The sequence below is a fragment of the Salmo trutta genome, chromosome 39 (assembly GCF_901001165.1).
Source record: "Salmo trutta chromosome 39, fSalTru1.1, whole genome shotgun sequence".
Classification (NCBI taxonomy): Eukaryota; Metazoa; Chordata; class Actinopteri; order Salmoniformes; family Salmonidae; genus Salmo; species Salmo trutta.
Genome location: NC_042995.1, coordinates 9,367,438 through 9,436,380, shown reverse-complemented (window position 1 = coordinate 9,436,380; position 68,943 = coordinate 9,367,438). Strand labels below are relative to the sequence as shown.

General features: G+C 39.8%; 2 protein-coding genes across 2 annotated transcripts; both read right to left on the bottom strand.

Annotated features, from left to right (window-relative positions):
- Positions 1–16,427: 16,427 nt before the first annotated feature.
- On the bottom strand, positions 16,428–60,283 carry LOC115179521 (gastrula zinc finger protein XlCGF26.1-like). The gene is made up of 2 exons (XM_029741129.1): positions 60,140–60,283; positions 16,428–17,754 (listed from the first exon to the last, which is right to left on the bottom strand). The coding sequence occupies exons 1-2, from the start codon at positions 60,240–60,242 to the stop codon at positions 16,505–16,507; spliced, it is 1,353 nt and encodes a 450-aa protein (XP_029596989.1). The 5' UTR covers positions 60,243–60,283; the 3' UTR covers positions 16,428–16,504.
- On the bottom strand, positions 28,650–31,076 carry LOC115179519 (oocyte zinc finger protein XlCOF6-like; the record flags this gene model as incomplete). The annotated part of the gene is made up of 1 exon (XM_029741127.1): positions 28,650–31,076. A coding segment is annotated over one exon (1,983 nt), but the record flags the coding sequence as incomplete, so codon positions are not given.
- Positions 60,284–68,943: the final 8,660 nt, after the last annotated feature.

Genomic DNA, 68,943 nt, shown 5'->3' with positions numbered 1-68,943 from the left:
GATCCCTACAAATCATCTGGGCTAGACAATCTGGACCCTCTCTTCCTAAAATTATCCACCGCCATTGTTGCAACCCCTATTACTAGTCTGTTCAACCTCTCTTTCGTATTGTCTGAGATTCCTAAAGATTGGAAAGTGGCCGCGGTCATCCCCCTCTTCAAATGGGGAGACATTCTAGACCCAAACTGTTTACAGACCTATATCCATCCTGCCCTGCCTTTCTAAAGTCTTCGAGAGCCAAGTGAACAAACAGATCACTGCCAAGTTTTGAATCCCACCGTACCTTCTCCGCTATGCAATCTGGTTTCCGAGCTGGTCACGGGTGCACCTCAGCCACGCTCAAGGTCCTGAACGATATCATAACCGCCATCGATAAAAGACAGTACTGTGCAGCTGTCTTCATCGACCTGGCCAAGGCTTTCGACTCTGTCAAGCATCGTATTCTTATTGGCAGACTCAACAGCCTTGGTTTCTTTAATGACTGCCTCGCCTGGTTCACTAACTACTTCTCAGATCCAGTTCAGTGTGTCAAATCGGAGGGCCTGTTGTCCGGACTTCTGGCAGTCTCCTATGGGGGTGCCACAGGGTTCAATTCTCGGGCCGACTCTGTTCTCTGTATATATCAATGATGTCGCTCTTGCTGCGGGTGATTATTTGATCCACCATTCTGTATACATCTGGCCCTTCTTTGGACACTTCTTTGTGTTAACAAACCTCCAAACAAGCTTCAACGCCATACAACACTACTTCCGTGGCCTCCAACTGCTCTTAAATGCTAGTAAAACAAAATGCATGCTCTTCAACTGCCCGCACCCGCACGCCCGACTAGCATCACTACTCTGGACGGTTCTGACTTAGAATATGTGGACGACTGTAAACTCTCCTTCCGGACTCACATTAAGCATCTCCAATCCAAAGTTAAATCTAGAATTGGCTTCCTATTTCGCAACAAAGCCTCCTTCACTCATGCTGCCAAACATACCCTCGTAAAACTGACCATCCTACCGATCCTCAACTTCGGCGATGTCATTTACAAAATAGCCTACAACACTCTACTCAGCAAATTGGATGTAGTCTATCACAGTGCCATCCGTTTTGTCACCAAAGCCCCATATTTATTTATTTCACCTTTATTTAACCAGGTAGGCAAGTTGAGAACAAGTTCTCATTTACAATTGCGACCTGGCCAAGATAAAGCAAAGCAGTTCGACACACACAACAACACAGAGTTACACATGGAGTAAAACAACATACAATCAATGATGCAGTAGAAAAAAATAAGACTATATACAATGTGAGCAAATGATGTGAGATAAGGGAGGTAAAGGCAAAAAATGCCATGGTGGCAAAGTAAATAAAGTATAACAAGAAAAACACTGGAATGGTAGATTTGTAGTTTGAAGAAAGTTCAAAGTTAAGATATAAATAATATGGTGCAAAGGAGCAAAATAAATAAAATAAATAAATACAGTAGGGGAAGAGGTAGTAGTTTGGGCTAAATTATAGATGGGCTATGTACAGGTGCAGTGATCTGGGAGCTGCTCTGACAGCTGGTGCTTAAAGCTAGTGAGGGAGATAAGTGTTTCCAGTTTCAGAGATTTTTGTAGTTCGTTCCAGTCATTGGCAGCAGAGAACTACTACCCACCACTGCGACCTGTATGCTCTCGTTGGCTGGTCCTCGCTGCATATTCGTCGCCAAACCCACTGGCTCTAGGTCATCTATGTCTTTGCTAGGTAAAGCTCCGCCTTATCTCAGCTCACGGGTCGCCATAGCAACACCCACCCATAGCACGCGCTCCAGCAGGTGTATTTCACTGGTCATCCCCAAAGCCAACACCTCTTTTGGCTGCCTTTCCTTCCAGTTCTCTGCTGCCAATGACTGGAACGAATTGCAAAAATCACTGAAGTTGGAGACTTATATCTCCCTCACTAACTTTAAGCGTCAGCTGTCAGAGCAGCTTACTGATCACTGCAGCTGTACACAGCATATCTGGAAATAGCCCAACCAACCAACTACCTACCTCATCCCCATATTTGTTTTTCTGCTCTTTTGCACACCAGTATTTCTACTTGCACATATATCACTCGTGTAAATTGCGGAATTGTAATTACTTTGCCACTATTGGCCTATTTATTGCCTTACCTCATTAATTCATTTGCACACACTGTATACAGATTTTTCTATTGTGTTGTTGACTGTACATTTGTTTATTCCATGTGTAACTCTGTGTTGTTTTTGTCGAACTGCTTTGCTTTATCTTGGCCATGTCGCAGTTGTAAATGAGAACTTGCTCTCAACTGGCCTACCTGGTTAAATAAAAAAGACTGCCTGATGCTTTCACATCAGCATGGACCAACATCCCTGTAGAATGTTTACAACATGCATAATCCATGCCCTGAAGAATTCAGGCTGTTCTGCAGGCAAAATTGGTGTAACTAATAAACTGTCTGGTGAGTGGTAAATGAGCAAGGCATACTGTGATAAAAGTTTTGGTTAACAGCATACATGACTGGTTCCCCAGGCACAAAACCCTCAAATAGGCTCTCTATTTAGCATATTTAACAGGCTGCTGATGGGCCATCAACTGCGTCCCATTGTATTTACACTGGTTGGGTGGGTTAGGCCCACAGAACAATCACACTTGCCCCAATAGCCAATCAGCAAGCAGTTGTCTGGACTTCACAAAGCTGTGGAAATAAGTCCACACAGTCACAATTGTTATTTATTCAAACTGATATATAGATATCAGTTAGACAAATTACAGTTGAACTCATATTGATAAACTGTAGATTTTCCACATCAGTGCCCATTACTAAAACGATGTAGTCTGATGGTTGACTGGATGGTACTGCTTCCCTCTGCAGTTCTCTGTGGGAATGAGTTAGTAGACACAACATGTATCAGATTGTGATGATCAGTTTTCTGTGGGAATGAGTTAGTAGACACAACATGTATCAGATAGAGATGATGTGATGATCAGTTCTCTGTGGGAATGAGTTAGTAGACACAACATGTATCAGATAGAGATGATGTGATGATCAGTTCTCTGTGGGAATGAGTTAGTAGACACAACATGTATCAGATAGAGATGGTGTGATGATCAGTTCTCTGTGGGAATGAGTTAGTAGACACAACATGTATCAGATAGAGATGGTCAGTTTTCTGTGGGAATGAGTTAGTAGACACAACATGTATCAGATAGAGATGGTGTGATGATCAGTTCTCTGTGGGAATGAGTTAGTAGACACAACATGTATCAGATAGAGATGATGTGATGATCAGTTCTCTGTGGGAATGAGTTAGTAGACACAACATGTATCAGATAGAGATGATGTGATGATCAGTTCTCTGTGGGAATGAGTTAGTAGACACAACATGTATCAGATAGAGATGATGTGATGATCAGTTTTCTGTGGGAATGAGTTAGTAGACACAACATGTATCAGATAGAGATGGTGTGATGATCAGTTCTCTGTGGGAATGAGTTAGTAGACACAACATGTATCAGATAGGGATGGTGTGATGATCAGTTTTTAATACTAAACAAGTATTTAACGATACACAATCTTAGAAATGACTTCATGTATTTATTAAATTGTAATTTTAGTCATTGATGAGAAAAGGGTTTTGGATGAATGCATTGAACTGAATCGATCTGCCAATAAATAAAGTTTGTACATTTTTGCTGGTCAAACTCTTCTATTTTGTATAATTACATCGGGCCATGTCTCTCAGCTGAAATCAGCTCCTGCATTCATCCCAGTCATCAGAAAAGATATATAACAAACATACTGTCGACACACAGGCTATGGTGTAATGGAATGTTTTGCCATGTGTGGTTGGTTTTGACACACTAGATGTCATAACCAGTCATAAAATAATGCAATATGTCTAAACAGGTAGTGTTAGTGATTATTCTAAATTCTATAGTTAAAATATAATAGTGGGCTCTTTGAATACAGTGTTTGACATGACAAATTAAAATGCCAGGGAGCAGTTGTGACAGAGTAGGAACCAACGTGTTTTCTCTTAGCTACTTCATGTAGCTAACATTCCTGCTTCACATATTCCTCTTTGATTTTGAAGATACTGTTGTCCAAACAACATGCTGATTTAGGTCTACAGCATCACTGGTATTATCAGGCTGTATAGCTAATTACGTTTGCTCTGACTCAGTACATTTATTAGATTGCTAGCTAGCGATTAGCATTAGCGGCTAACAATATTTAGGCCCAACTTGCTAAGAAAACACGAACTAGTAGTGTAATTTTAGAACGCTAGTGGTTTATATTAAGAAGTAAAGAGAAAACAGCATCGTTGTGTCGGGTTGCGTCAATTCGAATCTGGTATTGGAATAAAACAGTTAACTCAATAGAATTCCTTTAGTTATGTATTTAATGAAGCAAACATTTAAATGGTAAATATGAAGTTCGTATATACGGGCTCACTGTGACACCACGCAGGGCAGACAGAGAACTGAATGACACATCCTTTGCTTTTCATTAAATACTCTGACAGAAATAGTTCCCGCTCACTGCTGGCCTGTCAGAGGGAGGATGAGCGTGGTTTAAACTTACTCATCCTATCGTTGGCGTGCAGGCTGGTCCCAGCCTCTAGACACATATTTGTTGCCAAGCATAGTTGTCTTCTAGCTTATCTTCGTGTGTGTACCCGAGAGTCAGACACCCAAGGACAGTGCCTGTTCTTATGCCACAGCCATTCTCCCCTCTATTAGTTCCTCACATACACCTGTCCTTGAGCGGCCCCACAACCAGGCAGTGTGTGTGTGTGTCACGAGTCTACTCAGCCTACACTACTAGTCAGCAACCCTCCAGTTAGTCATATCTATTATATGTTGCTCAATCTATGTTAATACAATATAAACCTCTTATGTTTAGCATTAGTTTTCATAAGTTATGCACCACAACTAGTTTAAGAAAATATAACCCAACAATCCCCCTTTTCACACCCTCTGGGTGTGAACATTTCCCAGTAAGAAATTTCAGAGAAATTTAGGATTCCCCCTTTTGACACCCACTAGGGTGTCACTCACTAAAATACAATACATACACTTTTATTAATAGGCAATAACGATAACAAAAAACCTTCAGTCCTCCAGCTACACCTCACCTGTACTAGGTTGACTACCAGCCACCCAGGAACTTCAAACCTTCACATAAGGAAAGACAAATAGTACACAGGATAAATTCAGAACATTATTATTTAAAAACTTTTAAAAAGAAGACCTTCTTGCATCAATGGCTACACCTAACATGTGTGGGACAGACTCTTTGTCCCAGAACTTAAAACCTTCACATCCATCTGCCGCTACATTCAACACATATGAGAACATTTCGGATAGGCTTTATTCAACCACTTCCTCAACAGCAAACCAAGGATCGTCCTCAGACAGACCCATCTTTTGCCCCGAGCTGGATTCAGTGTCCTCTGGGGTCACTTCCATCAAAGGCATCATTCCGGTTGCCCATCTGCTCCGTTATCAATCTCTCCAGAATCCTGGAAATGAGACCTCTCGCACACGGGACCAAACAACAACCACACAACACAAACACACTCATACAGGTGAAAGCAGCCCATAATACAGTTCTTACAACACTTTTCCATTTTCCAAACATGAGCTGTGTTATCAGGAATGTACGTGCAGCAATGAACCTAATCATTCTACCTACACCGCCCTCTTTTGCCAGTAACATATTGAGAGTCAGTCTATTTTACCAGGTCATGAGGGAGATGGCGGATAATTGGTCAGAGAACCTCTTTACGGCATCCCCAGTTTCATTCATGAATCTCTGTTGATTATAAAAGATGTCATTAATCCCATCCACATTTTTTATTTATTGTCAACCACCAAAATAATGTAGTGTTAAAGCCTTCACATATTTGATTCATAGCTTTGTATTCATCTGGAACTTCCCTTAGGATGCCAATAGCATCCCTCTAGACAAAGCTACTCCCATCCTGGTCAAAACTCCTCCTGTGCCCACTTTAGCCTCTTAAAACTGGCCTCTGATGACTAACTTGACTTGGTTGGACCTATAACCCCAGGGCGCAAGTTCCTAACCACCCTTTGTGGTAATTTCTGTCGTATGCGTCCTTTGCTGGTACTAGCCCACCCTTCATCAGTTATAGGTGCTGTGAGGTTAAGAATTTTCTATTCATCTTTCAAACCTAATTCAGTCACATTAACGATTACTTTCAGCCATTAAAATCATCTAAGTTCTCGGTGCCATTCTTGTATCTATAACACTGGTACTCATCAGGAGTTAAGGTGAACCGAGGTGGGTTGGCTGAGTACTTCAATCTGACCAACCCCAATTCCTGTACAGTTGTCTGCTTCCCCAGGAAATTGTTTAATGTTTTCATTAAATTCTTCATCTTGAATTTCTTTAATGCCTTATTCTGTATGTCACTCATCAGTGTATTATATAGTTTATCTTTTCATTCTTATAAATGACAACGGTGTCGTATGATTGGTGTCGTATGATTAGTACCGGAAGGTGGTGGATCTGAATGTATCAGAAAGATTAGACTATGATGCAGCTCAGAGTCTCTACTCTTCCCAAAAACCGCCAACCCTCTCCTGCCCTTAGTCTCTCTGCTTGGTACCACCCCATACTCACACCTCTAGGAGCACACACAGTGATGAACGGTAGGGAATCTTCGTTAAGGAGGTATCCCCCGGACCCTGTTGGTACTCGGTTCTTCTCCTAACTCTGTGTGTGATCAGCAGTGCTCATATGTGTACATACCTTCTTGCAGTGGATAACGTGGACCCAAGTGACTCTCTCAGCTTCTCTAATGGCAAAGGCAGTGGTTTAACAGAACCTGGTATGGGCCTTCCCAACGGGGCTGCTTCCTGTCTTTTCTCCTCAGGGACTGGATCCACACCCAGTCTCCTGGTTGGATTGAGTGAATCACCTTCTCCTGTAATTCACCTGTTGATCACAAAATCTTGGACATACGGGTTTGGTTAACAAACAGTCTTCTCATGTGTTCTGCTAGTATTTCTTCAACTTCTATGTCTACCTGTTCTGGTCTCTCTATTCTCCCTAACTCTGGCATTCTATAGGCTCTACCTGATTAGATAAAATGTCATCCATCATTTAAAGAGATGGCTCCTAGTAAACCAACACTAGGGATAATATCTTGACCTCATTTTTTAGTTTCCATAATCATGTCCACCAAGTAAGTTGGGAACGCTTCTACCCATTTGCTATACTTATCTATTATTGTTAAATACCCCTTCTTCCCCTCAATTCGGAATAGTTCACTAAGTCCATTTCCAAATGTTGGAATGGATATTCTACAAAATGTTGTTTAAGTAATTATCCTAACCTGTTCTATCGCCTGCTCTACCATACTCCCCCTATTTATACATGGCTCAAGCCATGTCAATATTGCTGCATATCTAAACAAATTATCCTTATGTCAGCCCTTCTCTTGTAGGATTGCCCCCTTTCATTTTCCACATGTCCAATTCTCCCTGGGGCATTCATCCTTAGCTACCCTGTAACAATTCTCTGTCAAGTGTCTTATTTAAGATTTATCTGTGCTGCTTTGTATGGTTTTAAATGCCTATGTGCTTGTCTGTGTAAATAGTCATATCTCTTCTTAGCGAATTTACCAAACATAAACTTAAAATCAAAACTAAAATACATGCCAAATGGAGCCGATAGTCTCTCCATGAATTAATATCTTAACTAAGCGAACCAAACTAAATTCTCTTCCTATCTTCTATTCTTATTATGTATTTTCTGTCTCTCCCAGTGTTATTTCTGTCCTCGCCTGTTTATAATTTAACTATGCTGGTCTCCACTCACTAACTGTTATCTAATTCTTCTGTGTCCCTTTTATCTTCTCTTCCTTGCTTGTGCTCTCCTCCTGCTACTTCCAACCCATCAAGGTCTCAGCAGTGTAGGGGAGTACTAAATGTCTCACTATCTTATTCCATAGCTACTTAAATTTATCTCGATACCCTCAATGATCCTGGATCACCTACAGATGTCATATATTCCTGTCCCGTTGGCTTTGAATATATCCCGATACTTGACATAAGTCTACCATTATTAAACTTATTCAACAACAAAATATAATAATACTATTATATTAATTCCACAGCCTTGTTGTGTTAAATCTCTTCCACTGAATACAACCACAGCTGACTACCTAGGGGAAAATAAACTTGGCTAGATAATGTACAAGAATACTACTACTTGTCAAAAGATATTCAAATAACATAATCAGATCAAAAATGACTAATCTGAACTACTCCACAAAGGAAAATGAATGTACCCTTATTGTTCTAGGAAAATAGACTTAAGGAAGCCTACTCTTAGTCTAAGGCTTTGCCCTTTTAGTCTTCTCATTGGTTCAAATGACCAATTGTGTCTAAGAACTTTAACTCCATCATAATTATCAGTTATACAAATTCCCTTAAAGTCAGTATCACAAATGACCTTAAATTCACCATCCAAATGGCTTTTCAATGTGGCTGATCAGACCACACAGGGAAGCTACTAGAGGGGTCAAAAGTCATACCACCCTTTCAAAAATGTGTTTCTTACTTTATTAGACAAATGAAAGCTAAGGACTTTATGTACATTTTGTATCCCAGGTTCCCAGAACATTCCCTATCAAAATAATTTCACGTGTTTAATTAAAACTCAGAAAACAAAACTTCCAAAATGCCATGTGTGTATACCCCTTTAGATATCCTGTCCCTAGGAATTTTTCCCAAAGAGAGCTAAGCGCTCCTTTTTCTGGCTGTGGGCGCCTGACCTTCTCGCTGTATTTGTTTCAACCCCCTCTCTGGCCTCTCTTGCCTCTGTTACTTCCCTCAGATCTGCTAGCCCCCACCCTACGAGGTTCTGTTTGATGGCACGACTTATCTCGGGACGCATTCGACAGAGGAAAGCAATTTTTAATTGCTGATATTATGGGGCATCAAATCCATCCACTACCGGGGATTCTATTAACCCACTATTTGCATTGAACACGTCCTTTAATCTCTCTATGTATTGGCTTATAGTCTCACTGTCTGCTTGTTTACACTCGTGGACCTTAGAGAAATCTGCATGTCGGTAATGGTGGTCCCTCAGATTTTTACACAGCTGTGTGATTTTCTCGACATACTGTCCATCTGTCGCCCAGGGCACTACTACCAAATCACCATGTCCTGGTACCCAATTTATTTGTTTAACCATTGATTCCAATCTTTCAACATTTAAAAAGCAAATGAAAAAGGTAATTCAAATAACCAAATGCAACCTAGCTAATTTCCAAAGCATATGAAATTGTTTTATTACAGAGGTACCAAAACTATACTTCAAGGGCTCAGAGCGAGTGACCTCACCGATTGAAACGCTATTAGCGCGCACCACCGCGGTTACACTCACCCCCCTTACAGATAGCGCGTCCTCGAGTTAGCTTGCGAGTCTACGTCCTACAGGAACGCGCACGCCGGCCAGGCACACGCACAACTATGATTAATTTGCACTGTTCCCGCGAAATAAAATAAACTCAACCTGCATAAAAATAAACCCCATTTCGCTCGGTACTATTCTATCGCAATCACCTATCCGCTCATTATAATTCATTAGATTTTGGTAACTGTCTCTTCAATTTAAACTAAACAAGCCATCAACACGTTCAGTTTAACGCGTTATTGAACTGTTGGACACCCCTGGCAAATAACCCTATTTATCAATGTCTGTAGTCGTAAAATTAGGCACGTACTATCGATACAATTTCCAGAACATAGCCCTAATGTAAATGACTAAGCCTTTCTCCTGCGACCGTTGACTCTGCCTCTCTCTCTTTCTACACTTGCCTTCTTCTGCGGGCTTCAGACAGCCACACCCTGGCTATGTCTCACCCTCGACATGCTGTTTCCCTGTCTTGTCCCCACATAGCTTATGCATCTTCCTTACCATTAGTCCCAACTTTTCCACATCCAAATCTCCATCAAATTCATATTTCCTTCTCCACATTGGACCGAAATAAATATTTATTTTATAGTTATTCTGCTCCTTTTCCCACTCTAGAATTTCTAGAATGAGTATTCGTATGAATCTTAAATGATCTTTTATTCTATGTGTTTTTTTAAAACTTGAGTTATTCTGCTCCTTTAATTGAGTCTCCATTGCTTCTTTAAAGTTGCCTTTTCGCGCTTCCCCCTCCTGCTTCCACTCGGAACAGGTTTTGTCTGTTTTTCGTTTTAGCGTTTCCAATATTCTACCGGGCTCCCTATCGACTGGGAGTCCGTTGGGTGCCTACTTTTATCCATTCCCTATATAATTTTTCCCCCTTCTCTTCCATTCCTTACTGTCTTCCCCCCCCCCCCCCCCCCCCCCCCATTTATCTCGAGGGTGGATTTCAATGCTTTTAACAACCTCTCCCCATCAGTTTTCATAGCCATTTCTGTTTTGTTGCATGTGCTGCATTGACCCTGCAGACGGAACACAAGTGTCTCATGGTCGAGGAACAACAAATGCCTCCTCGAGTGACAGGGGTGGGGCTAGGTCTGTGTGGAAAGAGGCATGGAGAGAAGCGAAGTAAAATAAAATAAAAATGGATGTTACACAGGGCGTATCCCGTTTAACAAATGAAACATTAACATACCGTTATAGGTAAAGTAAAAACCCAAACCGGTCCGTGCAACAATACCAGTACGTTGTAAAATACGGTATACCGCCCAGCCCTAGTTACAAAAAAGTATCATCTTTATCCCACTGGAACGGTGGATTCAAAGTGAAAGGCACTACAACTAAGAACTGGGCTGTATTCATTACGCCTTGCAACGGAAACAATTTACCATTTAAAAAGCAAATGGAACGAAATTGGGAGGGACCTACCTGAATTTGTCCAATAGAAACTCTCCTTGTCATTGCAAAACTTTTCAATTTGGAGTAAACGGTTTCTGATGCAAAACGTTTTCCAACAGAATCGGCGTAATGAATCCACCCCTGAGGAGGTTTAATTTTTTTTTTTTAAATCATACATCTGAAAACCTAAGGTTCATCATGTTACATTATCTGCATTATAGGTATGTGGTCAGGTGTTACATTGACAATTACAGGCTCTATTATTCACTCATCTGTTTCAATACTTACTATTGGGGAATGGAACCTTGTGTTACCTTCCTCACACCACTACAGTATTCATTTCAACAGACCTTTTCCACACCCCTTTGTTAGAGCTCAATATATACCCAAGACTATATTGAGGGTCAGACTGTTGTGATGCCCAGTTGATTATGTAAATAGTCTTGTAGAACTCTGATGTGGGGAAAGGGAAATGCATTTAACCAACATGTGTCATCCACATTTAACCCAACCTCTCTGAATCGGAGAGGGGTGTGTGTGTGGGGGGGGGGGGGGGGGGGGGGGGGGGGTATGCTGCCTTAATTGAAGTCATCTGCACCCGGGGAGCAGTTGTTAGGGGGTTAACTGCCTTGCTCATACTGTCAGATCTAATATGAAGAACTGAATACAACCATAAGAACCATTCATACTGTCAGATCTAATATGAAGAACTGAATACAACCATAAGAACCATTCATACTGTCAGATCTAATATGAAGAACTGAATACAACCATAAGAACCATTCATACTGTCAGATCTAATATGAAGAACTGAATACAACCATAAGAACCATTCATACTGTCAGATCTAATATGAAGAACTGAATACAACCATAAGAACCATTCATACTGTCAGATCTAATATGAAGAACTGAATACTAAAGAGAAGAAGAGTTTGACCAATTCAAATTCATGTAACTTTATTTTTCATTGGCAGATCAATTAAGTTTGCTTCAATGTAGTTATCCAAACACATTCATGATCAGTAACTAAAATAACTCATCTAGTTTTAAAGACAAAAAATAAAAACATGTATTGATTTCATAACCTATGTATCATTAAATAAAGTTGTAAAACAATCCCCCCAAACTAGTGGTGAAAAGTGATCATCACACCATCTCTATCTGATACATGTTGTGTCTACTAACTCATTCCCACAGAGAACTGATCATCACATCATCTCTATCTGATACATGTTGTGTCTACTAACTCATTCCCACAGAGAACTGATCATCACATCATCTCTATCTGATACATGTTGTGTCTACTAACTCATTCCCACAGAAAACTGATCATCACACCATCTCTATCTGATACATGTTGTGTCTACTAACTCATTCCCACAGAGAACTGATCATCACATCATCTCTATCTGATACATGTTGTGTCTACTAACTCATTCCCACAGAGAACTGATCATCACACCATCTCTATCTGATACATGTTGTGTCTACTAACTCATTCCCACAGAAAACTGATCATCACATCATCTCTACCTGATACATGTTGTGTCTACTAACTCATTCCCACAGAAAACTGATCATCACACCATCTCTATCTGATACATGTTGTGTCTACTAACTCATTCCCACAGAAAACTGATCATCACACCATCTCTATCTGATACATGTTGTGTCTACTAACTCATTCCCACAGAAAACTGATCATCACATCATCTCTACCTGATACATGTTGTGTCTCTAACTCATTCCCACAGAAAACTGATCATCACATCATCTCTATCTGATACATGTTGTGTCTACTAACTCATTCCCACAGAGAACTGATCATCACATCATCTCTATCTGATACATGTTGTGTCTACTAACTCATTCCCACAGAGAACTGATCATCACATCATCTCTACCTGATACATGTTGTGTCTACTAACTCATTCCCACAGAAAACTGATCATCACACCATCTCTATCTGATACATGTTGTGTCTACTAACTCATTCCCACAGAAAACTGATCATCACATCATCTCTATCTGATACATGTTGTGTCTACTAACTCATTCCCACAGGATACTGATCCACCATCTCTAGCTGATACATGTTGTGTCTACTATCTCATTCCCACAGAGAACTGAGAGGGACAGTCTGGTCTCAGAGCAAAACGTATTATATGTTACAAAAATTAGTGCTACTCCAATTAGTATGATATGTTATGTTGGCCTACCAATGTAATAGCGGTCGTACGATATAATATAAATTATAGGACATATGGTTACAAATGACAACTCATATGTTACAAACATATGTTACAAATGACAACTCATATGGTATGTTGCGCATTGCTAATCATACAATATGTTACTAATTTGTAATATATACGAATTCCAATTTGTTGTTACCAAAGTTAGCCAGGTTAGGGGTTAGGGGAAGAGTTAGCTAACATGCTAAGTAGTTGCATGCTAAGCTAGCATGCTAAGAAGTAGTAAGTAGTTGAAAAGTTGCTAATTAGTTAAAATGCATACATTGGTGTGTTTTCATGCTATCCTGCCAGTTCTTCAATATGGTGATACCATTTACTAGAATGCAGCAGCCACTACTCTTAAACCATTGAATGCCGTCTACCATAGCACCCTTTGCTTTATTACAAGTGACAGTTTTAATATCCATCACTGCATCCTGTATCAGAAGGTCAGAAGGTCACTTCTTCACGGAAGTCCCATAGATCACTTCATTACTCCCTTCTTGTTTACAAAGCTTCCATCTCCACAAGCTTCCAACATACCTCACTTCCCTCTTGAAATGTATAAAATGAGATACCAGACCCGTTCGCAGGGTTGGTCCCCGCTTGTCTTCAAAGTTTGGTAAATCCACCTTTGTTTTAACGCATCACAGTTATAGAATACCTTACAAAACTAATTCCACCTGGATTCCCTGGTGCCGATAGGGCAGTTTAAAACTCTGTTGTTAAATGAGTTCACTGAAGTGTGCAATTGTTTCAAATGACTATTATAACTTATTGTAATAACCTGATGTTATGTATTTATTGCTGTCTTGTAGCTAAAAAAAATATATCTTTGTTTTGGTTGTATTGATGGAATGTTTGTCCTCAGGGCACCATAGCAAATGAGACACTGGGACCTGAATAAAAACAAGTAAAAACAGTAAAACTGTAGAGAAACTCTCCCCACAGACAGAGTCAGACCAGGCTGAGAGGGAAGCAGTACCACCCATTCACCTGGCAGACTATAGCTGTGTTTAAATACCCATACTAACATACTGTATACTTAATGAGTATATACTACATACTAGAGTTCATTTTAGTATACTGTAAACGAACGGTATCGTTTCAGTTGAGCGTACTAGAGCTTTGCCTGTCTACCGGATGCTGTTGCTATGCAACCTCTTGCTTGTTGTTAGCATAACAAATGACTAGCTAAACATTTCAAGATTTCGGATGTGTTTGTAAATTCAATCTGGAGTGCCAGAGTGCGCTCTGGGCATTCATAAATTCAGAGCATTTCGCTCTCGGAGCGTTCAGAGCGCACACTGGACGCTCTGGTCGAGGAGTAGGGTTGATCCGAGCGTTCAACGGCAGTCAAGCACCCAAGCTAACTGGCTAACGTTTGCTAGCTACTTCCAGACACAAATGAGAGAACACCTCACTCTGACCATTTTACTTGCCATAGCAGAACTGGTTAGACTGTTTTCATGTTATCCAGAGCGTTGGTAACTGCTGGCAATAATTTATTAGGCTTTCTTTTGCCGACGTTTACTGACACCGGCTATATTCAACTGGTGTTGAGCGTTCGTAAATTCATCAGTCATTCTGCACAAGAGTGTTCTGAAATCGGAGTAGATAGCCAGAATTAACAATGTCCATTGAAATGCACAATGACTACAGTATAGAATGATGTGAATAATCAAGTCAATAAATGTTGGTTAGTTAGATACCAGATAGTTAATATACTGCCTGGCAAGTTCGATGTAACGTTATTAGTATCCAACTAACGTTAGCTAACATACCAGTACATACAGCTGTAAAGCTATGCAGTTTGTAAGGACAGCGTAGCTAACAAATTGTCAGCCAACATAACTTGTAACGTTACTTACTTGAAAAGTCATTACTTGATTACATTGCTCAACATTTGCTCAAAATTTGTCATAATTAGTTAAAGCAATGAATTTGTATTCGCTCTCATTGGACATCGGCTGCATATTTTCCCCCATTTTCTTCAAATCTGAACACTTGTGAAGCGACGCCCCCTTTTTTTTGTTGAAGAATTGCATTATGGGCCCTAAAAGTACAGAAATAGTGTCCTCTGTGTGTATACTTCGTATTTTGGCGAATTGCATGCTAACTATATCCATACTATGACCAATAAGCATACTATATAGTCCATTCACATCACAAATAGTGCAGTTAGTATGAGTATTCAAACACAGCCTGTGTTTGTTTTTAAAATGAGAAGCCTCACAGAGGGTATTCAACACTACAGGCAAATCCAAGGTCAATATGTTTACAGTAGAATCTAACAAAACACACCAAAATTAAAGGTGCACACTAATCAGTAAAGTAAAGAGGCTAACATTCTATAACTCTCCCTTTCCACTGGACAGTTCTCTCACAGTGAGAAACAATAAGATTACAATAGTGTTCTACGCTTCATTCAACGTTACCACTTCCTTTGAGATGAAAATTGAGTGATGGAGTGACTTTAATCTTAGCTGGTCTGAGAGAACTGATGTGGCTTTTCTCCTTAATGTATACGTTGGTGTGTTTTTAAGTTGCTCTGGTGAGAAAAACTCTTTCCACAGTCAGAGCAGGAATAAGGCTTCTCTCCTGTATGTATACGTTCATGTGTTTGTAACGTACTCAATCGGGAGAAACTCTTCCCAGTCAGAACAGAAGTAAGGCTTCTCTCCTGTGTGTAATCTCTGATGAACTTTTAGCTCAGTTGATGTTGTGAAACATTTTACACATTCAGAGCAGTAGTGAGGCTTCTCTCCTGTATGTATACGTTCATGTGTTTTTAAGGTATCCAATCGGGAGAAACTCTCTCCACAGTCAGAGCAGTTGTAAGGCTTCTCTCCTGTATGTATACGCTCATGTGATTTTAAGCTATCTGATCGAGAGAAACTCTTCCCACAGTCAGAGCAGGAGTAATGCTTCTCTCCTGTATGTATTCGTTGGTGTACTTTTAAGTTGCTCTTTTGCGAGAAACTCTCCCCACAGTCGGAGCAGTAGTAAGGCTTCTCTCCTGTATGTATACGTTCATGGGATTTTAAGGTATCCAATCGGGAGAAACTCTTCCCACAGTCAGAGCAGGAGTAAGGCTTCTCTCCTGTGTGTGTTCTCTGATGAACTGTCAGAGATTGTGATGTTGTGAAGCTCTTCCCACAGTCAGTACAATAATACGGATTATCTCCTGTGTGTATTTTTAGGTGTTTTTTGAGCTTTGATAGAATGGGGAAAATCTCCTCACAATGTGGGCAGTGGTGAGACCTCTTAGCTCTGTGACCTTCCTGCTGTTGCTCTCTGGATGTAGAGAATGTCTCAACACAGTCTCCTATGTGAACAACATCAAAAGAACCAGTCAGTTGGTGAGATATACATGACTTCATATCAGTAGGCTGTACAATACAAAAGGGGAATAAAACTATTCTAAAAGTGGGTAAGAGTAAAAAGCTGAAAAGGGGCAAAAGGATCACAAGGGTTAGTAACTAAACTCTTCCCACAGACAGAGCAGTAGTAAGGCTTCTCTCCTGTGTGTATACGTTGATGTGTGTTTAAATGGTTCTGTTGAGAGAAACTCTTCCCACAGTCAGAGCAGATGTAAGGCTTTTCTCCAGTGTGTGTTCTCAGATGAACTCTTAGATCAAATGATGTTGTGAAGCATTTTCCACAGTCACAGCAGGAGTAAGGCTTCTCTCCTGTGTGTAGACGTTGGTGTTTCTTGAAGCTGCTCTGTTGAGAGAAACTCTTCCCACAGTCAGAGCAGACGTAAGGCTTTTCTCCAGTGTGTGTTCTCTGATGAACTTTTAGATCATACGATGTTGTGAAGCATTTTCTACAGTCAGAGCAGGAGTATGCCTTCTTTTCTATGTGTATACGTTCATGTGATTTTAAATGGTTCCGTTGAGAGAAACTCTTCCCACAGTCGGAGCAGTAGTAAGGCTTCTTTCCTGTATGTATATATTCATGCGATTTTAAGGTACCCAAACGGGAGAAATTCTTCCCACAGTCACAGCAGGAGTACGGCTTCTCTCCTGTACATATACATTGGTGTGCTTTAAAGCTACCCTGGTGGGAGAAACTCTTCCTACAGTCAGAGCAGAAGTAAGGCTTAATTCCTGTATGTATACGTTTATGCAATTTTAGGGTACCCAATCGGGAGAAATTCTTTCCACAGTCAGAGCAGGAGTATGGCTTCTCTCCTGTATGTATACGTTGGTGTGCTTTTAAGCTACCCTGGTGGGAGAAACTCTTCCCACAGTTAGAGCAGATGTAAGGCTTCTCTCCAGTGTGTGTTCTCTGATGAACTGTTAGCTCAGATGATGTTGTGAAGCATTTTCCACAGTCACAGCAGGAGTACGGCTTCTCTCCTGTGTGTAGACGTTGGTGTTTTTTTAAGTTGGTCTGTTGAGAGAAACTCTTCCCACAGTACGAGCAGGAGTAAGGTTTCTCTTCTGTGTGCACTCTCTGATGAATTGTCAGAGCCTTTGATGTTGTGAATCTCTCCCCAGAGTCAGTACAGGAATACAGATTCTCTCCTGTGTGGATTTTTAAGTGTATTTTTAGCTTTGATAGAAATGGGAAAATCTCCTCACAATGTGGGCAGTGGTGAGACCTCTTAGCTCTGTGATCTTCCTGCTGTTGCTCTCTGGATGTAGAGAATATCTCAACATGGTCTCCTGTGTGAGCAACATCAGAAGAACCAGTCAGTTGGTGTGATATACAGTACCAGTCAAAAGTTTGGACACACCTACTCATTCAAGGGTTTTTCTTTAACAATTTTCTACATTGTAATACCAAAAGCGTGCAAAGTTGTCATCAAGGCAAAGGGTGGCTACTTTGAAGAATACAAAAGATAAAATATATTTTGATTTGTTTAACCTCTCTAGGGTATGTGGGACGAAATCGTCCCACCTCCTCAACAGCCAGTGGAATCCTGTGGCACGATATTCAAATACCTTAGAAATGCTATTACTTCAATTTCTCAAACATATGACTATTTTACACCATTTTAAAGACAAGACTCTCGTTAATCTAACCACACTGTCCGATTTCAAAAAGGCTTTACAACGAAAGCAAAACATTAGATTATGTCAGCAGATTACCCAGCCAGAAATAATCAGACACCCATTTTTCAAGCTAGCATATAATGTCACAAAAACCAAAACCACAGCTAAATGCAGCACTAACCTTTGATGATCTTCATCAGATGACACTCCTAGGACATTATGTTATACAATACATGCATGTTTTGTTCAATCAAGTTCATATTTATATCAAAAACCAGCTTTTTACATTAGCATGTGACGTTCAGAACTAGCATACCCACCGCAAACTTCCTGTGAATTTACTAAATTACTCACGACAAACGTTCACAAAAAACATAACAATTATTTTAAGAATTATAGATACAGAACTCCTTTATGCAATCGCAGTGTCCGATTTTAAAATAGCTTTTCGGCAAAAGCACATTTTGCAATATTCTGAGTAGATAGCTCGCCATCACAGGCTAGCTATTTTGACACCCACCAAGTTTGGCACTCACCAAACTCAGATTTACTATAAGAAAAATTGGATTACCTTTGCTGTTCTTCGTCAGAATGCACTCCAAGGACTTCTACTTCATCCACAAATGTTGTTTTGGTTCAAAATAATCCATAGTTATGTTCAAATATCCTCTGTTTTGTTCTTGCGTTCAAGACACTATTCGAACGGTGACGCGCGGACGCGTATCGTGACAAAAAATTTCAAAATATTCCATTACCGTACTTCGAAGCATGTCAAACGCTGTTTAAAATCAATTTTTATGCGATTTTTCTCGTAAAAAAGCGATAATATTCCGACCGGGAGACGTCCTTTCCGTTCAAAGACTCAAAATCTAAAATGGACTCTTCACGTGCACGCCCGTCTCATTGTTGTCAGATCGACCACTTACCAAATGCGCTACTGTTTTTCAGCCATGGACTGCAAAGTCATCATTCAACGTTCTGGTGCCTTCTGAGAGCCTATGGGAGCCTCAGAAAGTGTCACGTTACAGCAGAGATCCTTTGTTTTCAATAAAGAGAGTGTAGAAGGCCAAGAAATGGTCAGAGAGGGCACTTCCTGTACAGAATCTTCTCAGGTTTTTGCCTGCCATACGAGTTCTGTTATACTCACAGACACCATTCAAACAGTTTTAGAAACTTTAGGGTGTTTTCTATTATATGCATATCCTAGTTTCTGGGCAGTAGTAATAACCAGATTAAATCGGGTACGTTTTTTATCCGGATGTGAAAATACTGCCCCCTACCCTAGAGAGGTTAACACTATTTTGGTTACTACATGATTCCATATGTGTTATTTCATAGTTTTGATGTCTTAACTATTATTCTACAATGTAGAAAATAGTAAAAAATAAAGGAAAACCCTTGAATGAGTAGGTGTTGTCAGGATTCACCTAGGGATCATGATTTGGGGCTGTACAAATGTTTGATGTATTAGAATAATTGATTATGCTTATGTTATATTAATAGAAGGGGAGGGGTTATAAGACCCCCTCCCTCCTTACATTTATATGGTTTTAGACTACAGATTAACAATATATATATATATTCATTGTAGAAGTTTAGTATTGTTCTACAGTTGTATTTTAGTTTTCTCTCTCTCTGCCTCATTATAAAGAGGCCCCTCTTAGAAATGTGTGAGTTAGACAGAACTCTGCAGCGGAGTGAAGGAGATAAGACTAGGCAAATATTCCACAATAAATCAACTTTGGGGGAAGGGGACATTTACTGCTAAGTGTTTAGCTAACAATAAAGGCCCTGTTTATACAGCTTTGTAGGCTGGTTCTGGTCCCAGGAGTAGAGGATGATAACGTAGGCAGTGACATCATCAGGGCGCGACTTAGGGTTTAATAAAACAACTGGAGACCTTTTGTTTGATGCAGAACTTACTCAGAAACATGCATGCTATGTTCCTGTTTGTCAACTTCTGTCTGCAATTGCATTAATAAAGGTTTTTGAATGATTTAATTAAAGATATTGTCATAATACTAATTTCACCAATGAACCAATGATTGACAAGGCAGGAAGTAAGGAACGAACCCTAACAGTGTGTCCAAACTTTTGACTGGTACTGTACTTATTTTATGAAGCTACATCTGCATTACTTGCTCTTTGGGGATTTTAGGCTGCGTTTCTGTTAAGCACTTTGTGACAACTACTGATGTAAAAAGGGTTTCATAAAATACATTTGACATGTAAGTGCTTTACAGCAACCCTGCCTAAAACCCCAAACAGCAAGCAATGCAGAAGTAGAAGCACAGTGGCTAGAATAATTCCCTAGAAGGCAGGAACCTAGAAAGGAACCAGGCTCTGAGGGGTGGCCAGTCCTCTTCTGGCTGTACTGGGTGACATATATACTCATATCAGTAGGCTGTACAAAACAGGGGAATACAATTATTCTAACAGTGGGTAACAGCCAGGGTTGGGGTCAATTCCATTTAAATAACAGTCAATTCAGAAAGTAAACCAAATTCCAATTTCACATTTTGTTAATTGAAAGGCATTGAAGAGAATATGAATTTCAGTGTATTTCCCAAAATATCTGGAATTGACCCGAACCCTGGTAACAGTCCAAGGCAAAATGAGTGAAAATAATTATCCATAATCATCGTCTACTCACTATCACAAGGGTTAGTAACTACACAGACTCATTTCATAGAACTTTAAAACACTGGCAGTTTGTCTACTTCACTTCTTTAGTCTTACGTAAATTCCGGACTATAAGCCGCAACTTTTTTCCCACGCTTTGAACCCCGCGGCTAATATATAGATTTTTCCCACTTTCTAATTTTTTTTCTCCAAAAAAACATTCTGTCACGTGCTCAGTTTTTTGGCGGCATGAAGCTTTCATTAGACCAATGAAATTGCCGAACGGGTTAAGGTCAAACAACTTTTTTGTTTACTGTTTAGATTAAATCGAGCGCTCTCAAACTTCCCATCATTCTGATTACGGTAGTCATTTTGTCACCCTCATCATGGCAAAGACACGGAGAAATGCATATGATGCAGCTTTCAAGTTGAAGGCGATTGATCTGGCTGTTGGAAAAGGAAATAGAGCTGCTGCACGGGAGCTTGGTCTTAATGAGTCAATGATAAGACGTTGGAAACAGCAGCGTGAGGAATTGACTCAGTGCAAAAAGACAACTAAAGCTTACTGCTAATTTTTTATTTTTGTTACAAGCCGTGTTTCGTTAAAGCCTGTTTATTTTTGTTACAAGCCGTGCTTCGTTAAAGCCTATTTATTTTTGTTACAAGTGTAACCGATGTGAAATGGCTAGTTAGTTAGGAGAGGGACGGAACCTACACTGTAACACAAGCCGTGTTTCGTTAAAGCCTGTGTAAAGTTCATTTGTTTCAATGTACCGGTAGGCACCTGCGGCTTATAGACATGTGCGACTTATTTATGTTCAAAATATATATATATTTTTTAATTCAGTGGGTGCGGCTTATATTCAGGTGCGCTTAATAGTCCGGAAATTACGGTAAAGGGAATTTGGTGGTGCTGTACTGTAACAGCGAGTTGAGCCAGTTGAAAGTATTGACACCAGAGATATATTGTTGGTGACTGTGTGCTCCGTCATTAGTTTAGTGTTTTTTATTCATTTACCTGAGAGGCATGAGGTCTGTGTGGCGTTGAAACTGTTAAAATCATCCCAGTGTGGAGATGAAACACCTATGTGTTGCAAAGCCACATGCTCTGTCCTCTCTGCTCTACCTAGGTGTTTTAATGTGGATAATACAGAGATAATACTAATACAGAGATAACCACTGATCTACCTAGGTGTTTTAATGTGGGTAATACAGAGATAATACTAATACAGAGATAACCACTGTTCTACCTAGGTGTTTTAATGTTGGTAATACAGAGATAATACTAATACGGAGATAACCACTGATCTACCTAGGTGTTTTAATGTTGGTAATACAGAGATAATACTAATACAGAGATAACCACTGATCTACCTAGGTGTTTTAATGTTGGTAAAACAGAGATAATACTAATACAGAGATAACCACTGATCTACCTAGGTGTTTTAATGTTGGTAATACAGAGATAATACTAATACAGAGATAACCACTGATCTACCTAGGTGTTTTAATGTGGGTAATACTAATACAGAGATAATACTAATACAGAGATAACCACTGCTCTACCTAGGTGTTTTAATGTTGGTAAAACAGAGATAATACTAATACAGAGATAACCACTGTTCTACCTAGGTGTTTTAATGTGGATAATACAGGGATAATACTAATACAGAGATAACCACTGATCTACCTAGGTGTTTTAATGTGGGTAATACAGAGATAACCACTGTTCTAATGTGGGTAATACAGAGATAACCACTGCTCTACCTAGGTGTTTTAATGTGGATAATACTAATACAGAGATAATACTAATACAGAGATAACCACTGCTCTACCTAGGTGTTTTAATGTTGGTAAAACAGAGATAATACTAATACAGAGATAACCACTGATCTACCTAGGTGTTTTAATGTGGGTAATACAGAGATAATACTAATACAGAGATAACCACTGTTCTACCTAGGTGTTTTAATGTGGGTAATACAGAGATAACCACTGATCTACCTAGATGTTTTAATGTGGGTAATACAGAGATAATACTAATACAGAGATAACCACTGATCTACCTAGGTGTTTTAATGTGGGTAATACAGAGATAATACTAATACAGAGATAACCACTGATCTACCTAGGTGTTTTAATGTTGGTAAAACAGAGATAATACTAATACAGAGATAACCACTGATCTACCTAGGTGTTTTAATGTGGGTAATACAGAGATAATACTAATACAGAGATAACCACTGATCTACCTAGGTGTTTTAATGTGGGTAATACAGAGATAATACTAATACAGAGATAACCACTGATCTACCTAGGTGTTTTAATGTTGGTAAAACAGAGATAATACTAATACAGAGATAACCACTGATCTACCTAGGTGTTTTAATGTTGGTAATACAGAGATAATACTAATACAGAGATAACCACTGATCTACCTAGGTGTTTTAATGTGGGTAATACTAATACAGAGATAACAACTGATCTACCTAGGTGTTTTAATGTGGGTAATACAGAGATAATACTTATACAGAGATAACCACTGTTCTACCTAGGTGTTTTAATGTGGATAATACTAATACAGAGATAATACTAATACAGAGATAACCACTGCTCTACCTAGGTGTTTTAATGTGGATAATACAGGAATAATACTAATACAGAGATAACCACTGATCTACCTAGGTGTTTTAATGTGGGTAATACAGAGATAATACTAATACAGAGATAACCACTGATCTACCTAGGTGTTTTAATGTGGGTAATACAGAGATAACCACTGCTCTACCTAGGTGTTTTAATGTGGATAATACTAATACAGAGATAATACTAATACAGAGATAACCACTGCTCTACCTAGGTGTTTTAATGTTGGTAAAACAGAGATAATACTAATACAGAGATAACCACTGATCTACCTAGGTGTTTTAATGTGGGTAATACTAATACAGAGATAACCACTGCTCTACCTAGGTGTTTTAATGTGGGTAATACTAATACAGAGATAATACTAATACAGAGATAACCACTGCTCTACCTAGGTGTTTTAATGTTGGTAAAACAGAGATAATACTAATACAGAGATAACCACTACTCAACGTAGGTGTTTTAATGTGGATAATACTAATACAGAGATAATGCTAATAGAGATAACCGCTGCTCTACCTAGTTGTTTTAATATGGATAATACTAATACAGAGATAACCACTGCTCTACCTAGTTGTTTTAATGTGGATAATACTAATACAGAGATAACCATTGGACATGCATTTTCCATTATGCCATTGTGTTTATCACTTCAGTTCCTTAAATCTGTAGTTTGAAGCATATACAGGGCATTATACAAGACCCCTTGACTTTTTCCACATTTTGTTACGTTACAGCCTTATTTGAAAATGTATTAAATGCATTTTTCCCCTCGTCAATATACACACACAATACCCCATAATGATAAAGCGAAAACAGGTTTTTAGAAATTTTAGTAAATACCTTATTTGGTAAGTATTCAGACCCTTTGCTCTGACACTCGAAATTGAGCTCAAGCGCATCCTGTTTCCATTGATCATCCTTGAGATGTTTCTACAACTTGACTGGAGTCCACATGTGGTACATTTAAATGATTAGACATAATTGGAAAAGCACACACCTGTCTATAAGGTCCCACAGTTGACAGTGCATGTCAGAGCAAAAACCAAGCAATGAGGTCAAAGAAATTGTCAGTCGAGCTTCGAGACAGGTTTGTGGCGAGGCACAGATCTAGAGAAGAGTACCAACACATTTCTCAAATCTCTGTTGGCTGGGCTCCCTGCTTGTGCCGTCAAACTCCTGCCCCACATTGGGCGCAAACCTTTTAAGGGCTTCTGAGGGGCGCAGCGGTCGAAGGCACTGCCTCTCAGTGCAAGAGGCATCACTACAGTCCCTGGTTCGAATCCAGGCTAAATCACATCCGACCGTGATTGGGAGTGCCATAGGGAAGCACACAATTGGCCCAGCATCGTCCGGGTTTGGCCGGGGTAGGCCGTCATTGTAAATAAGAATTTCTTCTTCACTGACTTGCCTTGTTAAATAAAGAATACGTTTAAAAAAAGTTTGTTGCATGCCAGCAAAGCCACTACACAATACTAAACAATACATTAATTGCAATATAACGGTGAGAAACGGTGCCCACAAACTGTTAGGGCCTATTACGTTCTTAGATACAGTATACATATCTCCCTGGCATATTACATAATTTATGCAGCAGCATACAAGACATTTTTGGACTCACCTTGTTGTGCTGTGCTCACTTGAACAGGAAGGTTGCGCGGCAGTCCTTCGTGGGCATATTTTGTCATCAAACTTTGTCATCAAAGTCTGGCATTCTCTGGATTAATGGTGCTTTCAAGACAACTGGGAACTCAAAGAAAAAAAAATGATGACGTCAGTGATCTGGTCGTAGCTGTAGAAAGAGGCCTGAGGTCCCAATTTACAATTCCGAGTTGGATGAAAGTTCAAACTGTATTTTCCCAGTCGTTGCTTGTTTTTCCCCCGAGTTCCCAGTTGTCTTGAACTCCCTCAAGTCAGATTTTGCAGTACCGAGTTAAATTGTTTTGAGCGCGGCACAAATCAAGCTCCATTGACAGCATGGCCCATGTTGAATGTTTACAATTTTAAACTAGGAAAAGAGCCCCTTCATCTTAGACTTGGTACCACACAGCCACTCCACTGAATAGCAGGTTAATGATCGCTTTGCAATGCTTGCAGTTAGCCACTGATTCCTTCCAAACTTCTCATTGTTGAATTTGCAATTTCCAACTTGTTGTGTAACGTTTATGTCAAATGGCCGATGAGCACCGATACGTTTTATCTATAATTTCTCATTATTTCTCTTCATATGACAAAGATTAAAAAGGATTTGCCAGTAGATTGTCAACTTGATTCATGATGATGACTGCTAGCTCAGATTTTGAAAGTAGGATGATGACATGATCAGTCCAATCAAAGCGACTGTAGATATAACATGATTTGACGTTATTTTATCTGTGGACAATGACCTTGAGCCTTCTTGGATGGGCACTTCGAATGTAATTATTTGGCAGCACCCAAGGGGCTTGAATTTTCAAGTTCTACCCTTAGACTTGGCAGTGAAGTATTGTCCCCATGAATGACAGAACACTTAGCCTATCACGGCGCAACGCTCTGTATTTTCTGCTGGCTTGCCCCACCTCGACAGAAAGCAATGAACTAGACTGAAACACCTGCATTTTGGAGCTGCCGTACTCAAGAAAACAGACCGTGTCTGTATGCAGATTTATTAATTACTCAATTGTATATTTTTTTTTTTACATTGTTTGCAAACAGATCTTTTTATTTCTCACTTTTTTATTGCTAAAACTGTGGGGCTCAAAACAGGTGGCCCACCTGCCCTGAATGATGGGTCGCCACTGAACACATCTAGAACACTGCAGTCCGTCTGGGTGTTTAACCTTCCCAAGTTCCCCCATGTCACCCTGCTCCTCCGTACATTCCACTGGCTTCCAGTTGAAGCTCAAATCCACTACAAGACAATGGTGTTCACTTACGGTGCAGCAAGAGGAACTGCCCCATCTCTACATTCAGGCTATGCTCAAACCCTATATCCCAATCCGAGCACTCAGTTCTGCCACCTCTGGTCTCATGGCCGTCCCACTGCTACAGGAGGTCAAGCTCCCTCTCAGCCCAGTCAAAGCACTTCTCTGTCCTGGTACCCCAATGGTGGCACCAGCTTCCCTCTGATGCTAGGACAGCAGAGTCCCTGCCCATCTGCCCGAAAAGGTCTGAAACCCTACGTCTTTAAAGAGTAATCCCCCCACAAAATACAAATAATAATAATACAAATAATAATAATAAAAATAATACAAACAATAATAATACAAACAATAATAATACAAATAATAATAATAATACAAATAATAATAATACAAATAATAATAAAACAATTAATAATAATAATACAAATAATAATAATAATGTGACACTTGTCCTACGAACACTGACTAATTGAGGAGAAATGTATTTACTGTGATATGTGGTTGTCTTACCTGGCTATGTTAAGATGAATGTACTTAATGTGCTGGTGACATCACAGGGTCAGAGAGAACTCCTGACTGTAGTCATACAAAAACACTCCCTGCACTCAGCCCATAAGAACCATTCATATTGTCAGATCTAATATGAAGTACTGAATACAACCATAAGAACCATTCATACTGTCAGATCTAATATGAAGAACTGAATACAACCATAAGAACCATTCATACTGTCAGATCTAATATGAAGTACTGAATACAACCATAAGAACCATTCATACTGTCAGATCTAATATGAAGAACTGAATACAACCATAAGAACCATTCATACTGTCAGATCTAATATGAAGAACTGAATACAACCATAAGAACCATTCATACTGTCAGATCTAATATGAAGAACTGAATACAACCATAAGAACCATTCATACTGTCAGATCTAATATGAAGAACTGAATACAACCATAAGAACCATTCATACTGTCAGATCTAATATGAAGAACTGAATACAACCATAAGAACCATTCATACTGTCAGATCTAATATGAAGAACTGAATACAACCATAAGAACCATTCATACTGTCAGATCTAATATGAAGAACTGAATACAACCATAAGAACCATTCATACTGTCAGATCTAATATGAAGAACTGAATACAACCATAAGAACCATTCATACTGTCAGATCTAATATGAAGAACTGAATACAACCATAAGAACCATTCATACTGTCAGATCTAATATGAAGAACTGAATACAACCATAAGAACCATTCATACTGTCAGATCTAATATGAAGAACTGAATACAACCATAAGAACCATTCATACTGTCAGATCTAATATGAAGAACTGAATACAACCATAAGAACCATTCATACTGTCAGATCTAATATGAAGAATTGAATACTAAAAGAGAAGAAGAGATTGACCAGTACATATTCATGTAACTTTATTTTTCATTGGCAGATCAATAAAGTTTGCTTCAATGCAGTTATCCAAACACATTCATGATCAGTAACTAAAATAACTCATCTAGTTTTAAAGACAATTAATAAACACATGTATTCATTTCATAAGCTGTGTATCATTAAATCAAGTTGTAAAATAATCCCCCCCAAACTAATGGTGAAAAGTGACCATCACACCATCTCTATCTGATACATGTTAGGGATGGAAGGTAGCCTAGTGGTTGGAGCGTTGGGCCAGTAACCACAAGGTTGCTAAGATCGAATCCCCGAGCTGACAAGGCAGTAAAAATTTGTTCTTAACTGACTTGCCTAGTTAAATAAAGGTTCAATAAAAAAAGTGTCTACTAGCTCATCCCCACAGAATACTGCAGAGGGACAACCCGGTCTCAGAGCAAAACATATTATATGTTACAAACACATCCGTGCCACTCCATTTAGTATGTTAGGTTACATTACATTGGCCTACCAATAAAAACTGAACTAAAATATAAACTAAACATGTAAAATGTTGGTTTCATGAGCTGAAATAAAAAATTCCAGCAATGTTCCATATGCACAAAAAGATTATTTCTCTCAAATGTTGTGCACAAATTTGTTTATATCCCTGTTAGTGAGCATTTCAGCCTTTGTCAAGATAATCTATCCACCTGACAGGTGTGGCATATAAAGAAGCTGATAAAACTGCATGATCATTACACAGGTGCACCTTGTGCTGGGGACAATAAAAGGCTACACAACACAATGTCACAGATGTCTCAAGTTATGGGAATGTGCAATTCTCATGATGACTGCAGGAATGTCCACCAGAGCTGTTGCCAGAGAACTCTATTTATATCTCTACCATAAGCCACCTCAAATTTCAATTGACTGATTTCCTTATACGAACTGTAAGTCTTTGAAATTGTTGCGTTTAGATTGTTGTTCATACAATATGTTACGAACTTGTAATATGTATGATATGTTACGAATTCCAATTTGTTGTTGCTAACGTTAGCTAGGTTAGGGGTGAGGGGTTTAAGGTAGAGTTACATGGGTTTAGGGGAAAGGTTAGCTAACATGCTAAGTAGTTGCATGCTAAGCTAACATGCTAACATAGCTACAAAGTAGTCAGTAGTTGCAAAGTTGCTAATTAGCTAAAATGCTAAAGTCCTCCTTGATGAGATTCAAACACGCAGCCTTTGGCTAGACGTTTGACTTACACGCGCACGACTCCACAGAGCAGGAGTAAGGCTTCTCCCTTGTGTGTACACGTTGTGTTAAGTAGCTATGGTGAGAGAAACTCACCCAAAAGTCAGAGCAAAATAAGCAGGCTTCTCTCATTCGTGTGTTTTCTGATGAACTTGTAGCTCAGTTGCTATTTTGAAGCATTTTACACAGGCAGAGTAGAAGTACGGCTTCTATCATGTATATGTTGATGTGTTTTTAAGGTATCCAGTCGAGAGAAACTCACCCCACAGTCAGAACAGGAGTAAGGCTTTTCTCCTGTGTGTGTTCTCTTATGAACTTTTAGATGAGTTGATGTTTTAAAACATTTTACACAGTCAGGGCAGAAGAAAGGCTTCTCTCCTGTGTGTGTTCTCTGATGAACTTTTAGATCACTTGATGTTTTAAAACATTTTCCACAGTCAGAACAGGAGTAAGGCTTTTCTCCTGTGTGTGTTCTCTTATGAACTTTTAGATGAGTTGATGTTGTGAAGCATTTTCCACAGTCAGAGCAGACGTAAGGCTTCTCTCCTGTGTGTGTTCTCTGATGAACTTTTAGCTCATTTGATGTTTTTAAACATCTTCCACAGTCAGAGCAGGAATACGGCTTCTCTCCTGTGTGTGTTCTCTGATGAGCTTTTAGCTCAGCTGATGTTTTGAAGCAATTTACACAGTCAGAGCAGACGTAAGGCTTCTCTCCTGTGTGTGTTCTCTGATGAACTTTTAGCTCATTTGATGTTTTAAAACATTTTCCACAGTCAGAGCAGGAGTATGGCTTCTCTCCAGTATGAATACGTCCATGTGATTTTAAGTTGGAAAGTTGAGAGAAACTAGTTCCACAGTCAGAGCAGACGTAAGGCTTCTCTCCTGTGTGTGTTCTCTGATGAACCTTTAGCTCATTTGATGTTTTAAAACATTTTCCACAGTCAGAGCAGGAGTATGGCCTCTCCCCTGTATGTATTAGTTCATGTGATTTTAAGTGGTAACGTTTAGAGAAACTAGTTCCACAGTCAGGGCAGAAGAAAGGCTTCTCTCCTGTATGTGTTCTCTGATGAACCTTTAGCTCATTTGATGTTTTAAAACATTTTCCACAGTCAGAGCAGGAGTATGGCTTCTCTCCTGTGTGTGTTCTCTGATGAACTTTTAGCTCAGTTGATGTTTTGAAATATTTTACACAGTCAGAGCAGGAGTATGGCTTCTCTCCTGTATGTATACGTTCATGTGATTTTAAGTTGGAAAGTTGAGAGAAATTAGTTCCACAGTCAGGGCAGAAGAAAGGCTTCTCTCCTGTGTGTGTTCTCTGATGAACTTTTAGATCAGTTGATGTTGTGAAGCATTTTCCACAGTCAGAGCAGGAGTATGGCTTCTCACCCGTGTGTATTCTCTGATGAACTTTTAGCTCATTTGATGTTTTAAAACATTTTCCACAGTCAGAGCAGGAGTATGGCTTCTCCCCTGTATGAATACGTTCATGTCTTTTTAAGTGGTAAAGTTTAGAGAAACTAGTTCCACAGTCAGGGCAGAAGAAAGGCTTCTCTCCTGTATGTGTTCTCTGATGAACCTTTAGCTCATTTGATGTTTTAAAACATTTTCCACAGTCAGAGCAGGAGTATGGCTTCTCTCCTGTGTGTGTTCTCTGATGAACTTTTAGCTCAGTTGATGTTTTGAAATATTTTACACAGTCAGAGCAGGAGTAAGGCTTCTCTCCTGTATGTATACGTTCATGTGATTTTAAGTTGGAAAGTTGAGAGAAACTAGATCCACAGTCAGGGCAGAAGAAAGGCTTCTCTCCTGTGTGAGTCTTCTGATGAACTTTTAGCTGAGTTGATGTTTTAAAACATTTTCCACAGTCAGAGCAGGAATAAGGCTTCGCTCCTGTGTGTGTTCTCTGATGAACGTTTAGATCAGTTGATGTTGTGAAGCATTTTCCACAGTCAGAGCAGGAGTAAGGCTTCTCTCCTGTGTGTATTTTTAGGTGTATTTTTAGCTTTGATAGAAATGGGAAAATCTCTTCACAATGTGGGCAGTGATGAGACCTCTTTGCTCTCTGATCTTCCTGCTGTTGCTCTCTGGATGTAGAGAATGTCTCAACATGGTATTCTGTGTGAACATCAGAAGAACCAGTCAGTTGGTGTGATATACATGTCAATCAAATGTATTTTATGAAGCCCTTTTTACATCAGTAGTTGTCACAAAGTGCTTAACAGAAACCCAGCATAAAATCCCCAAAGAGCAAGCAATACAGATGTAGAAGCACAGTAGCCACAAAAAATTCCCTATAAAGCAGGAACCTAGGAAGAAACCTAGAAAGGAACCAGGCCCAGAGCGGTGACCAGTCCTCTTCTAGGCCATACCGGGTGACAGGTAGCCTCGTGGTTAGAGCAACCGAAAGGTTGCAAGATCAAATCCCCGAGCTGACAAGGTAAAAATCTGTCGTTCTGCCCCTGAACAAGGCAGTTAACCCACTGTTCCTACGCCATCATTGAAAATAAGAATTTGTTCTTAACTGACTTGCCTATTTAACCTCTTTGGGCGCATGTCCAAACGCTAGCGGGACACCTACGACAACATCCGGTGAAATTGCAGAGCGCGAAATTCAAAATACAAAAATCGTAATATTAAACATTCATGAAAATACAAGTGTCTTACATCATTTAAAACCTTGTTAATCCAACTGCGTTGTCAGATTTCAAAAAGGCTTTACGGAGAAAGCATACCATGCGATTATCTGAGAACAGCGCGCCACATCAATATACTTTTTCAACCAGCACAGGCGTCACAAAATCACAGACAGCAATTCAATAAATCACTTACCTTTAAAGATCTTCCTCTGTTTGCAATCCCAAGGGTCCCAGCTACACAATGAATGGTCGTTTTGTTCGATAAAGTCCTTCATTATATCCCAAAAATGTCAGTTTAGTTGGCGCGCTTGATTCCGTAATTCACTCGTTCAACGATCACACAAACGAATCCAAAAAGTTACCGGTAAAGTTCGTCCAAACAAGTCAAACGATATTTCGAATTAATCCTCAGGTATTCTAATATCTAAATAAATTATAATATTTAAGACGGAGAATAGTGTGTTCAATAGCGAAGATAAATAACGAAGAGCACACTCTCGTTGATACGCGCAACGACTACTTTTCTAATGTGTAAAAACTACAAATACTTGTTCATTTTTCAAAAAACAAGCCTGAAACCCTTTCTAAACACTGTTGACATCTAGTGGAAGCCATAGGAACTGCAATCTGGATCCTATCTATTTGTGTATCCCATAGGCAAGCATTGAAAAAACCTGTGACCTCAAAAAAAGATATTATTTTAACAGTTTTAGAAACTGCAGAGTGTTTTCTATCCAATGGTATCAAGCATATGCATATCCTAGCTTCTGGGCAGTTTACTTTGGGCACGTCAGTCATCTGAAATTCCTGACAATAACCAGTATGCTAAGGAAGTTAACTTCTCAGGGCTGCGTGGGACGCTACCGTCCCACCCACGGTTCACACTATTCAACAGCCAGTGAAAAATCAGAGCGCCAAATTCAAAACAACAAAATGACATAATTCAAAGTTCTCAAACATACAACTATTTTACACCATTTGAAAGATAAACCTCTCCTAAATCCAACCACATTATCCGATTTCAAAAAGGCTTTACGGCGAAAGCATAAAGTTAGATTATGTTAGGACAGTGCCAACACAAGAAAAACCACACAGCCATTTTCCAAGCAGGAGAGGGGTCACAAAAACCATAAATACAGCTAAAATTAAGCACTAACCTAAATAATAATAATTACATTGGCGCGTGATGTTCAGAAAATATTTTTCATCCAAAACTGCCGGTGAATCAGCTCAACAATTTACAAAAATACTCATCATAAACGTTGATAAAATATTCAACTGTTATTCAAAGAATTATAGATAAACATCTCCTTTATGCAACCGCTGTGACAGATTTCAAAAAAGCTTCACGGGGAAAGCACACTTTGCAATAATCTGAGTACGGCGCTCAGAAAAAGACATCAAGCAATACAGATATCCGCCATTTTGGAGTCATCTAAAATCATAAATAGCATTAGAAATATTCACTTACCTTTGATGATCTTCATCAGAAGGGCACTTCCAGGGATCCCAGGTCCACAATAAATGTTGTTTTGTTCAATAAAGTCCATCATTTATGTCCAAATACCTCCTTGTTGTTAGCGCATTCAGTAAGCTACTCCAAATGTAGGAAGCGCGCCCAAAATTTCACGACGCAGGCAAAAAAAATCTATTTTTTGAAACATGTCAAACGTTGTATAGCATAAATCTTTAGGGCCTTTTTAACATAAAACTTCAATAATATTCCAACCGGACGATTCCAATGTCTTGAAAAACTTTATGGAACACAGCTACCTCATCACGTGAACGCACGCCACAAAACTCATGTCATTTTCTGAGTCACCAACTTCCCGGCCTTCTTGTTCGCTCCGTGTTCACCGCAAAAGCCTGAAACTAGGTTCTAAAGACTGTTGACATCTAGTGGAAGCCTTAGGAAGTGCAAGTCACTGTGTGTTAGAAAGGCAATGACTTGAAAAGACTACAAGCATCAGATTTCCCACTTCCTGGTTGGACTTTTTCTCAGGTTTTTGCCTGCCATATGAGTTCTGTTATACTCACAGACATCATTCAAACAGTTTTAGAAACTTCAGAGTGTTTTCTATCAAAATCGACTAATAATATGCAAATATTTGACTCTGGGCCCGAGTATTAGGCAGTTTACTCTGGGCACGTTTTTCATCCGAAATCGAAAATACTGCCCCCTATACCTTGACAGGTTAAATACAGCAAAAAAATGTTTTTTAAATACACTATTATTAGTGGTGAAATAAATGAAAATATTCAAAAGTTTGGGGTCACTTACAAATGTCCTTGTTTTTGAAAGAAAGCAAATTTTTTTGTCCATTCAAATAATGTCAAATTGATCAGAAATACAATGTAGACATTGTTAATGTTGTAAATGACTATTGTAGCTGGAAACGGCTGAAGATCTCGTACAACACTGAGTACTACTCCCTTCACAGAACAGCGCAAACAGTCTCTAACCAGAATAGTTTCTAGAAGGCCAGCATCCCGGAGTCACCTCTTCACTGTTGACGTTGAGACTGGTGTTTTGCGGGTACTATTTAATGAAGCTGCCAGTTGAGGACTTGTGAGACGTCTGTTTCTCCAAACTAGACACTCTAAAATACTTGTCCTCTTGCCCAGTTGTGCACCGGGCCTCCCACTCCTCTTTCCTATTCTGGTTAGAGACAGTTTGCGCTGTTCTGTGAAGGGAGTAGTACACAGAGTTGTACGAGATCTTCAGTTTCTTGGCAATTTCTCACATGGAATAGCCTTCATTTCTCAGAACAAGAATAGACTGACGAGTTTCAGAAGAAAGGTCTTTGTTTCATTTTGAGCCTGTAATGAACCGACAAATGACCCAGATACTCAACTAGTCTAAAGAAGGACCGTTTTATTGCTTCTTTAATCAGCACCACAGTTTCAGCTGTGCTAACATAATTGCAAAAGGTTTTCTAATGATCAATTAGCGTTTTTTTTAAATGATAAACTTGGATTAGCTAACACAACATGCCATTGGATCACAGGAGTGATGGTTGCTGATAGTGGGCCTCTGTACACCTATGTAGATATTCCATTTTTTTTTAAATAATCCGTTTCCAGCTACAATAGTCATTTACAACATTAACAACGTCTACACTGTATTAATGGTCAATTTGATGTTATTTTAATGGACAAAAAAAACATACTTTTCTTTCAAAAAACAAGGACATTTCTAAGTGACCCTAAATTTTTCAACATTGGTGTATGTATTAATTTCAGTAGGCTGTATGGGAATAAAACTATCTAAAACTGGGTAGGAGTCAAAAACTAAAAAGAGGCAAAAGTTGTGAAAATTAGAGCTATATCATCCTCAACATCACAAGGGCGATAGTCATTACTTTAAACATACACATTTTTCTAAGATATTTCACCCTGAAACTGTATCACTCCACTGTGTGTGAAATCCATTAGACACATAAGGCTATAGTTGATCATGTGTGCAGCGTAGGCAGGATAGAATTAGAACATTGTGTTCCTTACAGGACATTCTGTCCCCACCCGTGGAGTGGAGAAACTGTTAGGCTTGCAGAAAATTATGAAACATGTTGCAGAATATGATAAACAATGTATGTGTACAGTGGAACAATACAGACTGCCTAAAGCGGGGGGTGGGGTTCTCGACTGATGCGTGTATAAAAGATGGGCTCTGAACTTGAGGGCAGAGCTCTCTGAATAAAGAACTGATCATGTGTATGCTGGGACTCCATCTGTTTATTAAAACGTAGAGCCTTACAACCTCTAGGATACAGATGGAGTTATAAAATAGTTCAGTTAGAACATTGGATAGAAATTCTCGTGACAAAGGGTTAGTAACGACACAGACTCATTTCATAGAACTTTAAAACACTGGCAGTTTGTCTACTTCACTTCTTTAGTTACACTCTGATCACTCCAGATAACCCAGTGAATAAAACAAATGCTGGCAATACTGGTGTCATCCATACAAGTCTTAGTAGCATGAAATAACATTTACGATGCATTCAAAAGTATTCAGACCCCTTAACTTTTTCCACATTTCTTACATTACAGTCTTATTCTAAAATGGATTAAATTGTTATTTTTCCTCATCAAACTACACACACAATACCCATAATGACAAGGGAAAAAACTGGTTTTTAGAAATAACTGAAATATTACATTTACGTAAGTATTCAGACCCTTTACGCAATAGTTAGTTGAAGCACCTTTGGCAGCGATTACAGCCTTGATCCGGACTAGTCACCCAGTCCCTGCCGCTGAAAATCATCCCCATAGCATACTGCTGCCACCACCATGCTTCACCGTAGGGATGGTTTGCTCCAGACATGATGCTTGGCATTCAGGCCAAAGAGTTCAATCTTGGTTTCATCAGACCAGAGAATCTTGTTTCTCATGGTCAGAGTCCTTTAGGTGCCTTTTGGCAAACTCCAAGCGGACTGTCATGTGCCTTTTACTGAGGAGTGGCTTCCGTAACGGGGACTCTACCATAAAGGCCTGATTAGCGGAGTGCTGCAGAGATGGTTGTCCTTCTGGAAGGTTCACTCATCTCCATAGAGGAACTCTGGAGCTCTGTCAGAGTGACCATCGGGTTCTGAGCCACCTCCCCGAACAAGGCCCTTCTCCCCGAGTTGCCTCAGTTTGGCCGGGTGGCCAGCTCTAGGAAGAGTCTTGGTTGTTCCAAACTTCTTCCATTGAAGAATGATGGAGGCCTCCGTGTGTTCTTGGGGACCTTTTTAATGCAGCAGAAATGTTTTGGTACCGGTCCCCGATCTGTGCCGACACCAATCCTGAATCAGAGCTCTACAGACAAATCCTTCTACCTTATGTCTTGGTTCTTGATCTGACATGCACTGTCAACTGTGGGACCTTACCATAGACAGGTGTGTGCCTGTCCAAATCATGTCCAATCAATTGAATTACCACAGGTGGACTCCAATCAAGTTGTAGAAACCATCTCAAGGATCATCTCATAGCAAAGGGTCTGAAACTTAAAAAACGGTAATAAGCAATTATATATTTTCTTTACATTTGCAAGAATTTCTAAAAACATGTTTTCCGCTTTGCCATTGTGGGGTATTGTGTGTAGATTGACGAAGAAAAACATGTCATCAATTTTACAATAAGGTTGTAACGTACCAAAATGGGAAAAATGGGAAGGGGTCTGACAGTGCCCTCGAAAAGTATTCAGACCCCCTTGACTTTTTCCACATTTTGTTCATTTACAGCCATTATTCTAAAATTAAATTAAAAATATCCTCAGCAATCTACACACAATACCCATAATGACAAAGCTAAAACGGGTTTAGACATTTTTGCAAATTTATAAAAATAAAATAAAACGAGAGACTCAAAATTGAGTTTCAGATGCATCCTGTTTTCCATTGACCATCCTTGAGATGTTTCTACAACTTGATATATAAAACATATTAAATATACACTACTGTTCAAAAGTTTGGGGTCACTTAGAAATGTCCTTGTTTTGAAAGAAAAGCACATTTTTTGTCCATTAAAATAACATTGAATTGATCAGAAATACAGTGTAGACATTGTTATTGTTGTAAATGACTACTGCAGCTGGAAACGGCAGATATTTTATGGAATATCTACATAGGCGTACAGAGGCCCATTATCAGCAACCATCACTCCTGTGATCCAATGGCTAGGTTGTGTTAGCTAATCCAAGTTTATCATTAGAAAATCCTTTTGCAATTATGTTAGCACAGCTGAAAACTGTGGTGCTCACTAAAGAAGCAATAAAATTGGCTTTTGAAACTCTGCCTAGAAGGCCAGAGGCCAGCATCCCATCTCTTCACTGTTGACGTTGAGACTGGTGTTAAGTGACCCCAAACTTTTGAATTGAGCTCAGGTGCATCCTGTTTCCATTGATCATCCTTGAGATGTTTCTACAACTTGATATATAAAAATATAAAATATCTATGTATCAGATATAAATCATCAGGATGTGGTAGTCTACTGGTTATGTTCAACACTTCTCCAATCGTGTTGAGATCTGATACTCTGTGCAGCGCAAAACGAGACGTAGGCCAAAATCATATTTCTAAAATCCTTTTCAGAATAAATTCCAGCCGAACATGGTAGAGAACAGTAATGCCTAACTACACTGAAAAAAATATATAATGCAAATGTCTCATGAGCTGAAATAAAAAAAAACAATCCTGAAATTTTCCAACACACAAAAAGCTTATTTCTCTCAAATTGTGTGCACAAATATGTTTACATCCCTGTTAGTGAGCATTTATCCTTTGTCAAGATAATCCATCCACCTGAAGGTGTGGCATATCAAGAAGCTGATAAACGGCATAATCATTACACAGTTGCACCTTGTGCTGGGGACAATAAAAGGACACTTTAAAATGTCTAGTTTTGTTACACAACACCACAGATGTCTCAAGTTTTGAGGGAGCATGCAATTGGCATGCTGACTGCAGGAATGTCAACCAGAGCTGCTGCCAGAGAATTGAATGTTAATTCCTCTACCATAAGCTGCCACCAACATTCATATTAGAGTATTTGGCAGTACATCCAACCGGCCTCACAATCGTAGACTACGTGTAACAACGTCAGCCACAGGACCTGAGGTGGGTCTGGCTGCCAAGTGGGTGGGCCTATGCCTTCCAAGGCCCACCCATGGCTGCATCCCTGCCCAGTCATGTGAAATCTACAGGTTAGGGCCTAATTCATTTCAATGACTGATGTCCTTAATACATATATATATATATATATATATATTTGAAATTACATTTAACCTTTATTTAACTAGGCATGTCAGTAAAGAACAATTCTTACTAACAATGACAGCCTACCGGGGAACAGTGGGTTAACTGCCTTGTTCAGGGGCAGAACGATAGATTTTTACCTTGTCAGCTCAGGGATTCGATCCAGCAACCTTTCGGTTACTGGCCCAACGCTCTAACCACTAGGCTACCTGCCGCCCCTTATATGAACTGTAACTCAGTAAATCGTTGAAATTGTTGCATGTTTGTGTTTATATTTATGTACAATATACATACAAGAAGCTGGTTGAAGAGCTACAAAATAAGTAAATAGCCCTATTAGACTGAAAGATAAAGGAATTTCATCAAACTTATGAGCTCCCGAGTGGCGCAGCGGTCTAAGGCACTGCATCTCAGTGCTAGAGGCGTCACTACAGACACCCTGCTTAGATTCCAGGCTGTATCACAACTGGTCGTGATTGGGAGTCCCATAGGGCGGGGCCACAACTGGCCAAGTGTCGCCGGGTTTGGCCGGTGTAGGCCGTCATTGTAAATAATAATTTGTTCTATTAACTGACTTGCCTAGTTAAATAAAGGTAATAATAATAATAATAGTTAGGATCTCCATGAGCATAGCTGCTACTTCACTCAATCATGTTTTTAAAAAAGTCTCCCTGTGTGACATTCCTTGAGACCAACCAGAAATGTTTCCTTGGCCAAATATTTCCAGGTTTTCATAAAAACAACCAAACATGTTCTCTCGTTCTCTCTCACCAAATGTTGTGCGAGGCAAAAGAGTAGGCTAGGTGAGCATCAATCGCTAGTTCGGTGCAGCAGACTGCAGGGGTGTAGTGCTGCAGGAGCGATGAGCCGCCACAATGGTGTTTTGTTTAGTAAAGTTAGATCAATGTCTGGACGCTCCAACCTAATGATTAATTAGTAGTCCACATAACCAAATATTATAGCATAACATTACTGTTACAACAAAAACAACACCTCATTTCTTACGAGATTTTAGGATGGTTTGCTGAATCGTCCTAAACTCAACAGCGCGCGCCATTAGGCAGAATGTGCTTTGATTAAAACAAAAATACAGGAAGTCTATATAATTAATACCATCTGCTCTAATTTGCCCACCAAACAGTAATTTAAGAAGATTTAAATGCTATTCACATGAAATTGATTGAGATCAAACGATTGGCCTGCAGACGTAGCTTGGTCATTTCACTGGTAAAACGTGAAGAATTATAATTCAATATTGACAGTGATGATGTCATGGCCTATTTTGAAATGAGACAATGTGTGGCATAGGCAGGCGTTACAAGTTTAAAAAAATGTTTGCTTCGCTGTGAAGTCTTGAGTTGTTCAGGGATGTGTGATGTCAGAATTACAGAATTCAACCTAGCAATAGACTGGGTCATAACTTATGGAGGTCTAATTTATGAAGATAACTTATAGACAGAACCAGCTCTTACCATGATTAACAGATGTCCTATCTTCTCCTCCTCTTCTTCATCTTAATGTTGACATTCAGCTCCAGTGTTTGACTGCAGTCTTCCAGCTTCACTGATGCCATCTCTGGATCCTGCAGTGCAAACTGGGCTCCACTGTCACAATCAGGACCAGTGACTGTAGGTTGGACTCAGTGTGGAAGGAGAGAGGCAGGCTGGGTTTGTCCTCACTGTTGATGTTACCCGGCCTCAGACTTAATTCTAGTCAGCCTGAAGTAATAAAGACAAATGGACACAAAAGTTATTTACTTGACAGTTCTGGCACTTTATTTTGTAAAAATATTTTCTCTTTTTTCTTGTTCAATTATCTCATTTCAGTAGATCAGGTAGCTATCCTTAACAAAACATTAATTCACATTAGACACAAAGTTACACATTTTAAATTGCACAACAATAAGTGCACTTAATCTATAGTAGATTTCCTAAAATCACATAAATGCATAAATGACTCAAAAACCAATTTATTACCAAGGTTGCAGTATGTTTTAGGCAGCACTAGGTACTATTTTCCTGATAACCTTGTCTTCACTGTATTACTTCACTCGCATAAAACAATTGTATTTCCCATTCACACCATAGTAAGAATGATCAGGGGTCGTACAGTGGCAAGTCAAATTCAAGGACTTTTTCAGGCACTAATATTTATTACTTTAAGCCCTGTGTGAAACCCTGAACTATAGATCAAATATAGAAACAACTGAATGTGTCTGAATATTAGTACACATGTAAAGAACTGATAATCATTACATTCAGCTTCAAAACTGTAGTGCAACTGAAATGTTCTCTCTCTGATGAGGGCACTACCTGCACTGAAGTCCATTGATGCAGACCTCCTATGGTATCATGGTGGTCTTCAAACAAACGTAAGGTTCATGTCTGTCTAATTCAGTACTAACAAAATAAACCAAGAAATCCCTATTAACCTCTACCACACCCCCCCTTCCCCAAAAACCCTCCCACACCCCTAATAAACTTTATCAATAGATCCCTTTCTGTGTTTGCAAACATTGGGGTTTATATCATGCTGAGACAATCCACCCTTAGGTTATCCAGCTTATCAAAAACCATGCCAACAGTAACATCTGTTACCACCAACAACTCTGCTGAAGTTTACAAGATAACTTTAAACCTGGTATTTCTGCTTTACACAATCCAAGATGTTGATAACCTTACCAATGAATGCTATGAAGTAAATTGTATTCACTATTAAAGTATCCTTTGTCACAGTGCATTTATGGGCACAGTAGGTCCTCTTACTACAGGACCAACCATGGAAGCTCCATCAGTCTGACAGTAGGTCCTCTTACTACGGGACCAACCATGGAAGCTCCATCAGTCTGACAGTAGGTTCTCTTACTACAGGACCAACCATGGAAGCTCCATCAGTCTGACAGTAGGTCCTCTTACTACAGGACCAACCATGGAAGCTCCATCAGTCTGACAGTAGGTCCTCTTACTACAGGACCAACCATGGAAGCTCCATCAGTCTGACAGTAGGTCCTCTTACTACAGGACCAACCATGGAAGCTCCATCAGTCTGACAGTAGGTCCTCTTACTATGGGACCAACCATGGAAGCTCCATCAGTCTGACAGTAGGTCCTCTTACTACAGGACCAACCATGGAAGCTCCATCAGTCTGACAGTAGGTCCTCTTACTACAGGACCAACCATGGAAGCTCCATCAGTCTGACAGTAGTTCCACCAGTCTGTCTTACAGCCACTAGCGGTTCTGCGGGGGGGGGGGGCAGTGCCCCTGTGACAACAATTTTGGACCCCTTAGTGGCCCCCCTAAATGTGGAGTATGAAATAATTTTTACAAAACACATTTTTGCTATCGTTCTTTTTTTACATCCGTTATTAGACAGTGGCAACGCGGAACACTAATGATTATGAACATGGTCTTTTGCCTGCTAATGCAGTGAAGAAAACAATATGATGCCAATAATGTCTAATGTAACTGGCCCCTCTAACAGTACAACTGGCCCCAGCTTGGCCCCCCCAGTTGAAATGGTCTAGAACCACCACTGCTTAGTGTCTGATCATACATCATGACGGGTTCTATACCTCTGAGCATCTCTCTGCACCTGGCATCCACCAAATGCTGCACTGTGTGCCCTCCGCACAATTGCAACACTTAACCGTCACATTGCTCCAACATTCACCGTAATCATGTTCCCCACCACACTTGGCACATCTTTCCACTCAACAGCTACATGTCCCATTCTTTGGTATTTAAAAACACTGTGATGATTCACCGTTGCTGCTCCAGTTTCAACTGTTCTGCTATGGAACCCTGACCTGTTCACCGGACGTGCTACCTGTCCCAGACCTGCTGTTTTCAACTCTCTAGAGACAGCAGGAGCGGTAGAGATATTCTGAATGATCGGCTATGAAAAGCCAACTGACATTTACTCCTGAGGTGCTGACCTGTTGCACCCTCTACAACCACTGTGATTATTATTATCTGACCCTGCTGGTCATCTATGAACATTTGAACATCTTGGCCATGTTCTGTTATAATCTCAACCCAGCACAGCCAGAAGAGGACTGGCCACCCATCATAGCCTGGTTCCTCATCAATCAACTAATCAAATGTATTTATAAAGCCCTTCTTACATCAGCTTATGTCACAAAGTGCTGTACAGAAACCCAGCCTAAAACCCCAAACAGCAAGCAATGCAGGTGTAGAAGCACGGTGGCTAGGAAAAACTCCCTAGAAAGGCCAAAACCTAGGAAGAAACCTAGAGAGGAACCAGGCTATGAGGGGTGGCCAGTCCTCTTCTGGCTGTGCCGGGTGGATATTATAACAGCACATGGCCTAGATGTTAAAATGTTCATAAATGACCAGCATTGTCAAAAAATAATAATCATAGTAGTTGTCGAGGGGTGCAACAAGTCAGTAACACAAGAGTAAGTGTCAGTTGGCTTTTCATAGCCGATCTTTGAGAGTATCTCTACCGCTCCTGCTGTCTCTAGAGAGTTGAAAACAGCAGGTCTGGGACAGGTAGCACATCCAGTGAATAGGTCAGGGTTCCAGCAGATCTGGGACAACAGGTCTGGGACAGGTGTACACAAATACATGCACCACTGCTTCCAGTATCCTTATCTCTGTTCTTCCTATGTCTTTCACCTACAGGCCATTCACATTCTAGGCCCTCATCCTCCCGCTCCATATCATCAGAACTGTCCCCCACATTGATCGCATTCCAGCACAGCTGTTGCTTCTCAAACTCTCTCTCCATTTCCATTGTTTCAGGGGTGTCAAACTCATTCCATTGAGGGCCGAATCTCCACTGGATAATTTTTTTTCCCATTTCAATTAAAACCTAGACAATCAGATGAGGGGTGTTCCTTACTAATTAGTGACCTTAATTCATTAATCAAGTACAAAGGTGGAGAGAAAACCCGCAGACACTTGGTCCTCCATGGAATGAGTTTGACAGGTGCTCTGATTCATCTGCATTAATCGACACCATTCCATGCAGTTGGCCTCTCTCTCCAAATGGTGAAGGACAACTTCAGCTAGCTTCCCTCTACTTTGACACTCCATCAAACAGCCTCATGTGGCCATTTCACCACGAGCAAACTCCTAGAAAGACGACCGAAACCGTTGAAGCCGCCATTTGACTAGCCTCGTCCGAACCATCCTGATCTCGCGAGCTTACATTAACGAAACAGTGTATGTAAACTCGCGAGATCAGGATGGTTCGGAAGAGGCTATTTACCAGCTCATTAACATTTTACACAAAACCAAGAACATGTAAAAACGAACTCAAATAAGTGGAATCTTTATCAAAGCTGCGTGACTTGTAAAATCGTTTTTAATCACGTTTTTCACTCACTCGGTTTGACACCAAAATAACACAATTAAAACCTTTACCAAACGTGATAATACCTTGACAGATTTGTTACCTAGCATATTATATATTCTTCCGACATTAGAAAGTTTAAACGTGCTTTTACATACCTACAATAATACATTTGAAACCGACACAACCCCTATCGACATACAAGCACAGTTCTGTCGTTTTCTACCCGGAACTTCCTGTTCCCCACAACGACAATACAACAGCGTCATCTTCTTCTCTGGTATACTGACATTTACACAAATATAACCTGTCTGCCGCCACCTACTGTACGGTTAGTAAACTGTAGAATCAAATACATGTCCATTGTGGATAAAGGGAGGGGGGACAACGACATCAAAACAAAATACAAAAATAGATAAATAACATCCCACTACTTCAGTCACAGTCCTATTCAAATCACATCCCTACACAGTCGCATGGCCTCGTAGGGAGGAACATCTTCAGTCACAGTCCTATTCAAATCACATCCCTACACAGTCTCATGGCTTCGTAGGGAGGAACATCTTCAATCAGTATTCCCTGACATAAGTCGTTTTTTGGGGTATCTGTACTTTACTTTTGATATTTTTGACAACTTCTACTCCACTACATTCCTAAAGAAAATAAGGTACTTGCTACTCCATGCATTTTCCCTGGCACCCAAAAGTACTAGTTACATTTTGAATGATTAGCAGGACAGGAAAATTGTTCAATTCACGCATCCCTACTGGTCATCCCTACTGCATCTGATCTGGCGGACTCACTAAACACAAATACTTTGTTTGGTAACTTATGGTTGTGATCTTAAATGTAATCTGGAGTGCCAGAGTGCGCTTGGGCGTTCGTAAATTCAGAGCGTTGTCAGATTGTCAGTTCGTATCGGTCTCGGAGCGTTCAGAACCACACTGGACGCTCTGGCGGAGGAGTAGGGTTGATTCAAGCTTTCTGACCTCACAACGGCAGTCAAGCATCCAAGCTAACTGGTTAACATCTGCTAGCTTGCTAGCTACTTCAAATACAAATGAGAGAACTCCATTTTACTCGCTATAGCAGAGCTGGTTAGGCTGTGTTCATGTTATCCAGAACATTGGTGACTTTAACTGTGCTACAGGCAACAATTTAATTACGCGTTTTTTTGCCGACGTTTACTGACACCGGCCCTATTCAATGATGTTGAGCATTCGTTTTTCATCAATTATTCTTCCCTCTGGCAGCCTCAGACCAGAGTGCTCTGAAATCGGAGTATATAGCCAGAGCAAATTTAGGAACGCACCCTGAGTGTTGGTGTGAGCCCCTGACTATCCGTACATTTAAACACAAGAAATCGTGCTGTCTGGTTTGCTTAATATAATGAAGTTTAAATGATTTATACTTTTACTTTTGATACTTAAGTATATTTTAGCAATTACATTTACGTTTGATACATGTTAAAGAAAATACTTTTAGACTTTTACTCAAGTAGTATTTTACTGGGTGGCTTTCACTTTACCTTGATAGGAAAGGACTCAAGTATCTTTACTTTTACTCAAGTATGACAATTGGGTACTTTTTCCACCACTGCCTGCAATGCTTCCAATGTTAATTCCTGAACTCCCAAAAACCTTTCAGCTGCACGTACAATTAATCTTTACAATCGGTATCCTTCAACTGGTAAATTACATTATGAATCTCAACCGGCTGCGGGACATCCACTGCCATAGCTTCCTCAGCACCAATCGCTCTTTCAACTATTTCCCGCGCCTCCCAGTAGGAGAACTACTGTACAGTTTCTTGATGTGGATGTTCCCTGATATAATAAAAAATGACACATGCCATTGGTCAGTTCCGGTGTTATGAAACTGATGGAGACTATTATTTAACTAGGCACATAGCATACATAACAGGTTAGGATAATTAAAGTGGCAGGTTAGGATAATTAAAGTGGTAGGTTATGATAATTAACGTGGTGGTTAGGAGACTGAGGTTAAGGTTAGGAAAAGGGTGAGGTTTAGGGATTTGTTTACCATGCAGGTTTGGATAACTAACGTGGCAGGTTATGATAATTAACGTGGTGGTTAGGAGACTGAGATTAAGGTTAGGAAAAGGGTGAGGGTTAGGGATTTGTTTACCATGCAGGTTTGGATAACTAACGTGGCAGGTTATGATAATTAACGTGGCGGTTAGGAGACTGAGGTTAAGGTTAGGAAAAGGGTGATGGTTAGGGATTTGTTTACCATGCAGGTTTGGATAACTAACGTGGCAGGTTATGATAATTAACGTGACGGTTAGGAGACTGAGGTTAAGGTTAGGAAAAGGGTGAGGGTTAGGGATTTGTTTACCATGCAGGTTTGGATAACTAACGTGGCAGGTTATGATAATTAACGTGGTGGTTAGGAGACTGAGATTAAGGTTAGGAAAAGGGTGATGGTTAGGGATTTGTTTACCATGCAGGTTTGGATAACTAACGTGGCAGGTTATGATAATTAACGTGACGGTTAGGAGACTGAGGTTAAGGTTAGGAAAAGGGTGAGGGTTAGGGATTTGTTTACCATGCAGGTTTGGATAACTAACGTGGCAGGTTATGATAATTAACGTGGTGGTTAGGAGACTGAGATTAAGGTTAGGAAAAGGGTGATGGTTAGGGATTTGTTTACCATGCAGGTTTGGATAACTAACGTGGCAGGTTATGATAATTAACGTGGTGGTTAGGAGACTCAGATTAAGGTTAGGGAAAGGGTTATGTTTAGCTACAATGCTACAGTTGTCAACAACTGTTGTCCCCAACGCAAAAGAAACGGCCACGGACCAAAGGGGAGCATCAATTAGTGTAAACTTGATATCATGAAACACCCGATATCAGAGAACGCCCCTAACTGTGGTATACAATTACACCCTTCTCGGATCAAGGGGCCAGGCTTCCAGTCTATAAGCATGTTTTCCACTGTGCTCAGAGGGCATGTTCGGTACTGCAGTTCAGCTGAAGAACGACCCAATTCCCATTGACGGCCCCATAGCGAAGTCACTTTTTTTTTTTAAACAAGACAATCAAGTTTGTAAACAAAACATCTATTGAATTATTCAAGTAATTGCCTTAGAGTCAGATTTTTTCCCCATCATTCACAACCAAAGTCAACCATTTTAGATTCATGCTGTGAGGTGGGTGACCTTATGTCACATGCAGATGCTGAAGGGAAAACACACCTCTTGACCTGCATGTGCATAATGTAGGTCAAGGAGCAGCTTCGTCTCATAGACTAGACGTAACAGAGTAAACATAAATCCGGGACTCAAAATAGTGTGATATGTTACGGTTTTATGGTTACATAATACAGATGGTTACGTAATAAATGGAATTTGGTGGCGCTGTAATGTAACAGTGAGCTGAGCCAGTTGAAAGTAAAAAAACATGGCTGACTTACTTAAACAAATGTGGTTTCTACTGACAATTGAGATGTACAACCTATGGCATAAGGGGACGACAAGCGGATAAGAGGCAATCCGTAATTTCGATTAAGACGTTAATACTGAGCTAGGACGGACGTTGTCAATATAAATATTTGTTCAGCCCTTTTGAAATGTACAGCAACAGAATTCAGAACATGGGCCGTTCTTAGCGTTCTCCCTGTACGCCAAGTCAGAACCGTAGGATACATAAAAGGGCATATAAGCAGACAATGAAAATTCTTACACTATTTAATGATTACATTTCTCAATAACAGGTTATAGGCTACATGTGAACCACCAAGTCAGAACTGTAGGCAAAATTAAGAGTTGAAAATAGACCAAATTATTAGGATGAGGCACATGGGCTACTAACATCTTCCTACACAACATACACTTAGTATTACTTTCTTAGCTACAGTATACATATCTCCCTGGCATATTACATCATTTATGCAGCAGCATACAAGACATTTTTGGACTCACCTTGTTGTGCTGTGCTCACTTGCACAGGAAGGTGGAGCAGTGGTCCTTCGTGGTCAATTTTGTCATCAAACTTTGTCATCAGTCTGGCATTCTCTAGATTTATGACGCTTTCAAGACAACTGGGAACTCTAGTGATCGCTTTGCAATGCTTACAGTTAGCCACTGATTCCTTCCAAACCTCTCATTGTTGAATTTGCAATTTCCAACTTGTTGTGTAACGTTTATGTCAAATGGCCGATGAGCACCGATACATTTTATCTATAATTTCTCATTATTTCTCTTCATATGACAAAGATTAAAAAGGATTTGCCAGTATAGTCGACTTGATTAATGATGATCACCACCATATATATATATATATGCTAAATAATAATAATAATAATAATGTGACACTTGTCCTACGAACACTGACTAATTGAGGAGAAATGTATTTACTGTGATATGTGGTTGTCTCACCTGGCTATGTTAAGATGAATGTACTTAATGTGCTGGTGACATCACAGGGTCAGAGAGAACTCCTGACTGTAGTCATACAAAAACACTCCCTGCACTCAGCCCATAAGAACCATTCATACTGTCAGATCTAATATGAAGTACTGAATACAACCATAAGAACCATTCATACTGTCAGATCTAATATGAAGAACTGAATACAACCATAAGAACCATTCATACTGTCAGATCTAATATGAAGAACTGAATACAACCATAAGAACCATTCATACTGTCAGATCTAATATGAAGAACTGAATACAACCATAAGAACCATTCATACTGTCAGATCTAATATGAAGAACTGAATACAACCATAAGAACATTCATACTGTCAGATCTAATATGAAGAACTGAATACAACCATAAGAACCATTCATACTGTCAGATCTAATATGAAGAACTGAATACAACCATAAGAACCATTCATACTGTCAGATCTAATATGAAGAACTGAATACAACCATAAGAACCATTCATACTGTCAGATCTAATATGAAGAACTGAATACAACCATAAGAACCATTCATACTGTCAGATCTAATATGAAGAACTGAATACAACCATAAGAACCATTCATACTGTCAGATCTAATATGAAGAACTGAATACAACCATAAGAACCATTCATACTGTCAGATCTAATATGAAGAACTGAATACAACCATAAGAACCATTCATACTGTCAGATCTAATATGAAGAACTGAATACAACCATAAGAACCATTCATACTGTCAGATCTAATATGAAGAACTGAATACTAAAGAGAAGAAGAGGTTGACCAGTACATATTCATGTAACTTTATTTTTCATTGGCAGATCAATAAAGTTTGCTTCAATGCAGTTATCCAAACACATTCATGATCAGTAACTAAAATAACTCATCTAGTTTTAAAGACAATTAATAAATATATGTATTCATTTCATAAGCTGTGTATCATTAAATAAAGTTGTAAAATAATCCCCCCAAACTAGTGGTGAAAAGTGATCATCACACCATCTCTATCTGATACATGTTAGGGGTGGAAGGTAGCCTCGTGGTTAGAGCATTGGGCAGTAACCAAAAGGTTGCTAGATCGAATCCCCGAGCTGACAAGGTAAAAATGTGTCCTTCTGCCTCTGAACAAGGCAGTTAATCCACTGTTCCTAGGCCATCATTGTAAATAAGAATTTGTTCTTAAAACCTGTTGGGGCTAGGGGGCAGTATTTTCACGGCCGGATGAAAAACGTACCCAATTTGAACAGGTTACTACTCTGGCCCAGAAACTAGAATATGCATATTATTAGTAGATTTGGATAGAAAACACTCTGAAGTTTCTAAAACTGTTTGAATGGTGTCTGTAAGTATAACAGAACTCATATGGCAGGCAAAAACCTGAGAAAAATACAAGCAGGAAATGAAAACCTTGTGGCTGTACTTTTTTCAAGTCATTGCCAATGGAACACACAGAGACTAAGGATTAATTTTGCACTTCCTATGGCTTCCACTAGATGTCAACAGTCTTTAGAAAGTTGTTTGAGGCGTCTATGATGAACAGAGACCGAATGAGAAGGCTGGGAAGTTGGTAACCCAGGGAATGACATCACTTCATTGGCGCGTGTTCATGAGGGAGGAACCTCTGTTCCAAAACGTTTTTCAAGACACAGGAACCGTCCGGTTGAAATGTTACTGAAGTTTCACGTTAAAATGGCCCTAAAGATTGATGCTATACAACGTTTGACATGTTTGAACGAACGTAAATAGATCTTTTTTTTTTACTTTTCGTCGTGACACTTTCCTCGCGCGTCCTACATTTTGAGTACCTTACTGAACGCGCTAACAACATGGAGTTATTAGGACATAAATTATGAACTTTATCGAACAAAACAACATATGTTGTGGACCTGGGATTCCTGGAAGTGCCTTCTGATGAAGATTATTAAAGGTAAGTGAATATTTCTAATGTTATTTATGCATTTAGATGACTCCAAAATGGCGGCTATCTGTATTGCCTAGTGTATTTTTCTGAGCACAGTACTCAGATTATTGCAAAATGTGCTTTCCCAGTAAAGTTATTTTGAAATCTGTCAATGTGGTTGCATTCAGGAGATGTTAATCTATAATTCTTTGAATAATAGTTTAATATTTTATCAACGTTTATAATGAGTATTTTTGTAAATTCACCGGCAGTTTTGAGGGAGAAACATTTTCTGAACGTCACGCGCCGATGTAAAATGCTGTTTTTGGATATAAATATAAACTCGATAGAACAAAAAATACATGTATTGTCTAACATAATGTCCTAGGAGTGTCATCTGATGAAGATTGTCAAAGGTTAGTGCATAATTTTAGCTGGTTTTCTGCTTTTGGTGACGCCTGTCCTTGCATTGAAAATGGCTGTGTGTAATTTTTTGTCATGTACTCTCCTAACATAATCTAACTTTATGCTTTCGCCGTAAAGCCTCTTTGAAATCGGACAATGTGGTTGGATTAAGGAGATGTTTATCTTTCAAATGGTGTAAAATAGTTGATTGTTTGAGAAATTGAAATTATTAGATTTTTGCTGTTTTGAATTTGCCGCCATGTATCTTGTCAAGCAATACCGTTACGGGGATAATAACGGAAGGGGTGTCCCCAACAGGTTTAACTGACTTGCCTAGTTAAATAAAGGTTCAATAAAAAAATGTCTACTAGCTCATCCCCACAGAATACTGCATAGGGACAACCTGGTCTCAGAGCAAAACTTATTAAATGTTACAAAAACATCCGTGCCACTCCATTTAGTATGTTAGGTTACATTACAACGGCCTACCAATAAAAACTGAACTAAAATATAAACTAAACATGTAAAGTGTTGGTTTCATGAGCTGAAAGAAAAGATTCCAGAAATGTTCCATATGCACAAAAAGCTTATTTCTCTCAAATGTTGTGCACAAATTTGTTTATATCCCTGTTAGTGAGCATTTCAGCCTTTGTCAAGATAATCCATCCACCTGACAGGTGTGGCATATCAAGATGCTGATGAACAGCATTATCATTACACAGGTGCACCTTGTGCTGGGGGACAATAAAAGGCCACACAACACAATGTCACAGATGTCTCAAGTTTAGGGAATGTGCAATTGTCATGATGACTGCAGGAATGTCCACCATAGATGTTGCCAGAGAACTCAATAATTATATCTCTACCATAAGCCACCTTTAATGTCCTTTTAAAGAATTTGGCAATACATCCAACCGGCCTCACAATTGCAGATCACATGTAACCACGACAGCCCAGGACCTCTTCACCTGCAGGATTGCAATTTCAAAGACTTACAAACTTACAGACTTACAAACTGTAAATCTTTGAAATTGTTGCGTTTAGATTGTTGTTCAGTATAATACGACTTGTAGGACGTATCGTATGTTATGAATTACAATTCGTATGTTATTTTACACATTGCTATTCATACAATGTTACGAACTTGTAATATGTATGATATGTTACGAATTCCAATTTGTTGTTGCTAACGTTAGCTAGGTTAGGGGTGAGGCGTTTAAGGTAGAGTTAAATGGGTTTAGGGGAAAGGTTAGCTAACATGCTAAGTAGTTGCATTATAAGCTAACATGCTAACATAGCTACAAAGTAGTAAGTAGTTGCAAAGTTGCTAATAAGCTAAAATGCTAAAGTCCTCCTTGATGAGATTCAAACATGCAGCCTTTGGCTAGAAGTTTGACTTACACGCCCACCCCTCCACAGAGAAGGAGTAAGGCTTCTCCCCTGTGTGTATACATTGTTGTGTTAAGTTGCTATGGTGAGAGAAACTCACCCAAAAGTCGGAGCAGACATAAGCAGGCTTCTCTCATTCGTGTGTTCTCTGATGAACTTTTAGCTCAGTTGCTGTTTTGAAGCATTTTACACAGGCAGAGCAGGAGTATGGCTTCTCTCCTTCATGTATATGTTGATGTGTTTTTAAGGCATCCAGTCGAGAGAAACTTACCCCACAGTCAGAACAGGAGTAAGGCTTTTCTCCTGTATGTGTTCTCTTATGAACTTTTAGATGAGTTGATGTTTTAAAACATTTTAAACAGTCAGAGCAGAAGAAAGGCTTCTCTCCTGTGTGTGTTCTCTGGTGAACTTTTAGCTCATTTGATGTTTTAAAACATTTTACACAGTCAGAGCAGGAATAAGGCTTCTCTCCTGTGTGTGTTCTATGATGAACTTTTAGATGAGTTGATGTTGTGAAGCATTTTCCACAGTCAGAGCAGACGTAAGGCTTCTCTCCTGTGTGTGTTCTCTGATGAACTTTTAGCTCATTTGATGTTTTTAAACATCTTCCACAGTCAGAGCAGGAATAAGGCTTCTCTCCTGTGTGTGTTCTCTGATGAACTTTTAGCTCAGCTGATGTTTTGAAGCATTTTACACAGTCAGAGCAGACGTAAGGCTTCTCTCCTGTGTGTGTTCTCTGATGAACTTTTAGCTCATTTAATGCTTTAAAACATTTTCCACAGTCAGAGCAGTAATAAGGCTTCTCTCCTGTGTGTGTTCTGTGATGAACTTTTAGCTCATTTGATGTTTTAAAACATTTTCTACAGTCAGAGCAGGAGTATGGCTTCTCCCCTGTATGTATACGTTCATGTGATTTTAAGTTGGAAAGTTGAGAGAAACTAGTTCCACAGTCAGAGCAGACATAAGGCTTCTCTCCTGTGTGTGTTCTCTGATGAACTTTTAGCTCATTTGATGTTTTAAAACATTTTCTACAGTCAGAGCAGGAGTATGGTTTCTCTCCTGTATGTATTCGTTCATGTGATTTTAAGTGGTAAAGTTTAGAGAAACTATTTCCACAGTCAGGGCAGAAGAAAGGCTTCTCTCCCGTGTGTGTTCTCTGATGAACCTTTAGCTCATTTGATGTTTTAAAACATTTTCCACAGTCAGAGCAGGAGTATGGCTTCTCTCCTGTGTGTGTTCTCTGGTGAACTTTTAGCTCAGTTGATGTTTTGAAATATTTTACACAGACAGAGCAGGAGTACGGCTTCTCTCCTGTATGTATACGTTCATGTGATTTTAAGTTGGAAAGTTGAGAGAAACTAGTTCCACAGTCAGGGCAGAAGAAAGGCTTCTCTCCTGTGTGTGTTCTTTGATGTACTTTTAGATCAGTTGATGTTGTGAAGCATTTTCCACAGTCAGAGCAGACGTAAGGCTTCTCTCCCGTGTGTGTCTCTGATGAACTTTTAGCTCATTTGATGTTTTAAAACATTTTCCACAGTCAGAGCAGGAGTATGGCTTCTCTCCTGTATGTATACGTTCATGTCTTTTTAAGTGGGAAAGTAGAGAGAAACTAGTTCCACAGTCAGGGCAGAAGAAAGGCTTCTCTCCTGTGTGAGTCTTCTGATGAACCTTTAGCTGAGTTGATGTTTTAAAACGTTTTCCACAGTCAGAGCAGTAATAAGGCTTCTCTCCTGGTGTGTGCTCTGATGAAGTTTTAGCACCGTTGTTTTGAAGCATTTTCCACAGTCAGAGCAGGAGTAAGGCTTCTCTCCTGTGTGTATTTTTAGGTGTATTTTTAGCTTTGATAGAAATGGGAAAATCTCTTCACAATGTGGGCAGTGATGAGACCTCTTAACTCTCTGATCTTCCTGCTGTTGCTCTCTGGTTGTAGAGAATGTCTCAACATGGTATTCTGTGTGAACATCAGAAGAACCAGTCAGTTGGTGTGATATACATGTCAATCAAATGTATTTTATGAAGCCCTTTTTACATCAGTAGTTGTCACAAAGTGCTTAACAGAAACCCAGCATAAAATCCCCAAAGAGCAAGCAATGCAGATGTAGAAGCACAGCGGCCACAAAAAAACTCCCTAGAAAGCAGGAACCTAGGAAGAAACCTAGAGAGGAACCAGGCTCAGAGCGGTGACCAGTCCTCTTCTGGCCATACTGGGTGACAGGTAGCCTAGTGGTTAGAGCAACCGAAAGGTTGCAAGATCGAATCCCCGAGCTGACAAGGTAAACATCTGTCATTCTTCCCCTGAATAGGGCAGTTAACCCACTGTTCCTAGGCCGTCATTGAAAATAATAATTTGTTCTTAATAACTGACTTGACTAATTAACCTGTTTGGGCGCATGTCCAAACGCTAGCGGGACACCTAACAACATCCGGTGAGATTACAGAGCGCGAAATTCAAAATACAAAAATCGAAATATTAAACATTCATGAAAATACAAGTGTCTTACATCATTTAAAACCTTGTTAATCCAACTGCGTTGTCAGATTTCAAAAAGGCTTTACGGAGAAAGCATACCATGCGATTATCTGAGGACAGCGCCCCATGTCAATATACTTTTTCAACCAGCACAGGCGTCACAAAATCACAGACAGCAATTAAATAAATCACTTACCTTTGAAGATCTTCCTCTGATTGCAATCCCAAGCGTCCCAGCTAAACAATGAATGGTGTTTTGTTCAATAAAGTCCTTCATTATATCCCAAAAATATCAGTTTAGTTGGCGCGCTTGATTCCGTAATTCACTCGTTCAACATGCACACAAACTAATCCAAAAAGTTACTGGTAAAGTTCGTCCAAACAAGTCAAATTATGTTTCTAATTAATCCTCAGGTATTCTAATACATAAATAAACAATCATATTTAAGACGGAGAACAGTGTGTTCAATAGCGAAGATAAATAACGAAGAGCACACTCTCGTTGATGCGCGCAACATGACTACTTTTCTAAATGGGGGACACATTGGAAAACTACAAATACTACAAACTACAAAAAACAAGCCTGAAACCCTTTCTAAAGACTTGACATCTAGTGGAAGCCATAGGAACTGCAATCTGGGTCCTATCTATTTGTGTATCCCATAGGCAAGCACTGAAAAAACCTGTGACCTCAAAATATAATAATTCCGGATGGATTTTCCTCAGTTATTCACCTGCCAAATCAGTTCTGTTACACTCACAGACATTATTTTAACAGTTTTAGAAAGTTCAGAGTGTTATCTATCCAGCTATCAAGTATATGCATATCCTAGCTTCTGGGCAGTTTACAGGCAGTTTACTTTGGGCACGTCAGTCATCCGAAATTCCGGACAATAACCAGAAGTTAAATAAAGGTTAAAAAAATAAAAGTAAATAAATACACTACCATTAGTGGTGAAATAAATGAATAAATTCTGAAGATTGTGGTCACTTACAAATGTCCTTATTCGTGAAAGAAAAGCAAATTTTTTTGTCCATTCAAATAATGTCAAATTGATCAGAAATACAGTGTAGACATTGTTAATGTTGAAAATGACTATTGTAGCTGGAAACGGCTGAAGATCTCGTACAACGCTGTGTACTACTCCCTTCACAGAACAGCGCAAACTGTCGCCAACCAGAATAGTGTCAAGAAGGCCAGTATCCCGGAGTCGCCTCTTCATAGTTGACGTTGAGACTGGTGTTTTGCGGGTACTATTTAATGAAGCTGCCAGTTGAGGACTTGTGAGACGACTGTTTCTCAAACTAGACAATATAATGTACTTGTCCTCTTGCCCAGTTGTGCACCGGGGCCTCCCACTCCTCTTTCTATTCTGGTTAAAGCCAGTTTGCACTGTTCTGTGAAGGGAGTAGTACACAGCGTTGTACGAGATCTTCAGTTTCTTCGCAATTTCTCACATGGAATAGACTTCATTTCTCAGAACAAGAATAGACTGACGAGTTTCAGAAGAAAGGTCTTTGTTTCTGGCCATTTTGAGCCAGTAATCAAACCGACAAATGACCCAGATACTCAACTAGTCTAAAGAAGGACAGTTTTATTGCATCTTTAATCAGAACCACAGTTCTCAGCTGTGCTAACAAAATTGCAAAAGGGTTTTGTAATGATCAATTAGCATGTTAAAATGATAAACTTGGATTAGCTAACACAACATGCCATTGGATCACAGGAGTGATGGTTGCTGATAATGGGCTTCTGCGTGACCCTAAATTTTTCAACGTTGGTGTATGTATTAATTTCAGTAGGCTGTATGGGAATAAAACTATTCTAAAACTGGGTAGGAGTCAAAAACTACAAAGAGGCAAAGGTCGTGAAAATGATGAGCTATATCATCCTCCACTCAACATCACAAGGGTTAGAAACTACACAGACTCATTTCATAGAACTTTAAAACACTGGCAGATTGTCTACTTCACTTCCTTAGTCTACACTCTGAGCACTCCAGATAACCCAGTGAATAAAACAAATGCTGGCAATACTGGTGTCATCCATACAAGTCTCAGTAGAATGAAATAAGATCTACAATGCATTCGAAAAGTATTCAGACCCCTTGATGTTTTCTACGTTTTGTTACATTACAGCCTTATTCTAAAATTGATTAAATAGTTTTGTTTTCTTCTCATCAATCTACTACAATACCCCATAATGGCATCACAATACCCCATAATGACATCACAATACCCCATAATGGCATCACAATACCCCATAATGACATCTCAATACCCCATAATGACAAGGGCAAAAACAGGTTTTTAGAAATAACTGAAATAATACATTTACGTAAGTATGACCCTTTACACAATAGTTAGTTGAAGCACCTTTGGCAGCGATTACAGCCTTGAGTCTTGTTGGGATGAAGTTTTAAGCTTGGCACACTTGTATTTGGGGAGTTTCTCCATTCTTCTCTGCAGATCCTCTCAAGCCTGCCAGGTTGGATGGGGGAGATCTGCGAAATCTATTTTCAGGTCTCTCCCAGAGATGTTTGATCGGGGTCAAGTCCGGGATCTGGCTGGGCCACTCAATGACATTCAGAGACTTGTACCGAAGCCACTCCACGTTGTCTTGGCTGTGTGCTTAGGGTTGTTGTTCTTTTGGAAGGTGAACCTTCACCCCAGTCTGAGGTCCCTAAAATTTCTAAACCTGTTTTCGCTTTGTCATTATGGGGTATTGTGTGTAGATTGACGAGGAAAAACATGTCATCAATTTTAGAATAAGGTTGTAACGTACCAAAATGGGAAAAATGGGAGGGTCTGACAGTGCCCTCGGAAAGTATTCAGATCCCTTGATTTTTTCACATTTTGTTATGTTACAGCCTTATTCTAAAATTAAATTAAAAATATCCTCAGCAATCTACACACAATACCCCATAATGACAAAGCTAAAACGGGTTTAGACATTTTTGCAAATTTTAAACATAAATAAAACGAGATCAAAATTTAGTTCAGATGCATCCTGTTTCCATTGATCTCCTTGAGATGTTTCTACAACTTGATATATAAACATATTAAATATACACTACTGTTCAAAAGTTTGGGGTCACTTAGAAATGTCCTTGTTTTGAAAGAAAAGCACATTTTTTGTCCATTAAAATAACATCAAATTGATCAGGAATACAGTGTAGACATTGTTAATGTTGTAAATGACTATTGTAACTGGAAATGGCAGATTTTTTTATGGAATATCTACAGAGGACAACAGAGGCCATTATCAGCAACCATCACTCCTGTGATCCAATGGCTAGGTTGTGTTAGCTAATCTAAGTTTATCATTTTAAAAGGCTAATAGATCATTAGAAAACCATTTTGCAATTATGTTAGCACAGCTGAAAACTGGGGTGCTCATTAAAGAAGCAATAATACTGGCCTTTGCAACTCTGCCTAGAAGGCCAGCATCCCGGAGTCGCCTCTTCACTGTTGACGTTGAGACTGGTGTTAAGTGTCCCCAAACTTTTGAATTGAGCTCAGGTGCATCCTGTTTCCATTGATCATCCTTGAGATGTTTCTACAACTTGATATATAAAAATATAAAATATCTATGTATCAGATATAATCATCAGGATGTGGTAGTCTACTGGTTATGTTCAACACTTCTCCAATCGTTGTTGAGATCTGATATTCTGTGCGGCGAAAAACGAAACGTAGCCTATATCATATTTCTCAAATAAATATAAACGCAATATGTAAATGTTGGTCCCATGTTTCATGAGCTGAAATAAAAAAAATCTCAAAAATTTTCCTACACACACAAAAAGCATATTTCTCTCAAATTGTGTGAACAAATATGTTTACAATCCCTGTTAGTGAGCATTTCTCCTTTGCCAAGACAATCCATCCACCTGACAGGTGTGACATATCAAGAAGCTGATTAAACAGCATAATTATTACACAGTTGCACCTTGTGCTGGGGACAATAAAGGACACTTTAAAATGTATAGTTTGTTACACAACACCACAGATGTCTCAAGTTTTGAGGGAGCGTGCAATTGGCATGCTGACTGCAGGAATGTCAACCAGAGCTGTTGCCAGAGAATTGAATGTTAATTCCTCTACCATAAGCCGCCTCCAACGTCGTATTGAGTATTCTGTACGTCCAACCGGCCTCACAATCGTAGACTACGTGTAACAACGTCAGCCCAGGACCTGAGGTGGGTCTGGCTGCCAAGTGGGTGGGCCTATGCCTTGGCTGGGGGACACATTGGAAAACTACAAATACTACAAACTACAAAAAACAAGCCTGAAACCCTTTCTAAAGACTTGACATCTAGTGGAAGCCATAGGAACTGCAATCTGGGTCCTATCTATTTGTGTATCCCATAGGCAAGCACTCAGGCCCACCCATGGCTGCATCACTGCCCAGTCATGTGAAATCTACACGTTAGGGCCTAATTCATTTCAATTGACTGATGTTTTTAATTACATTTAACCTTTATTTAATAACTAGGCAAGTCAGTAAAGAACAATTCTTACTAACAATGACAGCCTACCGGGTGGGTTAACTGCCTGTTCAGGGGCAGAACGACAGACTTTTACCTTGTCAGCTCAGGGATTCGATCCAGCAACCTTCGGTCTAACCACTAGGCTACCTGCCGCCCCTTATATGAACTATAACAACAAAAAAAAAGTTGAAATTGCTGCATGTTGTGTTTATATTTATGTACAATATACATACAAGAAGCTGGTGAAGAGCTACAAAAGGAAGTAAATAGCCCTATTAGACTGAACGATAAAGGAATATCATCAAACTTATGAGCTCCCGAGTGGCGCAGCGGTCTAAGGCACTGCATCTCAGTTGCAAGAGGCGTCACTACAGACACCCTGGTAGATTCAGCTGTATCACAACTGGTCGTGATTGGGTCCCATAGGGCGGCCAACTGGCCAAGTGTCGCCGGGTTTTGGCCGTGTAGGCCGTCATTGTAAATAATAATTTGTTCTTATTAACTGACTTGCCTAGTTAAAAAGGTTAATAATAATAATAGTTAGGATCTCCATGAGCATTAGCTGCTACTTCACTCAATCCCGTTTTAAAAGTCTCCCTGTGTGACATTCCTTGAGACCAACCAGAAAGTTTCCTTGGCCAAATATTCCCAGATTTTCATAAAAACAACCAAACATGTTCTCTCGTTCTCTCTCTCACCAAATGTTGTTGTGAGGCAAAAGAGTAGGCTAGGTGAGCATCAATCGCTAGTTCAGTGCAGCGACTGCAGGAGTGTAGTGCTGCAGGAGCGATGAGCCGCCACAATGGTGTTGTTTAGTAAAGTTAGATCAATGTCTTGGACGATCACCTAATGATTAATTAGTAGCCAACCACATAACCAAATATATAGATAACATTACTGTTACAACAAAAACACACCTCATTTCTTACGAGATTTTAGGATGGTTGCTGAATCGTCCCAAATCAACACCCGCGACATTAGGCAGAATGTGCTTTGATTAAAACAAAATACAGGAAGTCTATATAATTTAACACCATCTGCTCTAATTTGCTCACCAAACAGTAATTTAAGAAGACTTAAATGCATATTCCCATGAAATTGATTGAGATCAAACGATTGGCCTGCAGACGCAGCTTGGTCATTCACTGGTAAAACGTGAAGAATTATAATTCAATATTGACAGTGATGATGTCATGGCCTATTTTGAAATGAGGTATGCCTAACTAACTGATTGAGGGTATTAAACATTTATAACGTTCTTGACACAATGTGTGGGCATAGGCAGGCGTTACAAGTTAAAAAAAATGTGCTTCGCTGTGAAGTCTTGAGTTGTTCAGGATGTGTGCTGTCAAATTACAGAATTCAACCTAGCAACAGACTGGGTCATAATTTATGGAGGTCTAATTTATGAAGATAACTTATAGACAGAACCAGCTCTTACCATGATTAACAGTTGTCCTAATCTTCTCCTCCTCTTCTTCATCTTTAATGTTGACATTCAGCTCCAGTGTTTGACTGCAGTCTTCCAGCTTCACTGATGTCATCTCTGGATCCTGCAGTGCAAACTGGGCTCCACTGTCACAATCAGGACCCAGTGACTGTAGGTTTGGACTCCGTGTGGAAGGAGAGAGGAGGGCTGGGTTTGTCCTCACTGTTGATGTTACCGGCCTCAGACTTAATTCTAGTCGGCCTGAAGTAATAAACAAACGGACACAAAAGTTATTTACTTGACAGTGCTGGTACTTTATTTTGTAAAAATATTCCATTTTTTCTTGTTCAATTATCTCATTTCAGTAGATCAGGTAGCTAATCCTTGACAAAACATTCATTCACATTAGACACAAAGTAAAAAATTTAAATTTCACAACATAAGTGCACTTAATCTATAGTAGATTTCCTAAAATCAAATAAATGCATAAATAACTCAAAAACCATTTAGTACAAGGTTGCAGTATGTTGTAGGCAGTACTATGTAAAAAAGTATGAAAAACCTTGTCTTCACTGTATTATTTCACTCACAAAAAACGATTGTATTTCCCATTCACACCATAGTAAGAATGATCAGGGTTAGTAGAGTGGCAAGCCAAATTCAGGACTTAGTAAGTACTTTTTCAAGCACTAATATTTATTTACTTGAAGCCCCATGTGAAAACCCTGAATTACAGATAAATATAGAAACAACTGAATGTGTCTGAATATAGTACACATGTAAAGAACTGATAATCATTACATTCAGCTTCAAAACTGTAGTGCAACTGAAATGTTCTCTCTCTGATGTGGCACTACCTGCACTGAAGTCCGTTGATGCAGACCTCCTATGGTATCATGGTGGTCCTCAAACAAACGTCTAAGGTTCATGTCTGTCTAATTCAGTACTAACAAAATAACCAAGAAATCCCTATTAACCTCTACCACACCACCCCCCCTTCCCCCAAAACCCCTCCCACACCCCTAATAAACTTTATCAATAGATCCCTTTCTGTGTTTGCAAACATTGGGTTTATATCATGCTGAGACAATCCACCTTAGGTTATCCAGCTTATCAAAAACCATGCCGACAGTAACATCTGTTACCACCAACAACTCTGCTGAAGTTTAAAAAATAACTTTAAACCTGGTATTTCTGCTTTACACAATCCAAGATGTTGATAAGCTTACCAATGAAGCTATGAAGTACATTTTATTCAATATTAAAGTATCCATTGTCACAGCGCATTTATGGGCGCAAGATTTCTGAACAGCCTCGAAACCATGTCAGGACTAGTAGGAAGACCAGTTCTGACAGTAGGTCCTCTTACTACGGACCAGCCATGGAAGCTCCATCAGTATGACAGTAGGTCCTCTTACTACGGACCAACCATGGAAGCTCCATCAGTCTGACAGTAGGTTCTCTCTACTACAGGACCAACCATGGAAGCTCCATCAGTCTGACAGTAGGTTTCTCTTACTACGGGACCAACCATGGAAGCTCCATCAGTCTGACAGTAGGTCTCTTACTACAGGACCAATGGAAGCTCCATCAGTCTGACAGAAGGTCCCTTACTACAGGACCAACCATGGAAGCTCCATCAGTCTGACAGAGGTCTCTTACTACAGGACCAGGACAACAGGGCCCATCACAGGACAGTAGGTTCCTCTTACTAGGACCAACCATGGAAGCTCCATCAGTCTGACAGTAGGTTCTCTTACTACGGCACCAACCATGGAAGCTCCATCAGTCTGACAGTAGGTCCTCTTACTACGGGCCAACCATAGAAGCTCTATCAGTCTGACAGTAGGTCCTCTTACTACGGGACCAACCATGGAAGCTCCATCAGTCTGACAGTAGGTCCTCTTACTACGGGACCAACCATGGAAGCTCCATCAGTCTGACAGTAGGTCCTCTTACTACGGGACCAACCATGGAAGCTCCATCAGTATGACAGTAGGTCCTCTTACTACTACGGGACCAACCATGGAAGCTCCATCAGTATGACAGTAGGTCCTCTTACTACGGGACCAACCATGGAAGCTCCATCAGTCTGACAGTAGGTCCTCTTACTACGGACCAACCATGGAAGCTCCATCAGTCTGACAGTAGGTCCTCTTACTACGGGACCAACCATGGAAGCTCCATCAGTATGACAGTAGGTCCTCTTAGTACAGGACCAACCATAGAAGCTCCATCAGTCCGACAGTAGGTCCTCTTACTACGGCACCAACCATAGAAGCTCCATCAGTCCGACAGTAGGTCCTCTTACTACGGCCAACCATGGAAGCTCCATCAGTCTGACAGTAGGTCCTCTTATTACAGGACCAACCATGGAAGCTCCATCAGTCTGACAGTAGGTCCTCTTATTACAGGACCAACCATGGAAGCTCCATCAGTCGACAGTAGGTTCTCTTATTACAGGACCAACCATGGAAGCTCCATCAAACCTTCCAACAACTCAACAGCACTGATAAGCTTTCACTTCTTTAACCCTCTTTCCTACTGATCAACCTTTAGGCTTCAACCACTCTGTCTCCCTTCACATGTTCTTAACAAGATCATCCATGGACATTGATATTGGAACCTCAGAGATTACTCCCTTCAATTTAACATGGCTTCTGAGCTTCATCCTATTAAGTTTTTCTATTTGAAGAATCTTCCCTTGCTGAACCTGACTAGCACAAGATATAACAATCTACCATTTTACATTTTTTATTCCACCTTTATTTAACCAGGTAGGCTAGTTCAGAACAAGTTCTCATTTACACGGATGCGGCCCAGTTTAACTTCACCTCTCTTTATGGCCTTGGTGAATCAGATAGGGTGTAAATGAGGCCCTGTGGTCTCCTCAAACACCATCCCAACTTTCCACTGTGACACATTATTACTCTAGCTCCCTACCTTGGGCCTCTTTAGAGTTTCTATACTACATGCGCCACTGCTTCCAGTATCATTATCTCTGTTCTTCCTGTCTTTCACCTACAGGCCATTCACATTCTAGGCCCTCATCCTCCCGCTCCATATCATCAGAACTGTCCCCCACATTGATCGCATTCCAGCACAGCTGTTGCTTCTCAAACTCTCTCTCCATTTCCATTATTTCAGGGGTGTCCAAACTCATTCCATTGAGGGCCGAGTCTCCACTGGTTAAATTGTTGCATTCAATTAAAACCTAGACAATCAGATGAGGGGTGTTCCTTTCTAATTAGTGACCTTAATTCATTAATCAAGTACAAAGGTGGAGAGAAAACCCGCAGACACTTGGTCCTCCATGGAATGAGTTTGACAGGTCCTCGGATTCATCTGCATTAATCGACGCCATTCCATGCAGTTGGCCTCTCTCTCCAAATGGTGAAGGATAACTACCGTTAGCTTCTATCTACTTTGACACTCCATCACACAGCCTCATGTCGCCATTTCACCACGAGCAAACTCCTAGAAAGACGACCGAAACCGTTGAAGCCGCCATTTGACTAGCCTCGTCCGAACCATCCTGATCTCGCGAGCATACATTAAAGAAACAGTGTATGTAAACTCGCGAGATCAGGATGGTTCGGAAGAGGCTATTTACCAGCTCATAAATATTTTACACAAAACCAAGAACATGTAAAAACTAACTCAAATAAGTGGAATCTTTATGAAATTACTTGACGAAATTATGTTCAGACAAACCCAAAGTCTAGCTATGTGACTTGTAAAATCCTTTTTAATCACGTTCTTCACTCACTCGGTTTGACCCCAAAACAACACATACAATTAAAACCTTTACCAAACGTGATAATACCTTGACGAATTTGTTACCTAGCATATTATATATTATTTCGACATTAGAAAGTTTAAACGTGCTATTACATACCTACAATAATACATTTGAAACGGACACAACCCCTATCGACATACAAGCACAGTTCTGTCGTTTTCTACCCGGAACTTCCTGTTCCCCACAACGACAATACAACAGCGTCATCTTCTTCTCTGGTACACTGACATTTACACAAATATAACCTGTCTGCCGCCACCTACTGTACGGTTAGTAAACTGTAGAAAGAAATACATGTCCATTGTGGATAAAGGGAGGGGGAACAACGACATCAAAACACATGAATAGATAAATAAAAACATCCCACTCCTTCAGTCACAGTCCTATTCAAATCACATCCCTACACAGTCTCATGGGCCTCGTAGGGAGGAACATCTTCAGTCACAGTCCTATTCAAATCACATCCCTACACAGTCTCATGGGCCTCGTAGGGAGGAACATCTTCAGTCACAGTCCTATTCAAATCACATCCCTACACAGTCTCATGGGCCTCGTAGGGAGGAACATCTTCAGTCACAGTCCTATTCAAATCACATCCCTACACAGTCTCATGGCCTCGTAGGGAGGAACATCTTCAGTCACAGTCCTATTCAAATCACATCCCTACACAGTCTCATGGGCCTCGTAGGGAGGAACATCTTCAGTCACAGTCCTATTAAAATCACATCCGTACATCGTGCTGTCTGGTTTGCTTAATATAATGAAGTTGAAATGATTTACTTTTACTTTTGATACGTAAGTATATTTTAACAATTACATTTACGTTTGATACTTATGTATATGTTAAACTAAATACTTTTAGACTTTTACTCAAGTAGTATTTTAATGGGTGGCTTTCACTTTTACCTTGATAGGAAAGGACTCAAGTATCTTTACTTTTACTCAAATATGACAATTGGGTACTTTTTCCACCACTGCCTGCAATGCTTCCAATGTTAATTCCTGAACTCCCAAAAACCTTTCAGCCGCACATACAATTAATCTTTACAATCGGTATCCTTCAACTGGTAAATGACATTATGAATCTCAACCGGCTGCGGGACATCCACTGCCATAGCTTCCTCAGCACCAATCGCTCTTTCAACTATTTCCGGCGCCTCCCAGTAGGAGAACTGCTGTACAGTTTCTTGATGTGGATGTTCCCTGATATATTAAAAACTGACACATGCCATTGGTCAGTTCCGGTGTTATGAAACTGATGGAGACTATTTGTTAAAAAAAACATTTATTTAACTAGGCACATAGCATACATAACAGGTTAGGATAATTAAAGTGGTAGGTTAGGATAATTAACATTGGCAGGTAGGAGACTGAGGTTAAGGTTAGGAAAATGGTGAGGGTTAGGGACTTGTTTACCATGCAAGTTTGGATAACTAACGTGTAAGGTGGTGATAATTAACGTGATGGTTAGGAGACTGAGATTAAGGTTAGGAAAATGGTGAGGGTTAGGGACTTGTTTACCATGCAGGTTTGGATAACTAACATGGCAGGTTAGGTGAAATAGCATGGCAGGTAGGAGACTGAGGTTAAGGTTAGGAAAATGGTGAGGGTTAGGGACTTGTTTACCATGCAGGTTTGGATAACTAACGTGTAAGGTTATGATAATTTACTTGAGGTTAGGAGACTGAGATTAAGGTTAGGAAAAGGGTGAAGGTTAGGGACTTGTTTACCATGCAGGTTTGGATAACTAACGTGTAAGGTTATGATAATTTACTTGAGCTTAGGAGACTGAGATTAAGGTTAGGAAAAGGGTGAGGGTTAGGGATTTGTTTACCATGCAGGTTTGGATAACTAACGTGGCAGGTTATGATAATTAACGTGGTGGTTAGGAGACTGAGGTTAAGGTTAGGAAAAGGGTTAGGGTTATGTTTTAGCTACAATGCTACAGTTGTCAACAACTGTTGTCCCCAACGCAAAAGAAACGGCCACGGACCAATGGGGAGCATCAATTAGTGTAAACTTGATATCATGAAACACCCGATATCAGAGAACGCCCCTAACTGTGGTATACAATTACACCCTTCTCGGATCAAGGGGCCAGGCTTCCAGTCTATAAGCATGTTTTCCACTGTACTGAGGGCATTTTCGGTACTGCAGTTCAGCTGAAGCACGACCCAATTCCCATTGACGGCCCCTAGCGAAGTCACATTTGTTTTTAAACAAGACAATTTACTCATCAACTTTGTAAACAAACATCCATTGAATTATTAAAGTAATTGCCTTAGTATGATTTTTTCCCATCACTCACAGCCAAAGTCAACCATTTTAGATTCATGCTGTGAGGTGGGTGAGTTTATGCCACATGCAGATGCTGAAGGGAAAAACACCTCTTGACCTGCATGTGCATAATGTAGGTCAATGTGCAGCCTCATCTCATAGACTAGAGGTAACATAGTAAATATAAATCCGGGACTAACATCAAGTCGGTGACCCGATCCTGTAGGTTCATGCTCTACAACATTCGCAGAGTACGACCCTGCCTCACACAGGAGGCGGCGCAGGTCCTAATCCAGGCACTTGTCATCTTCCGTCTGGATTACTGCAACTCGCTGTTGGCGGGGCTCCCTGCCTGTGCCATCAAACCCCTACAACTCATCCAGAACGCCGCAGCCCGTCTGGTGTTCAACCTTCCCAAGTTCTCTCACGTCACCCCGCTCCTCCGCTCTCTCCACTGGCTTCCAGTTGAAGCTCGCATCTGCTACAAGACCATGGTGCTTGCCTACGGAGCTGTGAGGGGAACGGCACCTCCGTACCTTCAGGCTCTGATCAGTCCCTACACCCAAAGAAGGGCACTGCGTTCATCCACCTCTGGCCTGCTCGCCTCCCTACCTCTGCGGAAGCACAGTTCCCGCTCAGCCCAGTCAAAACTGTTCGCTGCTCTGGCACCCCAATGGTGGGAACAAGCTCCCTCACAACGCCAGGACAGCGGAGGTCAATCACCACCTTCCCGGAGACACCTGAAACCCACCTCTTAAGGAATAAGTAATCCTTCTAACCCCCCCCAAAAAAAATATATATAGATGTACTATTGGTAAAGTGGTTGTTCCACTGGATATCATAAGGTGAATGCACCAATTTGTAAGTCGCTCTGGATAGAGCGTCTGCTAACTGACGTAAATGTAATGTTACGGTTTTATGGTTACATAAAACAGATGGTTACTTAATAAAGGGAATATGGTGGTGCTGTAATATGTAACAGTGAGCTGAAGCCAGGTGAAGTAAAATAACATGGCTGACTTACTTAAAAAAAAACAAATGTTGGTTTCTACCTGACAATTGAGATGTACAAACCTATGGCATAAGGTGACGACAATATCCGTGATAAGAGGCATCCTAATTTCGATTAAGACCGTTAATAGTGAGCTAGGACGGACGTTGTCAATATAAATATTTGCTCAGTCACTTTTGAAATGGTACAGCGACAAAATTCAGAACATGTGGCCGTTCTTATCGTTCTCCCTGTACACCATAGTCAGACCGTAGGATAAATAAAAGGGCATATAAGCAGACAATGAAAATTCTTACAATATTCAATGATTACATTTCTCAAAAAACAGGTTATAGGCTACATGTGAACCACCAAGTCAGAACAGTAGGCAAAAATTAAGAGTTGAAAATAGACCAAATTATTAGGAGGAGGCACATGGGCTACTAACATCTTCCTACACAACATACACTTAGTATTACTTTCTTAACTACAGTATACATATCTCCTGGCATACTACATCATTATGCAGCAACATACAAGACATTTTTGGACTCACCTTGTTGTGCTGTGCTCACTTGAACAGGAAGGTGAGCAGTGGTCCTTCGTGGTCATATTTTGTCATCAAACTTTGTCATCAGTCTGGCATTCCTCTGGATTTATGATGCTTTCAAGACAACTGGGAACTCTAGTGATCGCTTTGCAATGCTTGCAGTTTAGCCACACTGATTCCTTCCAAACCACTCATTGTTGAATTTGCAATTTCCAACTTGTTGTGTAATGTTTATGTCAAATGGCCAATGAGCACCGATACATTTTATCTATAATTTCTCATTATTTCTCTTCATATGACAAAGATTAAAAAGGATTTGCCAGTATAGTCGAACTTGATTAATGATGATCACCACCATATATATATGCTAAATAATAATAATAATAATAATGTGACACTTGTCCTACGAACACTGACTAATTGAGAGAAATGTATTTACTGGTGATATGTGGTTGTCTCACCTGGCTATGTTAAGATGAATGTACTTAATGTGCTGGTGACATCACAGGGTCAGAGAGAACTCCTGACTGTAGTCATACAAAAACACTACAGGCACTCAGCCCATAAGAACCATTCATACTGTCAGATCTAATATGAAGAACTGAATACAACCATAAGAACCATTCATACTGTCAGATCTAATATGAAGAACTGAATACAACCATAAGAACCATTCATACTGTCAAATCTAATATGAAGAACTGAATACAACCATAAGAACCATTCATACTGTCAGATCTAATATGAAGAACTGAATACAACCATAAAAACCATTCATACTGTCAGATCTAATAGGAAGAACTGAATACAACCATAAGACCATTCATACTGTCAGATCTAATATGAAGAACTGAATACAACCATAAGAAACCATTCATACTGTCAGATCTAATATGAAGAACTGAATACAACCATAAGAACCATTCATACTGTCAGATCTAATATGAAGAATTGAATACTAAAGAGAAGAAGAGATTGACCAGTACATATTCATGTAACTTTATTTTTCATTGGCAGATCAATAAGTTTGCTTCAATGCAGTTATCCAAACACATTCATGATCAGTAACTAAAATAACTCATCTAGTTTTAAAGACAATTAATAAACACATGTATTACTTTCATAAGCTGTGTATCATTAAATAAAGTTGTAAAACAATCCCCAAACTAGTGGTGAAAAGTTATAATCACACCATC

Excerpts from the sequence above, each read along its gene's own strand:
- LOC115179521 (XM_029741129.1), bottom strand. The coding sequence starts at position 60,242 with ATGACATCAGTGAAGCTGGAAGACTGCAGTCAAACACTGGAGCTGAAT. Across the intron at positions 17,755-60,139 it reads TAGGACAACTGTTAATCATG|GAGACCATGTTGAGATATTC; the intron begins GTAAGAGCTGGT and ends TTGCTCACACAG.